At 52.5% G+C, this 71,158-nt stretch overlaps 1 protein-coding gene across 1 annotated transcript; it reads right to left on the bottom strand.

The window, feature by feature from the left end:
- Positions 1-35,996: 35,996 nt before the first annotated feature.
- TIPARP (TCDD inducible poly(ADP-ribose) polymerase) lies at positions 35,997-64,824 on the bottom strand. Its single transcript, XM_056114133.1, has 6 exons — positions 64,698-64,824; positions 63,045-64,004; positions 44,383-44,551; positions 42,805-42,965; positions 38,893-39,171; positions 35,997-37,980 (listed from the first exon to the last, which is right to left on the bottom strand). The coding sequence occupies exons 2-6, from the start codon at positions 63,962-63,964 to the stop codon at positions 37,533-37,535; spliced, it is 1,977 nt and encodes a 658-aa protein (XP_055970108.1). The 5' UTR covers positions 63,965-64,004; positions 64,698-64,824; the 3' UTR covers positions 35,997-37,532.
- Between the last annotated feature and the right edge of the window lie 6,334 nt (positions 64,825-71,158).

The raw sequence follows: 71,158 nt of genomic DNA, 5'->3' as shown, positions 1-71,158 counted from the left end.
GTCTGTGTCAGTGTGAGTCTGTGTGTCTGTGTGCATGTATGTGCATGTGTGTGCGTCTGTGTGTATCTGTGTCAGTGTGAGTCTGTGTGTGTGTGTATGTCCGCATGCATCTGTGACTGGAGAGCAGCACTGTGTGTGTGCAATGGTTTCACCGTCTCTGGCAGCCGGGGCCCCTCCCCCAGCCCTAAGTGGGGGCAAAGGCTAGGGCGAGGCCACAGCCCTGCCTGCTGCCCGTCCCCGAGGTCCCTGCAGGGTCATCCTCAGGAACTCCCTTTCTTCTGCAGTGTGCCGTGGATGGGTGACACACAGCAATGGGGTGGGGGTGGGGCGTGGGGGGGAGGGCCAGGGTGCCCCCTGCCCTCGCGCATGTTGCAGGGCTTTCCCAGATGCCTCCTGGGGAACATCGAACATTCCCCAGGCCAGCAGTCCTCCTCGTCCTCATGGAAACAGATTGGCCCTCCTGCGGCCGGCTGCTGCCCCTTCCTGCCTCCGGGCGGAGGCCACAGAGGCTGAGTTTGTTACCGAGGACACGCCCTCTGAGCCGCCGAGCTGTGGTTCCTGGTGGCTCTTCACGTCGTGATGAGACCCAGATGGTCCCGCCGGATGCCGTTTCTACGCTGTGCTCTGGTCTCGAGCGGGAGCTGGGGCATCGCCGAAGGGTGCTCCCTGCTGGGGCCGCGTGGCCTCCTCTGCCCTCGTTCCTCCGGATACTCCAGGCCAGCCCCTCTGCAGCAAGGCAGGGCCCGGGAGGCTTTCCTCCCTCGGGGCAGGGGGCCACTTTTGGGCTCTGCCCAGAGTCCAGGAGGAAGGTGTGTCGTGGACTGACGCATCACCGTCACGCCTGTTTCCGGCAGGGGTGGAGCGAAGTGGGAGAGAGAGAGAGAGCAAGGGGGGAACCTGGGACTCGGGACCAGTGTGCTGTGAGTCTCACCCACCCCAGCCACGCGGACCCAAGGACCACACAGGGCCCGGGCCCACGGAGCCGCCACCCCCCTCGGGAACATGCTAGCTTGTTTCCAGGCCACTAGGCAAGGAGCAGCAGTGATGGGACTGGAACCCGTAGAGGCAAGCACCAAGTGAGGACGGGACTGCTGGAATCGTGCCCTGGGGACACAGGGACAGCCCCCAGGCCCCTCAGAGGGGATTCCAGGGCACTGGGACATTCACCCCAGCACAACGCATGGCCCAGGGCAGTTTGCCGCCGGCACCAGCTCTTCTAGGAATAGTTGAGAACAGCAGGGATAGCAAGCAACTGGTACGGCTAGTTCAAGTGGGTGAAGAGAGCGTTTCTGCTTATGTCGCCGATGCCCAGCTCCGGGGACAACCGCCACCTGGCCGGACCCTCAGCCCTCCGCCACCTCTTACGCGAAGTGGTGAAAGGGCGCACCTAGGGCGACGTGAATTCATAGTCCCCATGCAGAGTCCTTAGCCAAGAGCTTGGCGCTTCCTAAGTGCCGAGCATGGGGCATGGATTTGTTCGGTAAATCAGAGGAAGGTACAAACTCATATTATTCTCCTCTGCTGGCTCACCCGGGCACCCCAGCTCTTAAACACCATGATGGATTAGCCCAAGTCTGCTTCCCATTATTCACCCAACAACAATATTGCTAAGATGTTAGTTAGACTGGAGGAAAATAATAGATGGAGAAGGATCTCATCTCTCCTCCTCCAAATGCTTTTTGCAGGAGGTAGCTGAGCTCGGGAACGAACCCTTCGCACCAGCCCCGGTGCCTGTTCGGCATGTGGATGTGTGCCCTAAACTGGGCGCCAGGGGCCCGTGGGAGAGCAGCCCTAGGGGTCCTTCTGCAGGTTTGCTCCTCCGGTGTCGTACACGGCTGTTCTCACTGGTTACAGGAGGCTCTTCTCAGAGCGAAGAAAATGAAGCCAAGGCAGCCCATCGGGCCGCCAAGACCTGGCAGGTGCTACAGCAGTGGGAAGGGTGGCCATTGGGTTCCCGGCCTTCCTGAGTGGTGGCGGCAAGGGAGACGCTCAGGTGCCGTTGGTGCCCACACACAGGCCAGGCGCCCTCCAACAAAATGGGGAAAAACAAAACCCCACAGCTAAGGAGACTCGAGCCACACGTGGGAGAGCTGGCCCGCCACCCCCCGGAGCTGGGCAGCAAGACAGCAGGAACAAGGAGACTTCTCCCCACGGGAAGGGCAGGGCCCCGCCCTGTCTGTTGGAGAGGCGAAGAAGACAGAGCCGACGTTTCCAGCAGGAGTGGGGAGGAGCTAACGGACTTGACCAGACGGAACAGAACTGGGCAGGAGAGAGCGGCAGGGAGAGCACTTCTCTTGCATAAGGATGGCCTGTGGGTCCAGGCACCCCGGGCCTCCAGAGCACCACCAGGAGTGACCCCTGAGCACAGAGCCAGGAGCAACCACTGAGCACTGCCGGGTATGGACCAGCACATCTGACCCAAACAACCAGCTGACTGAGGAGGAAGAGCGCGCCCACGGCCCCACCGACTAGACCACCGTCAGCAGCGACTTCTGAGATCAGGCTCAGAGAGCCCACGGATAGTTCTCGGGGAAGCAGGTACCAGGGGGCGGGAGAGCACTACCGTATCTGCGGGGAGCACTATGGGTATCTGTGGGGAGCACTTCCATATCTGTGGAGGAGCACTGCAGTATCTTTGGGGAAGCACTGCAGATATCTAGGGGGAGCACCACTTTATCTATGGGGGAGCACTGTGGGTATCTAGGGGGAGCACTGTGGGTATCTGGGGGAGCACTGCGGTATCTGTGGGGGAGTACTACAGTATATGTGGTTATCTGGGGGAGCACTGAGGCTATCTATTGGAGGAGCACTGAGGGTATCTGGGGAGAGCAATGCAGGTATCTGTGGGGAGCACTACGGGTATCTAGAGGAGAGCACTGCCATATCTGTGGGGGAGCACTGCAGGTATCTAGGGGGAGCACTACAATATCTATGGGGAGCACTGTGGGTACCTAGGGAGAGCACTGCGGGTATCTATGGGAGGAGCACTGAGGGTATCTAGGGGAGCACTACTGGTATCTGGGAGGAGCACTGCGGTATCTGTGGGGAAGCACTGCGATATCTATGGGGGAGCACTGTGGGTATGTAGGGAGGGAGCACCGCCGGTATCTATGGGAGGAGCACTGCGGGTAACTGGGGAGAGCACTGCGGGTATCTGGGGGAAAACTGTGGGCATCTATGGAGGAGCACTTTGGGTACCTGTGCTCAGCTTCTGGGTGGGTGCTCACAGCCCAGCAGATTCAGAGCCACAGCCTGTTCTGTGGCTGTTCTTGGTAAGTGCCAAGCCCAGAACTCTGCCTCTGGCATAGCCTGGAGCCGTGCCCAGGGTCGTGTCATCAAAGCACCTCAGAGCATCAGCAGTGCCCTGCAGGCCTGGGGAGGCACGGGCCCAGGCACCCTGGACCCCACTGGTGGGGGCCACTGCCGGGCCCCCTGTTGTAGGGCCTCAGGGCTCCCAGCCGCCTGCTGGTCACAGACCCTTCCTGGACCTTGGCAAAAGGTTTGTTTATTTTAAGGAATCGCTCAGTGTTCAACACCGTCCCTTCCCCAGGCACATTTCCCACCAACAATGTCCCCAGGTGCCCTCCGCTACCCTCCAGCCTGCCGCCATAGCACTCGTCTCCCTCTCCCCCCTCCTCCTTTCCTCCCTCCCTCTCTCACCCCCCTCTTCCCCCTCTGTGCCTCTCTCTCCCTCCTTTCTCTTACTATCTCTCTCCCTTGTCTCTCTGTCCCTGTCTCTCTCTCCCTGTCTCTCTGTCTCTGTCTTTCTGTCTCTGTCTCTGTCTCTGTCTCTCTCTCTCTCTCTCTCTCTCTCTCTCTCTCTCTCTCTGTGGTTTGCAGTATTGTTACTGAAACTTTTAGAGCTTGCAGTTAGTTCTTCAGGTCTCAAAAACCTAGACTTTTGCAAAGCCACTGGACTTGCCCCAGGAGGTATTTTTAAACCCCTGGGAACTTAAAAAAAAATTGTTTTGAAATTCAAAACTGGAGGCAGCGACCTCTGTGTTCCTGTCCGCCCAGCCGTGTGAACCCTTCCCTCCCGGCGGACTCAGGGCCGCCCCGTCTGATGGGAAGTGATGAGGCGGGTGAGAAGCCCAAACGCCCGGCCAGCTGAGAGGGGAGCGACACCCCAGCGGCCGCCGGGACTCCCTGCCCTCTGGCTCCCTCCGACCTCCCAGCCTGGGCGCTGCAGGCGTCATTCCCACGGAGGGTGCAAGCACCTGGCACCGTGTAAACACCTGGAGACCCACCTGGCCTGGGCCCCTCCCCGCCTGTCCTGGGCCCTGTACCCTGGGGGCATCTGTTCCGGGCACCCGCCCCCCCCCCCCACCCCTCCCGGGAACCTTGGCTCCCTCTGGGTTTCTCCATTCTCGGTGATCGGCTCTGCAGATTCCCCAAAGTTCAACCAACCTGCTCGAGCCTCCACGTGAGTTTGGCTTTGTTTGATGTTCCCAACGGGCCCGGGTTCTCCTAGGGGAGGGTGGCAGGGAGCAGTGTCCCTCCTTTGGGAGAAACCCACCGCAGGCTGCCAGCTCAGACCCTCCCACAGGCTGCTCTGGAGTCGTTTCCCTAAACGGGACGCCCGGCTTGCTCAGGCCCCGGGGCCAGACGGGTGGCCTGACATCCCCCCAGGGGCTGACCAGGCCCTGTAGACATCTCATGCCCTCCTCCCCCAGGCTCGAAGGCCTGGACCCTCAGCTCCCTGAGACCACTGGCAACCGAGAGCTCCCAGGTCACTGTCCTTGAAGGGGCACATGACCACTCTCCTGCCCACACGGGTCTGGGCCCTGTTTCCCCACGAAGACGCCAAGCCCAGAGCCCGCACCCAGGGTCAGCACCACTTGGGCCCCACGCCCAGCGCTGCCTCTGGCCTGACCAGGCAGTGGGGCTGCCCAGTCTGTCTCTCTCCTCTGACCACTGCTTCCTCACCCCACGCGTGAGAGACATGTGCCCTGCACTGTCGGGGCTTCCAGAACCCGCATCCCTGCCCTGGCTTGAAGTCCCTGCAGGTCACGTGCTGCCCTTCGCTTGGCCAGAACCTTGGTCCTGCAGAGTAGGTCTCCGCTCGCTGTGAGCCTGGGTGCCACGGGGCGTGTCCCTGGGCCGGCAGCCGGCCTTCGTGCAGTGCCTCTCAGGAGCCTGGGAGAGAAGGGGGTGAGTGCGAGAGGGGCTTTCTGCAAGGTGGTCGCTGGGCTCAGGGAGGGTCAGAGGGGCCACCGCAGGCCCGAGAGGTGCAGCTGCTGGTCCCTCTTGTCTCAGCGTGGAAAGATGGGAGCCGCGGAGGGGAAAGGGGGAGATGAGGGCACGGGGGTGCTGGCTGTCCACGGGAACGAGCAACGGTGGAGCTGGGCTGGCTGACCTGAGTCCTTGCACCCTGTCACTCAGAGACAGAGGGGCCCTTCGCACCCGAGCCACAGCTAGGCCCCCGAACCCCCCGCCCAGGCACACTGAGGTAGTCTGAACCCCCCTGCCTCAAACGGGCTCCCACCTGGACGAGGGAGCTGGCAGCAGCACGTGCCTGGCCTCCCCCAGGGACAGAACCTTCTGGAAGAGTCCCTCAGCGGAGCTGGACTCGGCCGGGCGCACTCTCACCTCCACCGGGTGCCCGTCCCTGAGTCCCTGGCAGCCGGCACCAGCAAGTCTCAGTAAACCCCGTCTCTCTCCTTCCTCCCAGCTGGGAGACCCCCCGCAAGCACCCCCTGTGCTGGCCGAGGGGAACCGAGGAGGCTGTCCCTGCATGGCAGCCCCTGGCCGGCCACTGCGGCCTGGCCCTGAGGGAGCCGGGGCTGGGATTCGGGCAGGAAAGGCTCCAAAGCCCCGGGCAGCTGCCCTTCCTCTCCTCCGCACCCCACCCGGGCAGGGCTGAGTGAGAGGGAAGAGGCAGAATCCGCAGTGTCTGGCCTGCAGGGCTAGGGCTTCAGTGTCCAGCTGCAGTGAGACTCCCTGTGACCCGATGCACTTGGGCCCAGGCCCCACCCGAGGCCCCTCCCCCACTCCAGCACCTCTACTTCCCCTGCAACCCTGAGTGAGTCGCACACCGCTTCCCTCCCATTCCCACGTGTGTGTGTGTGTGTGTGTGTGTGTGTGTGTGTGGCTACACTGACTGGGGTCACACACGGTGGTGCGTGTGGGGGGGGTCACACTGACCTAGGTCGCACACAATGGTGTGTGTGCGTGTGTGTGTGTGTGAGTGGTCACACTGACCGGGGTCACACACAGTGGTGTGTGTGTGTGTGTGTGTGTGTGTGTGTGTGTGGTCACACTGACCGGGGTCACACACAATGGTGTGTGTGTGTTCACACTGACAGGGTGAGGGTCGCACAGCTTTGGTGGTGTTTGTGACCAGGGTCCTAGCTGGTCCCAGTGTTCGTGGCCCTGTGGGGTTTGCCCGCATGCTGGTGGTTGGGCTGGGGTGCAACTGGGGCCCCTGCCGGCGTGGTGGGCCTGCCGTGTCCCGGCCCAGCCTGGAGGTTGTGGCAACCCCTGGTCTGGCCGTCCACATGCCTCCTGAGACCCCGAGGCCGAGGGCTGATCCTTAGGCCTTACCGAGTCTCATCGTGGTGGACCAGGTTGCTCCTGCGGCTGTGCCAAGGTCCCTCTGTGGCCAGGGTGGCAACCTGGGGGTGCGGGCCTGGGGGCTGGTGAGGGGACATGGCCCCACAGCGGACACTGCAGAGGGGAGGGGGCGGGGAGGGCCCAAAACAGCCAGAGGCCAGTGGGCCCTGGGCAGAGGCCGGGAAAGGACGCAGCTGCGCCCCACGAGGGTAGTCAGGGGGCGATGGGAGGACACGGGGCCTGGGCTGGGCTGGGTGAGGCCCTGCCCATGGGCACGGGGCGGGGCAGCCTCAGAGCGGAGATTCGGGTGCAGACAGGAGGGCAGAAGGCTCAGAGACTCGGAGCCCTGGGAGCCCAGGGCTGCCCCAGAGCCCGGCAGGGCCTAGCAGGACCCGACCAAAGTCCTGGGCGCTGAGGCAGGCCCAGGGGCTGAGGGCCTGGGCCTGGGGCTGGGCCTGGGGCCGTCCCGGCTGGAGCCGTCAAGTCTGGTGGAAAAGCACTGGGGCCCTGAGGAACCTGACCCCATGCGGGTATGAGGGACTGCAGCCACCACCAGGGCCCCATGGGCACTTCCTGGGATGGGGGTGCCCCGCACACACCCCCTCTCGCCCCCCCGGGCCTGGCCGTGCCTACCCCACGCTTGTGTGGCCTTCTGCCAGGAGCAGCGGGTCCCGCCGGGAAGCAGGTCAGCCTGCGTGAAGGGCCTGGCGGAGCTGGGGGAGGGCACGTGGTGCCCCAGGACAGAGGCCACAAGGTGGCCATGGTCAGGGCCCACTGCCTCACCCCTCTGACACCCCCGGCCGCAGCTGAGCCCTGACTGAGGGACCCCCGTGCCAAGAGACTCAGCGTCATGGAGCGTGAGTGGCGCTCTCTCGCTCCCTCCCTCCCTCCTAACATACATTCATAGTCTCACACTCACACAGACTCACACACTCACCCTCAACACACACAGTCACATGCCTACACATTCTCACACACACTCACATACTCTTATACACACTCTCACCACACACACACATTCTCAGTCACTTACACACACATTCACACACATTCTCACACTTTCATACACATCCACATACTCACGACTCACACATACACATTCAACGGACACATTCACACATACACATTCATATAGTCACACACACACATACACATGCATACAGTCACACACTCACACACATTCACATACACATACATATGCATTCACATACACATTCACACATAACACTCTCACAACACAGTTATACTCACACATACACACACTCTCACGCTCACTCTCACAATACACTCTCTCAGATACACACACACCCAAACACACTCACTCTCACACACTCACGCACTTACACATATGCTATCTCACATACACACGCACACACACACTCTCTCTCACAAACTCCACACACTCACTCTCACACACACTCACGCACACTCTCACATACACTCTCACATACACACACACATTCACATACTCTCACACTGACTCTCACTCTCACACACACACTTCCACAATCCCACCAACACTCCAGGGGACCCACTTCCTCCTCTCTCTGGTTGTGTGGAGTGAGGCTTGTTGGTCACTCCTGAGCCTCCGTGAGGGTTCGAGGACACTTCCAGGCCACTCTCTGCCCTCTCCGCCCTCCGTCCGTCCGTCCATCCGTCTGTCTCCTGGTGGGATCCTGGTGCTGACCCTGCCGACCTGGCTGTGGGGCTGTGGGAGGCAGCGTCCACCCCCATGCTCTAGCGGCCAAGGTTGAGCAAGCCTCTGGCTGGCCCCACGGGGCGCCCCGGCCCCTTCCCTGCCTCCCCACACTCCCGCGGGCTCTTGGACTCAGACAAAAATGCAACTTGTCTCAGATTCCTGGAATTGCTCAGAAATAGGAAGCAAAGGTTATCTGGTCCCTGGCAGACTCTTCCCCACGAGGGCGGGTCCGGCCATGTACTGAGCGCAGGGGTCCCCACCAGCCCGGCTCCTGCCCCCGCAGACCTTGTCCGAGTGGACAGGCTTGCGCCAGTCCCCAGGCTCCACCCCACCATGGCCTCATCGCCCTGCTGGACAGTGACCCGCTGCCCTCCGCCGCACCCGGGCCGTTTGAGCTGCTCTGCCCGCGGGGCCCGCTGAAGCTGGAGCGGGGTGTCGGGGTGTCAAGGTGTCGCTCCCCCTCCGGGCACAGCTGAGATGACTGGACTGAGGCCAGAGGCTGGGACTGCGCTGGCCAGCAGGGTTCTGAGCTAGACCTCAGTCTCACAGGCCTGCCCCGGGCACCACCTGGGATGGCCCTGGAGACCCCAAGTGGTGAGGTGTGGCCCCCAAATGTGGGGTGTGGCCGGGGTGCCCCCAGCTCTGCTGGCCCGAGGGGCCTCACAACACTGAACTCCCCGGTGGAGGCGGCTGAGATCGCCACAGACAGGCCACAGGGCCCCTGAGAATTACTCGGAGCCCTCTCCTGCCCTCCCCCCAAAAGAACGTTCTAGCAGTGGCGGGATGTGCCAGTCACGCTTCTCTCCTGCTCTCTGCTCACCCCTCTTCCCTCACTCTCCCTGCAGGAGAGAGGCCGCCGTGGGTTCCTGTCAGCACCTTGAGCATGCTCACCCCCTCTCCTCACCTCACCCCTCGCTCACCCCCTCCTCACCTCCTCTCCCCTCACCTCCTTACCTGGCAACCCCTCTCTCGTCCTCTCCCTCCTTCTCCTCGCCGCCCCTCGCCCCTCTCTACTCTCCTCACCCCTTCTTTTTCACCTCTTTTCTTCCCTTCCCTCACTCCTCTCTCACCTCCTCTCCCTTATCTCCTCACCTCTCACCCCTTCTCTCCTCACCTCTCCTCACTCCCTTTCAACTCTTTTCCCACCTACCCCCTTACCTCCGCTCCTCACCCTTTTCTTTTCACCCCTCTCTCCTCACCCCTTTCATCTCCTCTCTCATCTCTCCCTTCACCTCTCCTCATACTCTTTCATCTCACTTTTCACCTCTCCTCTCACCTCCTTTCCCCTCACTTTCTCTCTCTCCCTCTCTGCCACTCTTACCTCCTCTCTCCTCCCTGTGTCTGCAGCAGGGTAGAGGAAGGCAGGGTTCCATTTGCAGAGGCAGCCTCCCATGGAGTGTGCTGAAACCCTGGGAGCCAACATTCTCATCTTTTCTGCCAGAAAAGGCTGGACAAACTCGGCATCTTAACCTCCCTGGGACCCATTGGAGAACCAGGTAAAATCGTGGGGAGGGGGGAGGCGGGGAGCACTCCAGAGAAACAGACAGAAGTTTCTGGAACCATTGGGGTGGAACCGCTTTGTTTCAATGGCCCCACCCATTGGTGTGTTTAGTCAGGTTGAGAAACACCAGGAACCTCTATCCTGGGAATCCTCCTAGTTTGAGGCCTCTGCCTCACACATGGAACATCTGAGGCACTCTGGACATTCTCAGGAGACCCCCCCCCCCCAGGTGCTTATCAACATTCTGAGGAGACCCCCCTGAGGTGCTCATGGGCATTCTGAGGAGACCCCCCTGAGGTGCTCATGTGGTTCTGAGGAGACGCCCTGAGGTGCTCATGGACATTCTGAGGAGACCCTCTGATGTGCTCAGGGGCATTCTGAGGAGATGCCCGGAGGTGCTCATGTGTGTTCTGAGGAGAGCCCCTCTTGGTCTTGGCAGGAGGGCTGGGAAGAGCAGTGATGGCGAAGCTCTCACACATCCAGCCTCAGCAAGGTCTCCCTTGCAGAAGCAGCCCTGGGACCTCACCCACCCTGCACCCCTCGGCCTCTGTCCTAGACACAGTCCACAGGACTCTGAAAAGAACCATACACACTCAGGGAGGGACAGAAATGCTAGAGACACAGTGCTCTCACCTGCGAGACAGGTCAGAAGGTTCTGGAATACTGCCCCCAGCAGCCTCCAGCCCGGCAAGCCTCAGGGCTGAGAGCGATGGAGACAGGAGTTGGGGGACAGAATGCAGAGGCGTGTGGCTGCAGCACACCGTGTGTCTTGGCGCGGGTGCCGGGGCCCGGTCTGCCGTCCCAGAGAAGTTACGAGGGGGAATGAAGATGGGCAAGAGTGTCCACTGACCACAGAGACCCAGAACCAGATCAGACAGGATGGAGACGTCGCTGGACTCACACACGGCGGCTCTCGGGTCTAAACAGACAACAGAGTCGTCCCAAGAGCTGTGTGGGCTGTGTGGCGTGAGGGGGCCGCTGGGCTCGAGGGGAGGGCCAGGCAGAGAGCAGCCCCCAAGCATAGCGCCCGGCACAGCCCTGGGCACCATGGCTGAGGCTGCACTAGGGGAGGGAAAGACAGGGAGGGAGCCAAGAAACTGAGTGCAGTCCCCAACACTCAGAGGAGAAGAAGAACAAGAAAACAAACCGGATTTTCAGAAACCGTGGGACGTATCCCACGGGTTGACTGCTGAGTGACTGGGAGACCAGCAGGAGAGAGGGGCAGGAAGGAATGGAAACGACAGGACGGAGAAGCAGCCCACAGATCTGGAGGCAGTGGGACACCAGGCCAGGTTAACATCTGCCCCGTCCCCCAGGAAGCAGACGAGTGACACCTGCCAGGTCAACACATCTGCCCCGTTCAGGAAGCAGACGAGTGACACCTGCCACCGGGCACAGGTTCCCTGCAGCTCTTGTCACCAGTCGTTTGGAGTGTGGCAGCTTGTAGCTTACTCTGGCATCCCCCCCACCCCTTTCCTTACCTGTACACACAGACACACAGACACACAGACACACACACACACACACACACACACACACACACACACACACACACACACCGTTCTGCACCGTGATCTTTGCTCTCCTGTAGCCCAAGGTGGGTTTTCTCCAGGGACTTTGTTTAGGGAGCATTTAGACACCCGGAAATATTGGAAAGATTTGTCCTGCTCATCTTTTCCCTTGGGATTTTGGAATTTCGAATGTTGCTATTTACAAGTCCTCCACCTTGCCAACTGATCCTGAATTAGGAACCCATTCCTTCTCATGTGACTTTGAATTTTGTTTAAAGTTCTCTGTTTAGCTGTTTGATGTATCTTCGCTGTGGGGAGTGGTGGAAGGTAAATGAGCTTTTCCTTTCTATTGAATAACAGCCTTTCGTGCCAGTTGGCTAACAGGGGCGTGCCCTCGGGTGAGGGCTACCCGCGTTGTTGAAATGGCTCTATTAAAGGTCAACCCTTTGTGTCTAGGCAGGCCATGTCGGCACCTTCTCTCCGGCCCATCCAACTTCCCGCTGCTTCTGCACGGAGATGGCTTTGCCACTGTGCTCTTGAGTGGGCTGGGATTCCGTCTGGTCGGATCAGTGGTCTCTGCCCCAGCCGCTCCATCAGCTCCGGTCCCTGTGGGCACCCAGGGCCCACCTCTGCTCTCCTCCGAGTGCGAGAGTCAACGTTTATTTTTAAAACCGTGAATGTGGTTTTAATTGCTGCTGATTAACTCTAGATAATAACTGAGGGGGAAGACCAGCTTCGTGACCTGCCTCTCTCCATCGAGACACGAGACCTGGCGCTCCGAGGGGCCCTGGGGGCGCTGGGCAGGCCTCCCTGCCCCGAAGCGAGTGCGAGTTCTGAGTGGGTCCCCGCAGGGTGGCCTCTGGGACTCTGGGTCCAGCTCGGCCCAGCTCTGCGGGCTCCTGGGCACTGTCCATGGTGTGCTGATCAGGCCAGGTCTGAACCCCAGGGCCGTCTCTCCAGCAGACATTTCCGTCCCTGCTCGAAACCGAGGCGCATCCCCAGTGTGTTGCTGTAGGGCGGCTCTTTTTTGGGGGGGTCACACCTGGCGATGCACAGGGGTTACTCCCGGCTCTGCACTCAGGAGTAACTCCTGGTGGTGCTCAGGGGACCATATGGGATGCTGCGGATCGAACCCGGGTTGGCCGCGTGCAAGGCAAACGCCCTACCCGCTGTTCTATCTCTCCAGCCCCCAGTAGAGCGGCTCTTGCCGTGGTTTCGAGAATGAGGTGGACGGTCTGCTGTGTCTGGCCAGCGAAGTCCTGTTCCTGAGCTTTGGAGTCGCCAGAGGCCATCTGGGGGGCTTTCCCATCAGCCTGGGGGGGCGGGGTGAACGACACCTGGGACCTCTGAACCCCACAAGGCAACCCTGGGTAGATGTAACTCACCGAACTATTTTATTCTTCTGATACGCTTCGGGAGTCGGGGGGCATTGGGCCACACTCAGGGGTGCCCAGGGCTGACTCCCAGCTCTGTGTTCAGGGATCACTCCTTGCGGGACGCAGGGGACCGTATAGGGTTGTCGGGTTGAGCCCAGGTCAGCCAGCTGCATGAAAGGCGAGTGCCTAAACCTATTTCTCGGACCCCTGCTATTATTCTTATTTTAATATTTTTACAGCCACGAATTGAGTCCCTTCTTTGTCCTATTTTAATACACTTAGTGTTCAGCTCATGCGCCAGCATCTGTTGGTCTCACTGAGTAAGTGGAAAGCCTTTTTTCCCCCCTCTGTCTTTGCTCTAAAATATTTAAATAACTAGGAAACGTCCTACCGCCTTTTCCGTTTATTCTGTGTGGAATGTATACACAGATTTCCAGCCTCTTCATCTAGGTTCTAATTTTGTTGTCAGAAGTTATGTGGTATTTGAAAAAAAAAATCTCTCCTGCATCTATAATTAAGTTTCCCCTTTCATTCGTAATATTAATGACTTGTGCTTTCTGTCAATTTTTTAAACTTAAACTACCCAAAGGTTTATCTTGCATTTTACTTTCCCAGGAACCAGTGTTGCATGTCATAGTCCCTGCCAGCCCAGCCCTGCCCCTCCCCATGAATTCCGGCTTTTGCTCTTCGTGTGTGCTCGTGTTCTTTTTCCAAATGATTCTTTCTCCTACTCTACCTCTCAAATCTCTTATTTTCAATTTTTCTTTTCAAACAGCTGAATCTATCCCTGAATGCTTTTCATTTTTCAGAGTGAATTCTTTCTCTTAAGCATCTTTTTTCCAGTTAATGTATGTAATAACTTTTTTTTTTTTTGCTTTTTGGGTCACACCCGGCGATGCTCAGGGGTCACTCCTGGCTCTGTACTCAGTAATTACTCCTGGCGGTGCTCAGGGGACCACATGGGATGCTGGGAATCGAACCTGGGTCGGCCGCTACCTGCTGTGCTATCACTCCAGCCCCTAACGTATGTAATAACTTTTAATTCCCTTGGAGAACTTTAGACTTTACCTTACAATCACGAAGCAATTCTTTCCTGTTTGTTTTGAGGTAGGGGGTGGGGGGTGGAGAGTGGGGGGCGACACACACAGTGATGGTCAGGGGTGAGTCCTGGCTCTGCACTCAGGAATCGCTCCTACAAGAGGGACCTTGTGGGGTGCCGGGATCCAATCTGGGTCAGCCACATGGAGGGCAAGAGCCTCACCACTGTCGTATCCCGGCCCCAGAAAGCATTCCTTAAGCAACTGTGTGTGTGTGTGTGTGTGTGTGTGTGTGTCCAGGGACCCATGCGTTCCAGGCCTGTGCTCTGCACACTGTTCCTTCTGTGTCGAAGCCACACCAGGGGCCGTGGGGGATGACCCCACTCTGTGTTAGGACCAGACCAGGGGTCGTGGGGAATGACCCCGCTCGGCGTTGCTGGCCCCTTGTCGCCGTGGCTGAGCGGGAGCGAGTCTGGCGTGGGGCGAGGCTGGGGTCCACAGTGAGTCTCTGCCTCTCCGCCCAGGTCTCGGGCAACCTGGCACCTCTGCTCCCCAACCCCCCGGAACATTCTAGAGCGCCGGCCTTCTCCAGGCTCTGCGGGCTGCTCAGTTCTGGCCTTTCAGCACCCTCGAGGATGGGCAAGGGTGCGGCCTGTCCACTCTGCCTCCCTGGACGCTGCCTGTGGCCACCCGCGCAGACTCTTCCTTCCGTGAGACTGTGAGGGACAGGTAGCCTCTGTCTCGAGAACATTCCCACCCACTGGGGCCATGCTTAGGGGCCCAGGGGCCCTCCCAGCGATCCTTGGGGGTGGGGGGCACCAGCATCCCCTCCACCCCAATGGTCCTGGGGCCTCTGGGGACAGACCGAGGCCAAGCCAAGGGCACGCCAGGCTCGCGTCCTGCCCCTTCCCAAGTCCCGCCTTTCCCTGCTGGCCAAGGCCCGATGGGCCGATCAATGGAAAGCAGGACCCTGACCCCGGAGGAGACGCTCAGGCGCTGCCTCGGTTTCCCCATGCCTGGGCCAGGGTCATCTTCGGCCTGTCAGGACAGACATGCGTCCTCCACGGTGCTTTCCTTTCTTCTTCCTTTCTGGCTCCGGGGCCACGCTGAGCAGTTCTCAGGGCCACTCCTGGCTCTGGGGTCTGGGACCACGCAGGGCTGGGATGTGCAAGGCCTGCACAGACACCCCCCCCCCCCACCTCCGGCAGCCACAGCACTTGTAAGCCCACCCAGCTCTGACGTGGGCAGATGTTAATGCCCTGCATCCGCATCTGGAAGCCCGGCAGGTGAGCGTCGCTGTCACTGCAGTCTCTGGGGCGACGGCGGGGGCCGGGAGGCTGCCGCTCCCCCAGCCTGGGTGCTGGCTGGCCGCCAGGCCGTGCCGCAGGGGCGTGTGAATGAACGGCTGCAGCCCTGCGTGACTCATCACTGGGAGTGAAAGGCGCAGAGAGGGCCGTGAGGTAAGAATAAACCCACCTCCAAGCGGCAGCGGCGCCCACACCCCCGAGCCTCCTTCCAGGCTGCGGAGTCCTGCGTGTCCTCGTTAAGCAGCTCTATATTTATCACCGAGACTCGCGCAGGAGGAGGATGACGTCTCACACCCGGGCAGGGTGAGTCACGGGCCACCACGGAGAGAGGCCACGGCCAGCCCATGCTCGGTGCGCACATCCAGCAGCCCGGACTTTCCTGGCCCCGGGCCTGGGGTCCCCCGGGTCTGGGCCCCGAAGGACCCCTCACCTGGCACCTTTGCAGGTGGCAGGAAAGGGTCTGAAATCGGGCACTGCGGTACAGGTGGAGGAGGGCGATGGTGGGGCAGCACCAAGAGGCAAGATGGGACCCGAGGCCATGCCACAGTCACTGGCCCAACAGTGGCCAGAGCACGGGGGCCACGGGGCCACTTTGGGGGCCAAGGCTGAGAAGACTGTCTGGCGCCAGCACCGGCCCAGAGGAGGCTGGACACCCCCCTCCAGAGAGGATCTCCAGGAAAAGGCTGTGATAAGGACGTGAAGGCGAAGCCCCCGGTGCACCCATGGGTGCTCTCCCGGCAACACCTGGGCAACAGGAGCGCCTCTTTGTGCAAGCCCCAGTGGGTGCAGCTGGGAAGGAAACCCCAAAGAATCGACCCGGCAAAGGCAGGGGTCCCCAGCACCCCTGGCTGTGCACGCTCGACTCTCTCCAGAAACCCCCTTCGCTCCCCTTCCTGATGGTCCCGGAATGAAACAGTCTCTACTTCACGACTCGTGTCCTGAAATGCTTTTCTGCTCGGGAAGGCGATGGGGGATTTGGGGCGGACTTTCCTCCCCTGCCAGCTGATCCCGCCCCTCTGGGTGCCACGGACCCCCCGGGCACGCTGTGTAGGGCCCTTTCCATGCCGGGCACAGAGGGAGCAGGCGCGGTTTGTCGTGAGGATGGTGAGACATGCCACGCGGAGCCTCAGGCAGATTCACCGTCCTGGGAGACCGCGGAGGCCAGCAGGAGGCGGACACTGCCTCTAGGGCACTCATGTGCCCACCTCATAGCAGGCAGAGACACCAGGAAGCCCAGGTCCCCTCCCCCACTCCAGAAGGCCCCTTCCCGCAAGGGACCCACAGAACCTCCTACCCACTCCCGCCTCCTGCCGCTGTCTCGGGACTGAGCACTGGGCTCGGGATGCAGATCTAAAAGGTTCACCACGGCCACAGCTGGCCGTCCCCTCTCTCTTCCAGAATACCAGCTGGCCCCGCCTTCGCCGACTCTCCAGACCCGGACAGGGCCAGGGGCCACGGGCACAGAGCCAGGAAACCCTGCAGGGGCAAAGCTGGGCGAAGGGGCTCAGCCCTGGGCTGCAGCCATGGTAGGGCCTGGGCGAAGGTCACCATGTGGAGCCAGACTCAACGCTGCCCCTGGTCACTCACCCTCCCTGCCCCCTGCTGGGGAGGTTTGCACCCTCTCCCCGGTTCCATCCCAGGAACCCAGAAGGTTCCCGGAGCCCTACAAGCAGTGACCCTGAGCACAGAGCTAAGAGTGACCCCCAAGCACAGACCCAGGAGTGACCCTGAGCACAGAGTCAGGAGTGACCCTGAGCACAGAGCCAGGAGTCAGCCCTGAGCACAGAGCCAGGAGTGACCCCCGAGCACAGACCCAGCAGTGACCCTGAGTACAGAGCCAGGCGTGACCCTGAGCACAGAGCCAGGAGTGATCCCCAAGCACAGATCCAAGAGTGACCCCGAGCACTGAGACACAGACGCTGAAGTCTCTGTCCCTCTCCTCAGCCCCTCCCTCGCCAGCTCTGTGCCTCATGCCCGCCGGCTGGGAGAGGCCAGAAGCAAGCGCAGCAGCCTGGACCACGGCCCTGCTGACCAGAGACCCAGGCTGGGGCTGCCCACCTCCCCAGGCCAGGCCGCAGCAGGGCTGGCCACTCGATGGAGCCTCCCACGAAGGCTCCCAGCCAGACAGGGGGTGCTGTGGCCGGGGCCAGAGCCCCCTTGCACCCGCACCCCCAGAGCTGCCCGTGAGCACTGAGCTGGCATCCACGTCATGCGGGCAGGAGCCAGGCCCTGTGGACTGGGCTGGAAGGGGGACAGCAGGGAGTAGGTGACAGGGACAGAGTCGCTGCCTACGGGTGATCATGAGCTTCGCCCGGGAAGTCTCAGGCGAAGCCGTGGCCATGCTGAGACTTCCTCTGCCGTGCCTCGGACTTGGTGCTGGCGGGCCTCAAGCCAAGCGGTTACTGGGCGCGCGACCCCAGTTCAACCTCTGACCGCACCGCCCCTCGGGGCTCACACGGCAGCCTGGAGGGCAGAGGTCGCCAGGGCCTGGGCACCAGGGCCTGTCCCGGAGAATCACTGGGAGCCCCACGTCCCCCGACCCAAACAAAGCAGGTCGGAACCAAAGCAAACATGCTTAATGTGCTTTAACGCATGTCAAAGTAGAAAATCAGCCCAGCCTCACTGCTTCTCCCAGGAAATTCGCCCACAGTTTTCTCTACAAAGCATAAGCAAGACAAAGTCACATTAGTGGACAAAATCACTTTGAGAACAATTTTGCTCAGATGCCGCCTGAGAAATCAAAGCCCATGATTCAGTCAGGCCGAGGGCTGGCTGTGCACTCTGGGCGTGCGCTCCCACGCCCTGGAGACCGGCCGGACACACGGCTACAAGCACCCCCTTGTGCAGGTCAGGTCTGTGGGGCCCTGAGCCCACCCGCGGCCACAGAGCCGGGCTGACTCACAGGCCTGTCCAGCCACGCGTGCCCGGATGAACTGTGTGCGTGGTGGCGGCCAGCCTGGCTGAGGCCTCCGCAGCCAGATGACCCTGCCAGCCAGTCCACAGGTCATCATTCCTGGGGCCAGGGATGGCAACCGAGGCTGGACCCTCCCTCTAGCCTGAAAAAAGGAGTCTCCGCATCTCAGAGCAAATCGTGTCTGCCTGGGACATGAGACAAATGGACCACGTGGCAGAGTCGACCCTCCCCTCCCCATCACAGGCATGCACACACGTGCACATGCAGACATGCATGCAGACACACATGCACATGCAGACATGCATATACAGACACACGCACACACATGCACGTGCATGCATGCAGACACGTGGACATATATGCGCACGCTTGCATGCAGATACATGCACACGTACATACACACACGCACATGTAGACACAAATGCATATGCATGCACACACACAGCACATGCATGCTTTGCACACGGGACACACACATATGTGTATGCATGCATGCACGCTGGATATGCATACACATATACACACATGTATGCACACACGTGCACAGACATGCATGCATATGCACACATGGACATACATGCACGTTCTTGTATATACACATGTACACGTGTGCGCAGCACATGCCTGCCTGTGAATACTGTGCATACACACATGTACACCCACACATGCATATACATGCACACTGGACCTACATACACACACGCAGACTTGCACACATGGACCATGTGGTCTGTCCCCCTGCTCAGCTTCTGTGTGTCACGGGAGCCCACCTGGGGGCGCTAACCTACGCCTGGAATTCTCCCCGGAGGTGCTGGGTGGTCCCAGAGACCCCCGGGGGCGGGTGTGGGAGAGCTGGGGGGTGTGAGGACCAGCCCCCCACCTGGTCTCCAGCTTCTCCAGCGACAGCTGGTGTGGGATCCCACTCAGGGCCGTCTGGGCCGCTCCCTGTGTGCCAGCACAGTGCTCGGGAAGGCCCAGACACAGTGTGCGTCTGGCCCTGTAGCAAGGGGCACCGTTTCATTGGGGACCCCCCTCAGCCTCATCACTGTGCAACCCTGAGCTTAGTTCCCCCGGGATGGAGTCTCTCCAGCCAAACCCCAAGACAGGGCTGACACAAATGAAAAAGTCAGATTCTGCAAAAGGAAATGGCAGAGCGGGCCTTGGGGCCCAGGACCCGGCCAGCGACAGTCGGGCAGGCACTGGCCCCACATGCAGCTGACCTGATTTGACCCTGAGCAGAGCCAGGTGTGATCCCTGAGTGCAGAGCTGGGAAGCAGCCCCGAGCACTTAGCGGGTGTGCCCCGTGGCCTCCGTGGGGTTTGGAGAGTGGCCGGTCTCAGCAGCCCCATGAGCCACTCGCGTCCCTGCTGCCCACTGCCCGCTAGGGCCTGGCCGTTTCCAGTTTCCGGAGGGCGGTGATTCCCGCACATGTTCTGAACATGCTCTCTTGACGGGTGAACACCCAGGACGGGCTGGAGGTGTTGGACCCCACAAGCTTTGCCGGCCAGCGCGGCTGGGCAGGCGGGGGTCCTGGGAACACCCTGCAGTGGGGTCCCACGTGACCCTGCTCCCCAAGGCTGGTCTGCGGCTGGGAGTGTCCCGAGAAGTCGCTCAACTCCTGGCCCGGGAGGTTCCAGATCAAGCTTTTGAGCTCTGTGGGCAAGGGAGACGACCGGCTGTGAGCTGTGACGTGACGCCATGTCTCTGCGGAGTGGGTCCTTCTTCAGCGCCCACCAGCCCCACTGCTTCCTGGAATCCAGGGGGTTGTGTGGAGCGTGGTCTGGGCGCCCCAGAGAGCGCCTCTTCCTTGCCACCCCCTGCACCTTCCGTCTGTGGCTGTGAGGCCCAAGGGAGCTTGGTGGGAGGACCCTTCCTCGTACTGGGCAGCAGCATCTGCATGCCGTGCCCCCTGGTGCCGCCACATCCAGTCCAGGCCTTCTAGTACTTTCCACCGTGCTCTCTGGCAAGTCTCCTAACAAACACTCTGCGCGAACTGTTTCTGAACGGTGTCATTTCATTGGAGAGAGCAGGAGAACACAGTGGCAGGCAGAGAACATTCCAGAAATTCACGGGGACCAGGCATCATGGGATCCTCCCTGCTGTACGGGTGAGTCTGTTTCAGCTTAGGACCCTCTGCCACGTTTCAAACCCCTCTCGCCCCACTCAGGACAGGAGTGGGCACAGTGGGTCAGGCCAGGGCCACATAGCTGGAAGGCCCCCCTGACCGGGCCGGAGCTCAGCGGGGCCTCAGGCCGGGCCCAGGAAGGTCTGCTCTGAGCGGAGCCGCCTCTGTCCACGGGGTCCCCATGGCCCTGCTGTCACGGCCCTGTGGCCTCTGAGTAAACTGGCCCGAGCTCATGGAGAAGGGCGGCAGCGCGCAAGGCTAGTGCTGAGCTCAGAGCACGCGCTGGCCAGCCCAGGAAGGAGGCCAGACAGGCCCTGGCCCGGCCGCTGGCTCGCGGCTGTGGAAAGGAACCTTCTGGCCGCCTCCAGAGCAAAGAAGCCAGGCGGGTTTTTCTCTTCGGGGTGAGACTGCGCCCCTCCTGCCCTCCAGGTCCCAGAAGCAGGGCCAGAACCGCCCCCCTACAGCTGGGGTCAGGACTGGGTGCTGTGGGGGGGTCTGCTCTCCCCGGCCTCTGGCAGGAGAGTCTCTGGGACAGGAACCCCAGTTCCCAGGCCAGGGCATCCCCATACACACGAGCTGGGGATCAGCAGGGGGGGAGGATGAGCGTGCGTGCACATGTGTGCTTGTGTGTGTGCATTTGTGTGTGTGTGCGTGTGTGTGTGTGTGCGTGTATGTGGTGCGCACATGTGTGTATGTGGTGCATGCGTGTGTGTGTGTATACGTGTGTGTGTGTGTGTGTGTGTGTGTGTGTGTGTGAACCGCTGAGGTGCAAGGCCCAACAAAGCAGCGGGGAGTGAGACGGAGCCCAGGGGCCTGGGGTCCCCGCAGTCCAATCCCTGGGCCTGAATTCAGGGTTCCGGCCATCCCCTACACGCTGCACCCCACCGCTGCCTGCCCGCCCACGAAGGCCCATTACAGGGGGCATGGCAGCTTCCAGCACCCGGACCCCCAGCTGTCCCCGCTCCCTTCCTGATCTGGGCGGGCAACACCAGGATGGAAGCAGGGTGGGTGCTCTCTCCCCAGTGCTCTCTCCTCTGCGCTCCTCTGAGGAGACGTGGGAACCCCTCTTATCCCTTATCCCCTCTTATACCCTCTTATCCTTGCACATATCTTTCTCCCTCCCTAGAAATGGGAACTGATCATTTTTGGAGGGCTGGAGGTCACACCAGGTTCAGACCAGGGCCCTGACAGGGAGGGGGAGGGGCCACAGGCTTCCACACACGACCCCTGGGCTGGACCCTGGAGAACCGGACGCCTGGGGTGGAGCTGCACGGGTAGTGCATTTGCTCTCTCCAAAGTGCTCACTGGCCAGTTGTGGGTGGGCAGACGGTGGGTGGAGCCTGGGAAGTTACGTCACTGGGCGGGTGAGTGGAGCCTGGGAGGTGATATCACTGGGGATGGGTGGAGCCTGGGTGGTGATGTCACTGGGCGGGTGGGTGACATCATTGGGTGGGGTGGAGCAGAGTAAGGGCAGTGGTTCACTGGGGCAGGTGGGTGAGGCTTACGGTGACATCAATGGGGCAGGTGGGTGAGGCCTGGCTTCCCCAAAGGGTGATTGTTTGAAAGCAAACCAGGACAGCCACCTTCCTAAGATGACCTCTGAGCAACCACGGAAGGTTTCCTGGAGGACAGTTCACGGAAACTGTAGCTGGCATGGTGTGAAACAGGATGCCTGGAATCAGCTGGGGAGGCCCCAGGATGGACCCAAGACCACGTGCTTTCCCAGAACAGGGCTGGGGTCTGGGTTCCCCTGCGTCCCCCACCCCACCCTGCCCGCCCTGTCCCAGGGAAGACAGTGTGTTTCTAGTGCTCGACTGTGAGTGCTCAGTGGTGCCCTGCCTCCCTGAGCTGAGAGAGGGAGGGCACTTAGAGCTCCGGGTGCAGTTTCACATGCAGGGTGCCCTGAACACAGCTGGACACGTCCAAAGCAAAGAGATCATCAGAACCTTCCAGAAAGTCTGAGAACAAATCTGTACAGGACCCGAGAGGCTCATGCAAGAGGCAGGTCATGGGTCTGGCTGAGTCTTAAAGCAGAAAAACCGGGGCGGGGGTCACTGCAAAGCTACTTCGAGACTCTCCAGTTCCCACCTTACTCAGGGATGAGCCCAGTTCCCAGGCAGGGACTCTGTGTGTGTGTGTATGTGTGTGTGCATAGGTATGTATAGGTGTGTGTAGGTATGGATGTGTATGTGTTTAGGTATATGTGTGTGTAGGTGTGTCTGAGTGTGTATGTGTGGGTATGTGTGCATAGGTATGTGTATATGTATTTAGGTATATGCGTGTAGGTGTGTGAGGGTCAATGAGGGAGTGGGTGAGTGTAGAAATGAATGAGTGAAGGAGTGGGTGAGTGTGGGAATGAATGAGTGGAGTGAGTGGGCATGAATGAATGAATTAATGAAGGAGTAGGTGAGTGGGAATGAATGAGTGAAGGAAAGGGTGAGTGTGGGAATGAACGGGTGAAGGACTGGGTGAGTGAGTGAATGAGTAGATGTGTGAATGAGTGAAAGAGTGGGCGGGTGCGTGACTGAGTGGGTGAGTGTGGGAATGAGTGAGTGAAGGGGTGGGTGAGTTTGTGAATGAATGAATGAGTGGGTGAGTTTTGAATGACTGGGTGAGTGTGGGAATGATTGGGCGGGTCAGTGAGCGGGTGGGCGAGTGTGGGAGTGAGTGAGGGAGTGGGTGAGTGTGAATAACTGAGTAAGCGAGAGAGTGCGCCTTGGCCCTGGCTGACCGCCGTCCACCCTCCTCAGACAGGGTCACCTGAGGCCTGCAGGCCAGGGAGGCCTGTCCCTTCCCTGAGGGGACAGAGCAGGAGCCTGCAGGTCGCTGCTCCAGGTTTCCCAGTCCCCCGGGGCTGCTGGGCTCCTGCCTGGCCGGGCAGAGCCTGGCTCCCTTCTTGCTGCTCCTTTCCGTCCCTGCCAGGCCCTGCTCTTTGGTTTGTCTTGTTTTTAATCTGAACACCTCCCCCCGCCCCACCAGAACATCCAAGACCCTTGACCTGTCCCTGATGTTCCCACTGTCCCCTTTGTCCCTGGCGGGGCCGGGAGTGGGGCCGCGGGTCACGGGGACATCCCCTGCCCCCGCCGGGGCCTGGCTCAGGATGGGGCCATGACGAAATCCAGGTCAGGAGACAGGAGGCCATGTCTGCTGGGGGCACTTGTGCGAGTTCGCTCTTGGCCGGGAGAGGCCAGTGGAGGGAGGGGTAGGTCTTGCTCAGGACGTGGCCCCGAAGGGCCTCAGGGGACATGGACATCTCCCGGGGAAGGCAGGGCTTTTCCTGGGGATGCAGTAGAAGTCCATGTGGGCCGATCCTGCCCTTTGCAGCCGCGGCCGTGGACCCCCGTTCACAGACAGTGTAGAACCCCAGTGACGATGATCCGGTGGCTGGAACCCAGCCGGCTCTGCCTGCATCCTGTCCACGTGCGTCCACTCACGCACCAGGCACTGAGGTTAATGCAACCTCCGGGCTGTCCCCGGGGGCTGCAGTGGCGGGCTGCTCCGGGCCAGCAGGAACTTCCTGGGAAGCCGACTTAGACCTCACATTGTGGGGCCCGGTGCTGTCAGCAGCTTCTGCGGAAGGGGCTGGCTGGTGTGGGGTTCTCCATGCCTCTGGCTGCGGTGACTCGGCCTCCCAGATGTGAGCGTGGGGCCTGTTGGGGTAGTGACCAGGTCAGCTGGGGACATGCACGTGCCTCACCGCACCCGTCCTGGACACCAGCAAGAGCTTCGTGGACTTTAAGGAGCGAAAGACCAGGGTGGCTGGTCAGCTGAGTGCCCCAGGGCAGGGCGGAGGTGGGAGGCACCTGGGTGCTGGGGTGGGGGGTGGGCGGAGGCTTACCCCGGGTGGAGGACAGGGTAGAACTTGGGCATCCCCGGATGCTGGCCCAGGGAGGTGCAGGGGGCAGGGGTACGTGGCTTTAGCCTACACTCCTGGTCCCCCGGTCACTGCATCACCCCAGCACCAGGCAGAGAAATGGGCGCCCAGCCCCGTCGTGTCCCCACGAGCGCTGTTGGACCTTGGGGACTTCCCAGCACGGTTTTGGGCTTCCCAAGGCCCACAGGCCCCCCACACCTGGTCAGCTGCCGAGTGATGGCAAGCTTGGGGCGGCCCTGTGGATGGACCCCATGTCAGGAGCGCAGCTCAGCCCAGCCTCTGGCGGGGCCCAGGAAACTCGCCCCCCCTCCCTCCCCGGCCCTTGGGTCCCCTTCAGCTGCCCCAGAGAGCAAAATCATGAGCTGGAGGACAGGAGAACGCCCCGGTGAACCCCAGGAGGCGAGTTCAAGAGGCAGAAGGAGGGTAGGGCCGGGTCCCACAGGAGGAGGGGCTTCCGAGGGACGCAGGCTGTCCTGGAAACGAGGGTGGTCCAGGAGAAACCCAAACGCACATTTGGTCATGGCCCAGGGTCTGTCCCTCTAGCTGGTGGGGGTGGGGGTGCGAAGGGCTTAGGGGCTGATAGGCCGGCACAGGGCTCAGGTGGGGACAGGCCACATGCTCCTATGTGCCTCTTGGGAGCTGGAGCTGCTCCCTGGTGACCCCAGAAAGCCCAGACATAGGACGTTCCCACAGGCTCACGCACACGTGTGTACACGCACACACATGCATGCCACAGGCGCATGCAGGCGTTCGCACGCACACTCACACACACACACACACACACACACACACACACACATGCGCGCGCCTAGGACCATGGCTTGGCGCCCCTCCCCCTCCTCCCCCGCCAGTTCACAGAGCCCTGCTTGGACAGGCACGGGATGGGGTCCAAGCTCCCTTGTGCTCATGCTCCTTGGACAGTGCTCGGCTCTGGCTTGACAGCTCGCCAGCTCGGGCCCCTCTGCCTGGCACCCACACAGCCTGGGAGCCCTGAGGGAGCCCATGACCCCGGCCCTGTCTCATCCCTCCACAGGAGCACGGCAGAGAGAGCATGGCCAGCACACGAGGCCAGCGTCCACATCCTGGCCCTGGTGGTCCTCTCTCTGCTTCCTCCCTCCCTTCTGCGTGGTGGCACCCAGGGCCCTTGGGTGGGCTGTGAAAGTCTCTGTACGTCAGGGCTGGAATGACAGCAGGGTGAGGGTCACGTCTGCACGCAGCTTACCCCAGCTTGATCCTCGGGGCAGCAAATGGACCTCCAAGGCCAGCCAGGAGCGATCCCTGAGCACTGCTGGGTGTGGCCCCAAAACAAACAAACAAACAAATCCAGTTGGCTAAGAGGGAGACATGGCTTGTCTTCCTTTTTTTTTTTCCTTTAAGTCAGTGATAAGAATGTTTTACAGCGTTCCTTTGAATTACAAACAGGCGGGCTTGAAAATCCAAGTTTTGGGGCTGGAGTGATAGCACAGCGGGTAGGACGTTTGCCTTGCACGCAGCTGACCCGGGTTCGATTCCCAGCATCCCATATGGTCCCCTGAACACTGCCGGGATAAATTCCTGAGTGCAGAGCCAGGAGTAACCCCTGTGCATCGCCGGGTGTAACCCAAAAAAAACAAAGAAAATCCACGTTTTCCTCACCAGGGGCTATTGCTGACAGAAACAGGGGTGGACACACACAGTGACCACGTCCAGTGTGGGGACGGATGCACTGGAAGGGGCCAGCCTGCAGGACGGCCCAGGGACAGGTGTGGGGGTGCTCAGTGCTATTTTCCTTCTTTTCCTTGGGGGTCAGGGGTCTTTCAGAGCTCCCTGGGGTACGGGATCCCTCTGTGCTGGGGTGCTAGCAGCTCAGGACCTCGCCCCAGGCCAGCGTCGGACCCCTCTGCCACCTGTGCCGCCTGCTGGCCCCGCCCCAAGCTCCTCTCCTGTGGGGGCCTCACACCAGCTCAGGAGAGCAGCAAAGACTCCTTCCTGTGAGGGTGGCCACTGAGGGCCCTCAGAGCTGCCCTGCCGGTGGCAGGCAGGAGGGAAGAGCATCAGCACTAGCGTCCTCTTGGCCCAGACAGCAAGCTCGCGGGGGCAGGGCAGCTCTGTCCATGGGGTGCTAAGAGGTCACTCTAGGGCCTTTCCAGGGTGAAAGTAGTTCCGGAGGACGTTTGTCAGGACCAGTCGGGTTACTGAGTGTGTGTGTGTGTGTGTGTGTGTGTGTGTGTGTAGGAGACAGCTGTGAGCACACCTGTATGTGTGAATGTCTGTACAGCGGTGCAGTGGAAATACTGGACAAGAGTGTGTAATTGTGGTGACTACTATGTGAGTACCATGTGTATCACTGGAGTGATAGCACAGCGGGTAGGGCATTTGCCTTGCACCGGGTCGACGTGGTCGGCCCAGGTTCGATTCCTCCCCTCTCTCGGAGAGCCCGGCAAGCTACCGAGAGTATCTCGCTCACACGGCAAATCCTGGCAAGCCGCCCGTGATGTATTCGATATGCCAAACGCAGTAACAACAAAATCTCCAATGGAGACGTTACTGGGCCCGCTCAAGCAAATTGATGAACATCGGTGTTTACAGTGTGTCTTACTATGTGAACATGTGTGAGGATGGGTGTGAGAGTGTATGGGTGTGGGCGAAGATAAGTGTGCACGTGTACCGGTGTGGGAGTGAATCACGCATGCATGTGCAAGTATTGGAGGGTGCGTGTGAGAGGGGTGTGTGTGTGTGTGTGTGTGTGTGTGTGTGTGTGCGCGCATCTGAGTATATGGGGGGGGTGTGGCATATAACTTTCGGAGCGAGTGTGTGTACAGGCACAGGCCCGTGTGTGTGGGTGGGGGTGTAAGATTGAATCTGTGTGTGGAGTGGTGTGTGAGAGCTGGGTGAGTGTGGGAGCATATGTGGAGTGTACGTGAGTGAGCTTAAGAGAGTGAGGACGTGCTGTGTGACAGTGTGTGAGACTTTGTCGTGTGTCTGTAGGGACGAGAGTGTGTGAATGTGTTGTGTGTGAGTACTGAGATTGTTTTCTGTGTGTATTTGCACATGTGTGTGAGTGTGGACGTGTTGTGTGAGAATGCCGAGTGTGTGTTGGTTCTCACGCTGTCCCACTGGCCTGTCAGTGTCCTGCGAGGGAGCTCCACGCGGGGAGCGAGGGTTGAGGGCCCGGGCAGCCCCGCCTCAGCCTGTGCTTGGGCAGCTGCTAGGCTATGCCACCGCGCCCCTCCCAGGAGAAGCACCCTAAGCCCAGGGGCGTGACAGATGCAGTGTCCCCTGGGAAACACACATCCCCTGAGCTCCCAGAAGCCCCGAGTTCTAGAAACTTTCTGAGTTCCAGGCATCCCTCGTGCCGAGTCAGGGTAGCAGCTGGGGTGTCTACACCCATGGTCATCGCCCGGGAGAGGATTCAGAGCTCGGCCTGTCCAGCTCCCTGAGTCACCCGCTCCCTCCAGCCCACGGAGACGCACCCCCTCCCGCCAGAGCCCCCAGACAGCAGCACCCGAGTCCACAGGGCCTCAGTCCGTGTGCCGCCCTGCGCTCCAGCCCCCACCACACAGCCACACTGACTCGTACATGCCACACACACTCACACAGTTACACAAACTCACACTCACACACATCCTTACACTCCAGTCAGACATCTAGCACGCATACTCACACACTCACACAAACTCACGCTCACACACATCCCCACACTCCATCCATCCATCCAGCACACACACCCACACACTCACAGTCACATAAACTCACATTCACATACATCCCCAAACTCCATCCACCCAGTACACACTCACAGTCACACAAACTCATGCTCATACACATTCCACACTCCAACCAGCCATCCAGGACACACACTCACACACACAGTCACACAAACTCATGCTCACACACATCCCCATACTCCATCCATCCATTCATCCAGTACACACTCACACAGTCACACAAACTCATGCTCACACACATCCCCATACTCCAGCCCTCCATCCAGCACACATTCACACACTCACACAAACTCATGCTCATACACATCCCTACACTCTAGCCAGTCATCCAGTACACACACTCACAATACACCACATCATACTTACACACATCACACACACATACACACACACACTCACGTCCCCACCCCCTGTTCTGACATGTGAAGCTGGGAAGTCTGCCGATTGCCCTCCCTGAAGTGAGTGAGCCCTACTTTCCCTCTGGGACCCCTACAGTAGTCGCAGGGCGGTGAGAACCCCCATTCCCTGGAGCTCTCTTGGGGCTCAGACTTGGGAATAGCCCAACGTCCAAGCTTCCGGCTTGCCCTCTGGATGGGGACATGGGGCACTGGACAGCAGGAGCCCCCGGTAGAGTGGAGGCTGCCTCCCTGCCGTTGCTTTGCAGTGAGATGAGAACTGGAGAGATAAAGCCGACAGGGACGGGAAATGTGACGGTTCTAGAAAACGTCATCGGGAGGATCAGCAGGGGAAAGGCGACAGACGGGGCGGTCTCCAGGCCTCGCCAGCTGGAGGCCGAGGTCAGGATGGGCACTTGAGGCGGGTGGACCCCTCAGCTAACTCCTGAGCAACTCCGGGGGGCACGCCTGTGCCTGGTGATTCCTGAGACGAAGGTCCAGATGAGGTGAGCCGGTCCTGGGGCAGGGGGAGGGACATGAGGGAAGGGTGCAGGAGGGGCATCTCCAGTGGGGACCACCGCACCGTCTCCCCCCAAGCCGAAATGCACTGACTCTAGGGTCAGACGATCTGCGTCGGGGCCAAGGAACAAGACTGAGCCCCTCAAAGGTCCCACTCCACTCCCCTTCTTCGAGGGGTCCCTAAGCTGATGACGGGTTGTGGTTCTGCGCCAGGAGGCGGGGCTGACACGGGGCCCCCTGTGTCCTCTCTTAAGCGTGCACACGGCTGTGAGCGAGTGAACGATGGTGATGCCAAGTCTCACGGGCAGGAACCTCCGACTGCCGGAGCAGCTTGGGCGGCGAACCTGGGTGTGGACAGCCAGGGTGGGCTGCTCCTTGGTGGGCTTGCGAGCAGGCCACTCCCCCCGCTCAGCCCAGTGGAGCACGGCGTCCTGGAGGGCCCCTTTCTGCTGGGAGACGCCCAGGTTTCGAAGAACAAGCCTGTTCGGCAGGAACGTCTCTCAGCTCTCCCGCCCTTCAGGTTCTGTTCCCGTGTGAGCCGGGCTAGGGAAGCTGTGGCCGGGAGGGCTGCAGGCCCCCGCACGAGGACAGCCAGGAACACAGCGCCCGACCGAAGCCCAGCTGCCCTCAGGAAATTGCCTCTGCCTGGATCAGCTTAACTGAACAGAAGGTGCCCCGCCAAGGTCAGTGGCACGGGTTCCAGCAGTACCTGGAATCCGAGGCACCCATGAGCCCGCCGGCCCAGCTGAGGGCTGCCCGGAGTGGACAGGAGCCTTGGCCGGTGTCCCTGGATGGGCACGCTGTGAGTGGACGGGCAGGCGGTTCCCATGAGAAGCTGGACCGGCCATCAGTTCAGGGCCAGAGCCAGAATCGTGTCCAGATACCCAGCCTTCTCCCGAGAAGGAAGTGATTCCCAGGTGGGTCCTGGCCAGGGTGGGGGCCCTGGGGATCTGGCTAGCCTGCTGGCCTGGGGACACTCATATCCTGGCCTCCCAGAGAGCCACCCCGTCCAGCGCCCACTGCTGAACTGTCCGACCCCTCTCTTCTCAGAGCCTAGGGGCCACCCAGGCTGTATTCCCACATGACCCGCGTCACCCTGGTCTGGAGCTGGGGCCTGGTGAGGGAGGCCTCCAGGAAGGCGCGGGCAGCTGGTCATGGGTGTCCGGGCCTTGGGAACTGCCCTGTCGGCCCGTCCCGCACTCAGGCAGCCCAGTGCACAGGGTTTGGCTCTTTCCGGCTCGCTGAGTCTCAACAAACCAGCTAATCGCTGTTCGAGCAGAACTTTCCAGTCTGACAGCCGGGAGATGGACTCCCCGCCCCGCTGTCTGTCTGGGGTGACCGGAAAATGCTGGCCATCCCCCGCTGAGCATACACGGCCCCTCCTGCTCACACACCTCGTCCTGGCCCTGCTGTCACCCCTGGACGCGTCTAGACAGCTCAACCCGAAGCTCTGAAGCACAGGAGGGGTCCCGGCAGAGCTCATGGGGGCCAGGGGCCCCTGTTTCTAAACCAGGAGGTGAGGGGATGGGGTCACATGCTGGCCACGCCCCGCCCAGCGCTCTAGGCCTTTCCTGGTGCTTCCTGACGGGTCTCTGTGCCCATGACGTTCAGCCCTGTGGGCTACCAGAGCAGACTGACTCCACTCTCTTCACCCCGAGACCCGCAGCAGATGGCGGTGCCTGAGAATCCCGAGGGGGGGACGCCGAGCGAGCAGTTCCCAGAGAAACACAGAACATTCGTTTCCAATTTGGTCTGGTTCTTGCGTGTGTGTGTGTGTGTGTGTGTGTGTGTGTGTGTGTGTGTGTGTGTGTGTAGAAAAACCTCCAGTTCTGCGGCCTGTACAACCCGCCCCCCGTTAGGGCTGTCTGTGCGGTGGCAGGAGGCCAGGGAGATGGGGAGCACAGTGGGGAGAGAGCCCGCCACTCACAGAGCCCTCCACTTCACGGGCTGAGAGCACCGCCCCGCTGGCGGGGAGGGGGAGGGGGGGAAGGCCCAGGACACACACACGGCCATCTCCGCCATCGCCATCTCCACGAGGGCTGGGAAGGAAGTCTAAAGCCCCCTGAAGCCAGCCTGGCCATGATGCCCACCGGGTAGTGGAGGTTTGCACAGACAGAGCCACGCTCCTCTGTGACTGGACACGGCCCAAGCCCTTTCCAAGGTGGGGCTCAGAACACGTGGCCACGAAATCACTCCCATCACACCAACATCCCCTTATGGCAAATGTCCAAGCATGAAAGATGAGCTGGCATTTCTATTTATGAAAACACAGATATTGCAAAGTCGCTGACTTTTAAAAATTTTTTCTGATGACAAGTGGCTGACTCCAGTGACCTAGAAAATGTTTTGGAGCAAACTGAAACCTCCCCTCCAACTCCACCACCCACTATGGGAGCACACTAGCGCGCACACACACACACACACACACACACACACACACACACACACACACACACACACACTCTGCTTTCACTGAAGCCCAGGCAGAGAGGGGCTAGTGCGGAACAGAATGGCCTGAGGTGCCAGTGGTGAACGTGATTGTTTCTAGACGTTAGCAGGCGCGGCGCCTCAGGGCGTCCCCTTTCGCCCCAGACCACTTGGAAGCAGACGGTTCCTGTTTATCCAGCCAGGAAAGCCGAGGGATCTGGAGCCGTGTCCGGCATGTAAACCCTCTCCGCTCCCCGCAGGAGTGACTGCAAGTGGCACATGGAAGGAGACGCATTCGCTGGATTTCCAGAGGAATCTGGTCGAGGGTGAGGAGGCAAAGGATGCACGCGGTGTGGAAAGCTCTGGAGCCCGTGACGAGCCATTGGCAGTCGACACTGAAATGCCTGACAAGGCCTGCCAGCCCGCCCTCACTTGTCTCAGTGTTTCTTGGCCTATTTCTACCCTGAGGAAGCTGGATTCTCTCTTGAACACACACGTCTCCCTTTCTGTCCCCTCACGTCTTCCTTAAATAAGTTTCAATAAAAAACTACCTTGCTTCGGGGCTGGAGTGATAGCACAGCAGGTAGGGTGTTTGCCTTGCACGCGGCCGACCCGGGTTCGATTCCCAGCATCCCATATGGTCCCCCAAGCACGGCCAGGAGTAATTCCTGAGTGCATGAACCAGGAGTAACCCCTGTGCATCGCTGGGTGTGACTGACCCCCCCCCCAAAAAATACACAACTACCTTGCTTCACCACAAAATACATAAAAGTAAAATGTCCACCAAGCACTGGGTGGTAGCTGAAAAGGTCCTCCTGGTCACTAAGGTGGAGTCGTGGCCTGGTGAGTCTTGTGCTTGTTCTGACCAGGGCTGCCTCTCTTCTGGACACTGGAAGGAGGCGGCTTCCAGCTCCCAGAGGCCCTGCGCTTCAGGTCCAACGCTCCGTGTTGTCTGTCTGCTATCCTCTGCCCCCACAAGGACCCTGGGCAGCGCCACCCCTCCACCTCCACACCCCCACTGCCCTGGTGTCAGACACTGGGCCCCAGGGTCCTGGTGGTGCAGCTTGGGTGCCTTGGGGCCATTATCAGCCTCCCCTGGCTGAATTCTGATGGTACTCCGTGAGTCAGGCACTGTGCTCACTGCTGTACGTGATCATCATTCCATAGTCACACACTCAGATTGTGTAACTTTCTCGGCCAGGCTGTGACTAAGCCACAGCTTTCTGATAAACGACAATTCATCACAAAATTGAGTAACAGTGATTCACAAAATCTGCATTTTTACTGCACGTTCATTGTAAGAACAGAAACCTGTATTTTTAGTAAAGGGTGGTTAGAAATAGAATCTTCTGGGTGGAAATTTGCATTTTTGAAGAAATTAGCTCTGTGTGAGTGGTTAGGACTAAAGTTGGCCGTTTCAGGTTCTTAATATGGCCGATAGACTTCTGCCTGCAAAGCAGACACTCTCCACACTCAGCTTAGAACTTACGGTTTAACCCTGACCAAGCTGAGGAAACACACCAGCCTTCCACAGGAGACCCCTGAGGCAAGTGTGGGCTTACTGCCCCCACACATTGCTGCTGCCCCAAACCCCAGCCAGGTGCCCTGCACCGTCACTGGCCAGGGTGGACAGCAGGACTGCTCTGGTCAACCTGCTCCACAGGCTAGGGGCCCCGTGACCCACAGCAGATACACCCACACAAGACAACATGGCACCTGACAGCCGCTTAGGCTCGGGAGGAGCTGGGCCTCCTGGCTAGTCAATTTTGCCCAGAGAAGTCTCACCCTGAGCTTAAACTCTGGTCTCGACCTCATGCCTGTACAGTGTGCTCAGCCAAGAAAGGTGGCAGGATGGGTTGGAGAGATAGCACAGTGGGTAGGGTGTTTGCCTTGCACACGGCCAACCCGGGTTCGATTCCCAGCATCCCATATGGTCCCCTGAGCACCACCAGGAGTAACTCCTGAGTGCAGAGCCAGGAGTAACCCCTGTGCATCACCGGGTGTGACCCAGAAAGAAAAAAAAAAAAGGTGGCAGGAGTGTCTCACGCTTGGTCATTCGCAAAGAGTTCAACAATATTCACATTTACATGAGCAAGAAGCCTCGGGTGCGCCTCCCAGGGGAAGCTTGCCTTAGAGACGGCTGGAGTCAGCTTAGTCACCAGCAGGCAGAGATGGAACCAATCGTGCCCCTGATGGAATGGTGCTGCTGCCAGGAGCTTCCTGAGAGGGCCAGACTCTCCCTCTCCCATCAGCTCTTCCTGGGTTACTTCCTTTGATGATAAACCCATCATGCAGTAAACTGAAAAATCACAGGAAGCTTCAAAATAAACCCTTGGGCTGGAGAGGTAGCTCAGTGGGGATGGGTGCTCACACGGCTCACAGGCCCAGGGCTGACCCCTGGAGCGTCCTAGTCCCAAGCACAGAATCAGAAGCAGCCCCCACTCCGAGTAACAGAATTGTTTTTATGATTACCAGCATGTTTGATTTGTGTACCTACAGACCTGGAGTTGTATAAAAATTTCTCAGGTGAAAGGAGACACAAGCAAAAGGTCCAGCAGCCCTGGTCTAGTCCAGTGGTTGTCAGCCCCTGCGGCACTCAGGCCAAGGAAATCCCGTGGTCCACTGAGCACCAAATTTTATCTGTATACAAACCCTACACATCAAACGTGAGCAAGGTTGTGATGAGTAGTACAGATTTGGTTGAAAAGATCACATCAAGAAAGATTTTATTCATTTTACATTTAATCAATAGGCACTTAAGTACAACCAAAGCTGTAAAATTCATGCACCCCCAAAGTGCCTGGGCACCACTGCTTGAAGAATCTGAGGGCGGGCAACACCTTGCAGTGCTCAGGGCTTAATCTTGGCTCTGGGCTCAGGGATCAATCACTCCTGGATCACTTGGAAGGCCATAGGAGGTCCCAGAGATCCAACCAGAATTGGCCATAATGCAAGGCAAGCTCCTCATGCCCTGCCCTCTCCATCTCTGAATTTAAAGACCTTAACAAGTGCTCAGGAAAAACTTTTAAACACAGACATTTCCATTATCAGGAGTTTATTTTAGGGCTTATTTTAGTGGAGCCTCAACAGTACTCAGGCTCTTCGGGGCTATGTCCGAGGGTGGAAGGAGGCAGGGCCATGGAGCCCTGATGAACCCCGTCCTCCACACATGCTCTATCTCTTTCTCAGAGCTATCTTCCCAGTGAGACAAAGGCTTTTAGAACAGCCATCACCGGACTTCGGTTCCAGAGTCAGTCTCCTGAAAGATGCGGAGAACTAGATGGAGTGACCAAATGAGACCATACAGGAAGGCTAAGATTTTCCAGTAATGTTTTCTATGAGTAAGGCTGGCAGTAACATTTCACTTTTCAAGATTTGCTGGATGACTACCTAAGCCCATAAGCCTCATCTGGTGTTATCTGAAACCCAACGCCTTTTTTTTTTTTTTAAGAAGATCTGCATCCTTTTCAACTGAATGTGTTCTGGCTTCTAGCCTGCAAACAAACGGCAGTCAGTGTATGTCTCACTTGTGTTATTAGGTCTCAATGGAGGAACACCTACTTTATCATTTGGAGTTCTCCCCCCAAAACCAACAAAGATGAGGAACAACAAGAAAGGGGAAGTAATTATACGAGACTAGAGTCAGGAACAGAGTAAGCTTAAATTACTTCTAAAAAAACACATCACGTCAAGACATAAATGATGTGGCCTGACTTTACAAAAGTGCCAGAGAGAATTTTCTAAGCACATATTGACCACCAGAGCCCAAATGAAGCAGAACAGAAATATCTCGTGGTTTTCTTGCCTTCTTGTTTAAAAGGAAGAAAACTCTCATTTCAACTGACAGTAGTACAGCAGTCTGGGAGCTGAATACATGTTCTTAATTTGGTCATTTCAGGCCTAGTATAATAAAAATCACTTTTGAAAAATTAGTAAAATTCAGAGAGAGAGAGAGAAAGAGAGAGAGAGAGAGAGAGAGAGAGAGAGAGAGAGAGAGACAGAGACAGAGGGGAAGTGTCTGCCTTAGAGGCAAGTGTCAAGGTAGGCATGGTGGGAAAGAAATGTATGGTGAGACCTTGGTGGTGGGAAACGTACACTGGTGAAGGGACAGGTGCTAGAATACAATATGACTGAAACCCAATCATGAACAACTTTGTAACTGTGTATCTCATGGTGATTCAATTTAAAAAAGAAAAATTAGTAAAATTTAGACCCCACTGATTTTTCTATGTAAATTATTTACTACAATAAATAAGTCTATGGAAAAAGGCACAGAGTGGATTTTGGAACTTAATATCTCAAAGAATCCAATTACTGGGGCCAGAGTGCAGGTATCCAACCTGGGTTTGATCCCCAGCATCCCATATGGTTGAGCACCAGCAGGAGTAACTCTTGAGAACTGCTCGGTGTGGGCCCCAGAGGAACAAAATCCAAACCAAAACAAAAAAATCTAATTATCTGTAAGCTGTGCACACACACAACAGAACCTTCCAGAGAGTGCCACTGGGGTATCTCAGGGAACATGTCCTGGAATTCTTAATCACAGATGGAGTTCAGAGTTTTTCCAGCTTTCTGAAACTGTGTAAATCATGGTGGTACCAGCAGGGAGGTTTACCAAAGCTTTTCAAGGTGTCCTAAATCCAAGAACCACTCCAAAACAACATACAGCCTGAAAAGGGACTTAGAGATCTTTCTGCTTTAATTGGACAGTACTGTTAGTGATAACTTTGGTTTCTTTTACTTGGCTGAAAGTCAAGGAGTTTGAAATCTGAGATTTCTGTACTTCCTTCCTCTATTTCATCAGCACCTGTTGCAGGCACTAAAAATCTTCACTACTGCTGTTTGCTGCTACAAAACTTGCCCCTTTCCCCCAAATACCCAGCTGCCAAATAAGATGCTGTCTTCTGTTGTGACTTACAGTGAACTAGTGAACCAAAGCACAAGTCTAAGTTCAGGTTCTGCTCATCGGGTCACTTACACGCAACCAATGAAGCAATTTTCACATGTGTGGAGATTCGGTTATCTTGGATGAAGACAAAGCACCAAAACATGTCAAAGAATTACCAGAACTTTTATTTTTGCTTAGTTTTATTAAAAAAATAAATATGTCATAAAGCTTTTTTTCCTTTAGGGAGAAAAAAAACTCACGTTTCATAAAATCAAATAAGCAATGGTAAGGTGTCTTAGCTTGAAAAAAGACTGGTTTACACAGTATAACTGAATCGGAGACCCACCGGAACAGCCAGCTGGCTGTCTCTGCCAATGGGACCAAATGAGACCCACCTGGGTAGAATAAATAATGTGTTGGAAGCCCTGGTAAGTGGTTGAACAGAACGACTCACTGAGACATCAGCAGAGACAGATCTTGCATTAAGCAACACAGAGGTCCTGAAAATTGTTGTGAATAAAATAACCACAAATGTACTAGGAGAGCTTGGTATCTGAAGGAATCCGATGGTAAGTCCTTTTATGAACCACTTGCACCTCCATAAATGCAGGTACCTGCTTTGCTACAGCAAAGTGTCCTGAGCTCCCCGTCACCGGACGGAGGCCTTGATCTCCTAGCCCCGTGGGGCCATGGCACACTCGCCAGGCCTGTGTTTCTATTCTAGTAAGTAGTGTCAGATCGAGACAGGCACAGCAGGCAGAGGGGCGGGGTGACCACCACTAACAGTGTTTCTGGATCACCGGTGCTGTCCAGTGTCTGCTATATGTGAGGCACAGTGACGAGCCTCATCCATGAGCTATGCATGGGCTTCCTGCCTCTGAAACCTGTCGGGAGGCCCATCTGGATCCCTAGAACAGAGTAGTACTGCTAATCCTTGGAGCTGGCTTTTCCTAAATTTGCTGCTAACTCCTTCAAGCTGGGATGGATGGTAATGGAAGAGAGTAAGCTTCCTAAAGCTGAAGTTTAACAGCATGAGATTATATTTAAATAACTAGTGAAGACCTTTGCTGGTGACAAAAATGTTTCAAATACTTAAGAAAACTAAACCAAAAAAACTTCCTCTAAACAGAACTCGAATTCTTGGGCAAATTCTGCAGAACAGTTCAATCACTGACCCTTCCTGGCTGGGTGGCACAGTCCAGACCTGCTGCTGGAAGCAGCTGCCTCCCACCCGCCAGAACGTTGTGGCCTCAGAATTTGCTGCGGCTGGGAGCCTCTTTGTAGGTGGCCAGTATGGAGGTACTGGTTCCGGGCAGCTGGACCACGGTATATAGACAGAACTCTCCCTTGATCACCATTTCACATGGCCGCGTCTGAAATACCAGGCTCACGCCACATTTAGTGAGGCTGCTGAGTTTGTCTTGTTTTTAAAATGCTTCTACTAACACTGCCGCCTACACGTACAGTGTGAATGAAGAGCACGTCATCTGCAGTCTTTTCCACACCTACAACACTAACAACAATTAGTTGATCATTAGAGTAAGTGATCATTTTAAAATGCTTTTTTTTAAAAAATGTTTTCACTTTCTAGAGCTTAAAAAAATGGGTCTTAAAAGTGCCCCCCTCGCATCCCAGCCATGCGGACCCGCTCCAGATGGTAGGTGGGGTCTGTCTCCAGCCCCCGCGCAGTGTCATGACTCTCACACGGAGACAGTACTGCTTACTTCTTCATACTGGATCACAAAATAAGGGTAACTCTGGTCATCGTTGAAGATGACGAAGATCTGAGGCTCGAAGAAATTATCCACACAGGAGTCATACAGATCACTGGTGACGCTGCCAGGGTTGACGGGCGGGGGCCTCCTCATGCCGTGGCTGCCCATGGTGTACCTGCCAGTCAGCACTTTGGCCAGAAACATGAAGTGCACTCCTTTGGAGGACTTCTTGGAAAAGTTATGTGAGTAGCTAGCCTTCTTGGCAAAGTAACTGCCTTGTCCGAACATAGTAGCATGCTTTCCACAGACTCGAGGGTCAAAGTTGTGCTTGCAGATTCCATCCACCACATCCTGGGATGTCCCATGAAATAAATGTCTCTCATTTATTATTCTGTCACGGCCAAACATTTTCCTATTCATATATTCCTTTTTCCTATTGCAAAGAATAGACAGGGAATTCAGAAGAAAGAAGGCCAGGACGAATTCACTCAATAGACCTGACATCATCAAACACTTTTCTATGGTTTCAATGGGTAAGAAATGTTTTAAACTATCAAAGGTAAATATAATTGGTATCAGAGTACAAGTTTAAACTTTTTTCCTCAGTAGATGAAAAAGTCCTTTCATTTTTTCTCTACTAACTTGCTTTCCTTTCCAATTCAGATCAAGTTATTACATCTTTTCAGTGGCTTCCTAAGCCAATTCCATCAACCAGAATGTCTCTTAACTGTGAACATCTTACTATGGTCATCTGTCTGTGCACTGAGAGGCAGCATCCAGGGATGGAGAGCAGGCCCCTGGAGCTAGATGCCAGGGTTCCAATCCCAGGCCAATCTTACTAACTGTATGACCTGTGGTCAGCAGCCAAGCTTTTCTGTCACTCAGTTTCCTCTGTATAAAATGTAAAATCCTACTCACAATTTGTGAGAAGAATTTTCAGTAAATTAGTATAAGGCAAAATATGAACATGTTAACTCCTATGCAAGTCTCCGTTCTAATGTTCTGTATTAGTGTACAGCAGGGCAATGAGTGCTGATACTGCCAGGAGGCATATCTGAAGTTCTAAGAGCCCATATCACATGTGCACGTGCTGACAGATCAAAGCCAGGGCATGACACATGCAGGGTGTGTGCTCCACATGAAGCCACGTCCTCTAAGAGAGCAGATCTGAAAAGTTCTCATCACAAGAAAAACAGCCGTGTGGTGATGGATGTGACTTACTGTGATCCTCTCACTAGACAAATACCAGATCATTATACTGCAGCCTTGAGACTATGTCAATTACATCTCAGGGAAAATAAAAGAAAAAACAAGGTCTCTTGATCTTTTCAAATAACAGACTTACCTTTTATACTTCTCCCAAAGAAACTGGTTTTGAACTCGAAGTATTTGCAAAATTCGGTATTTGAACTCAGGCACAGTCTTATGAAAAAGATTATATATGATTCGGTAACTTTTGTCCTCTGCAGAAACAGGCACTTGGATGAAGTCCTGAGAAGGATGCATATAAACCCAAGTTTCAGGATAAAAGTTTGCTGAAGTGACACCATCTGGGCAGATTATCTGTGATGAGGAAGTTGCTTCAAGAGGTGGAGGTGCCTGCGTGGGAACCCCACCAAGTGTCCTAGAAGAGAGGAAAGAAGGATCAGAGAAAGGTTCGGAGCAAGTGCACCTCATGAGGCAGTACTTGAAGATACCAATATGCCACTGTAATCTGTCTGATTTAAGTGCTTATTTAAAAAATAACAAACAAATTTTTTTTTAAAATCTTAAAACAAATATTGCCTATACAAAGACAAAGAAAAAAATTATGGAGTAGGCACTGAAAGCTGACACTTGGGCTGTTTTTATTTTCAGTATCACACAGCATCACATTGTTCACATTTTACAGCTTGTGTGTTTAAGAGGGAGCTAATTATGCTAAGCTCCAGACATCAGAACATACTTGTCAGTCTTTATTTATCCAAACTGAACCTTTACATTTGGGTTATTCTCTGTGTGCAGGAGGTCCTGTTCTGATTCCTGAGGACTGCTGGGACAAGCCCCCAAGCACGGAGCAAGGAGTAACCCAAGAGCATTGCTGGGTATGGTCCAAAAAGAAACATAAACAAATTCAGGTCTTTACACTTTTGAGAGATGTACTTTGAGAAGTAGAAGCTTTGACAGATTACTGATATCTGGTTAAATGCTTAAATTTCGTCTTATTTCTTAGTCATTTTCAAAACAGAGCAAAAGGCAGAAGCAGAAAGAACTTAACTCTGCAGCAGGATATGCCAACACTCAGCAGAATGCGGTGCTCAAAAGGAAGCAGATTTTAACAAGTGCTCAGAGACCCAGAGGTTACAGATGTGAGTAAGTGGGCACCCCTCTCCAGGACCCTTCCCTTCACCTTCTGCAAAACCCTGCCCCCTTACAATCCAAGCACACACGACATTTTCATATATACTCTGTGTGTTGTCAGGAAGCATCCCCCTTGCATGGCAGCCTGGTTATTTGTGCGTTTCCAACAAGGGAGCTGCCAGCACTGGCAGTGATGATCAGAGGCTGGATCCACGCCTCCCAGTCAATTCCTAAGCTCACTCTCCATTTCCATGTACTTCAGAGGGTGCACGAGTGTGCCTACGTGCATGCGTGCATGTTCATAGGCCCTAAAAGGGAGGGATGGACACTAGGCCACCGCTCAGCTTACCACCACTTCACAGTGCCTAACTTAATTAAGGCTGGCAGAGATGCATCTAGCCAGAGAGATACAGCCCCAGCCTCAGGCCACTTCGAGGGAGTTGTGCTCCCCTGGATCTCATGTCTCAAGGCCGCTGAGAGACAGAGGTGGAACTCAGTGGATTCCAGGCCTACCAAATCCTCCAGGGCACTTTTTAAAATTCAGGGGCAGATATTCAGGGGCTGGTTGTGCCAGCCTTCATGCTGAAAGGATAATTTTTGTCCTCTGGAGCATTTTCACAGCAGTCAGATGTCTGCAGAACTTTTACTTACTGGTCCATGTCTCCAGAGGGGCCCCACTGCTTCAAAGAATGAATTAAAACATCAACCTCGCTCTTTTGGAGGAGGCACAGGAAACACAGAACAAGCTCCTTCTGAGAGCTGTGCCCTCTTTCCTTTCTCTGCCCAGCGGCAAGTCCCAGCCCACTAAGCTGAAGGGACCTCGAGAAGCTTTCAGGGGGAAGTGGGTGACATTTTCCCAGGCATAGGTCCTGAGCAGGCTTCAGGAGATGGCAGCCAAACTGAAAGCCTGGCAATGGCAGCAGAAGGGACTCTGCCATTTTCTCTCTGACACTACCGTGTCCACCACATGCTGCCAGCGTGTCTTGTCCAGGACAATGGGAGCTGCCACTGACTCAGATCTGCTGGAAGTCAAGGCCTCTGTGAACAAATCCCACTGAGTCAAGGGGATGAAACTCCATTGTCTACAGAGGCTGTTTAGAGCCTTATAGCCGCACGTTTCACTTCCTTCGGACACATGCTTGACTCTAACAAGCCAGCATGTTCACTCACCCGTCTGACAGACTTCTACACTCTAGCTGCCCAAATATACAATTACAAGCATGCCTTGATTTGCTGGGAATACTGAACGTCTGTGTCAGTCTGTCTGTATTATTTCAATAACATGTTGCCTGCTTCCCAATGCTTTGCACATGTGAGGTCCTGGGTTTGATCCCAGGTACGGCAAATAAGTAACGAAAATAAAACGATTCAAACTAGTAGTAAATTCATTAGGTTAATTTCTCACCACCCCTTCTACTTAACAGACCAGGGTTTCTCTGGAGGCAGCAGGCTCAGAGAAGACAGCCCTTCTACTGGATGAGCTGCCACCAGTGCTGTTTTAGAAGACTCTGTGTGGTCCTTTGATATCCCTAACCTCATACTTGACACCTGATTATCACTGTTTCAGACAAGACTAAAGCAGGATGTTCAGAGACAAAAAAGGAAGAGAGAATAGAGGAATTTTCTTTGTTCTCTTGTAAGCCTGTATGATAAGCAGAGAGGCCATATTTATGACAAACCCCACCAAGAATGTTTTTACAGTTTTGGTGTTTAGAAAATAAGCTGGATTTTAAAGGTTTTTTTTTTTTTTTGTCTTAGGACAGAATCAGCTCCATCGTCACCACTCACTAGCAAAGTATTTATTCTTCCTCTCCCAGAAGCTCCATCTCCTTGATTGGCTCAGCATGACAAGCTGCTGGCCCACTAATTAGTCCTCTATCTCACTTGGAGGACAATCTGTTCCTAACTACTGGACGCTGACACTCCCTCCAGCTGTGCCAGTGAAATCACAGAAATGGTATTTTTTTCTTAAGAGCCTAATGAAGAATACCTACAAGATAAACATGTTCACACTTGGACTAGGAAGAAAGCACACATTACCCCAAGCCAATTCAAATTTCTAAAATCAACTTTATTACAAATAGCTTTTGGACACTAGGCATTACAGAGGGTCTTATTTTTTTTATTTTTTTGACACGTTGCCTGTGCAATCTCAGAATTATAATTGTTAAGATTCTGACATAAAGATGATGGGCTTGAAGAGACCAACCAATACTGCTCAAGCACCGCAAGGCCGTGGAACTAGAGTCCTGTGAAAATGGATCCAAGCTCCACCGAGGGCATCCCTGACGAGTCTGTCAGGGTTTCCTGCAGACACTTTCAGAGAAACTCTGTTGATGCTTCTGTGCCTACCATGTGGTATCTAGGGGGAAGGAGGTAATGGCACCTGGGAAAATGAAACGAATGCTCTCCTACAACTCAGAAGAATTAGTGTCTCAGCCTAAAAGGATGACAGGCACTGTTAGTATTACTGAAGGACAGATAGGCCTTAACTATCAAATGAAAAAAGCAAATCATTTTCCAAGTGGAATTTTTCCCAGGACAAACACACTGACCAAGATCGGGCCTACACCCTCCTGCCTGGGAGTTGGCCTGGACTGGAAAGTGGGGTCTAACATGGGGTTTTGCACCAGAAAACACCTCCACAGAGGAAGTAAACGCATACTCATTCCTGCCAGAACTCAGCTCTGCTTTTCAGATCAAAAACTCCCCTAGGATACTTACTCTTTGAGTTGGGGTATCTGAACTCTAGAGTTTTTGAAGAATTAAACCCAAAGAACAATTCAGAATTTTATATCTAGCATAAATACTAGAGGTAATAACCAAGTCAGATTGTTAAAATCTTTTTCTCATTGGAATTCAGTTCGTAAATTTACATAAAATGAGGACAGAGACACAAAGTCCCCTGGCCACTCACTGTAAATATGGAAGCAGTATAAAACAGGAGCGGAAGAGAGGCCTCCGTTTTATTTCTCTCCTGAAGAATGAGTTGTGGAGAATGTAGTGGCTGTTCCACATCATGAACCGGACCTCTTTCAGACCCCGAGAGTTGGCCTCTTCAATCAGCCGAACAACAGACTATTGAGAAGGAAAGAAAGGTAAAGGAAAAAAGCAAGTTAATAAATAAGCAGTACAAAATATGAAGTGTTAATGTAACTAAGGGCAAAAGCAGGTAACTCGCTGTTAAAATGCAAAGTTTTAATAAAGCACAGTAAACCAATAGTTTCCTAGACACACAGGACTGGGGGTTGGGGCGCAGCATGAGGAGGAAGGACAGCAAAGCTGTAGAGCAGAAAGATGTTCCCTGTTCAGAGGGGTAGAACTTCTGCCAATTAAACATGGGAGCCCAGGTAGCTAGTCTATTTTAAGGCCTTAATGTCCCAGAGAGCTCTTTGTATTTTTAAAGGGGATGTTCAGAAGAGGAATTAAAGATGGTCATAGATATAGTTTACACTAAGTTCCAATCCCTGAAACCTCTCAAAGGAAAACAGGATTGTGCAGATATTGGGAGAATACACTTTCGACAGCCTCTTACTCTGTTTGGATACCAATGATTACTTCAACATTTTTTACTCAGCAGCAAAGCAGGTAGGGCGTTTGCCTTGCACATGCTGACCCAGGTTCAATTCCTCTGTCCCTCTCAGAGAGCCCAGCAAGCTATCAAGAATATCCCACCTGCATGGCAGAGCCTGGCAAGCTCCCCGTGGCATATTCGATATGCCAAAAACAGTGACAACAAGTCTCACAATGGAAATGTTACTGGTGTCCGCTCGAGCAACTTGATGAACAATGGGAGGACAGTGCAAAGTGCTATAGTTTTTTAAAGCAATTAGTACAGTAGGTTATTTTGTTTTGCTAGTGCCTTAAAGAAAATCTAAATTAGATGGTTATTGTAATGCTGAAATGAGTTTATCAGGTTGAAGAAATCAGTTCTTTGGAATCAGTGTTTACATTTAACTCAGAATTCTCATTCAGAGTAAAGTAAACCAGCCTTATTTTAAAAAGCTGGCCGTGGGATTAATTAGCTACTTTTACCTTCTCAGATTAAGGATGCACATGTACATATGACAGAATTTTAAATGACTAAATCCCCTGACCACAGCTCAATAAATACTTCAAGTTCTTTTTCCAGGGGCCTGAGCATGACTGTTCTCACAGTGCTGAACTGCAAAGGGTAACATGAGTCAATCACCAGAAGTCAGAAGTTGCACAAAGGTTGCTCCTCTCATGAAAATCACTGAGAAGGTGGCAAAGAGTCTTAGAGCAGTAACTCCCAGGGAAAGCATTTTATCCCTGAGTTATGATCCTAGATTAACAAGACAAAAGTGTATTTTCAGTCAAATCAGAAGGGTGAACTTCTATAACAAGACTCAAGTGTATATCCATAATCTAATTTACAGTTCTGTCTAGTCAATGGAAAGGAAGAGAAGAACAACAAAAGACACACACACACACAAAAAAAGGATACACTTTTGGGAAAAGAACCTGTAAATACCTCAGGATATTCTCTCCATCCGAAGTGGTCCCTACAGAAGAACTTCCATACAGTGTGGTGAATAGAGTTGACATTGCTAGAGGCTGGTGTGGATAACCTTCGTAGCTGGTCAAATTCGGTTGTTTCATATACAGTCATTCCATTCAAATCTCCCCAAAATTCTTGTGCTCTAAAATAGACCCAAGAAAAAAGTCACTCTAAGTATATTTGCAAAACAAATATCCAAATACTTCATAAGACCATACAAATATCTACTTTAGCTTGTTGTATAACTTTCAAAATACACCTTATTTGGAGTAACAGGATATTACTGTTCTTTATTTCTTAAGTGACTTTTCATCCAAGACCAAAATTTCCAGGCCAGAGAGTCATGAAAGAATTGACTCCACGCTACAACAGCATCACTGGTCCCAACATAGACCCACTTTCCCACTGAGGGGCCGGGGCCAAACCCAGCCTCCATCCATCAGCAGCAGCTTCAAAATAGAGCTGACAGAAAAGACAGAAGTAGGCAGAGAAACAAAACCAATTTCTTTTGAAGCTTGTACTTTTTTCTGTGTTTACCTACGTCAATATAGGACTACAACATATTTTCTAATGAAAAACCAAACTCCATCCCCCAAAAAAAGATGAGGCCAGTACTGCTAATCTACCCAATACCAATATTATCTTTTATCCTATGATTAGAAAAGGAAAAGTTGGCAAAATATAAAGAGAACATTTGCTCAGCTTAGTTTGAAGTTTAGCTATGAGGATATTTCTGTCATTATGTTGTTTGGTATGCTGATGCTGAATCAACATTTTTCACAAACATTCAATATTACTGAAGAAAAACATCTATGAATCAGATTAATTTAATATTCAATTGATAAAGAGATTTAACTAAAACATTTGTTTTTTTTTAGGGAACTTCACCTAATGCCTACAACAAGTCAACTACTATTTTAACCAAGTGGTGCAACATTCGTGATACTCTTCTTTCTTTTTAAGTACCTTTGAAAAATTCTCTTAGGAAGCAAAAGATATATCATAAAAGAAAAGCATTGGTATGAGCAGGGTTGCTGACCACAGATCTCTACATGAACAAATGCACACAAATACTCAAGACAGTATCATTTGGAATAACTAGTTTAGGTGAGATAATTATTTCCTTGCTATAAATTAGAATTTTGAAAAAGGTATTAATTTGGACCTATCGTTTTTTGCTGCTGCAACCCTTTCTAAACACTGCTATAGAATATTTGCTTTAAGACTGTTAAGAGATATTCTGTGCAAAAAAGCAATTTGTGGTTAATTGCCTGAAAACACTTGGTTATTGAAATTTAAATAATTTATTTATTGCAGACTGTCTTAAGCACCTTTTATTGAGATATGGTATATATGGACATTAAAGTATCTTTCCAAATCTATACACCATTGTTCGTTCTTTCTCCCACCAAGAACATCAATTAATATTTCTCAATATACACTCCTAGCAAAGGTCAAGGGAAAAAATTATTTCCACCATCCATTTCAATGTTTATGAATCAAGTTCTTTTTGGAAAAATTCCTCGTCATATGCCAAACTGATGCTGCTGTGAAACACACAGTTTATAAACAGCAGTACAGTCCTTTAAATATTCTGAAATTTCTTTCGAAAACCCTCATTTCTTGCTTAGAAAGACGCTAGTAGAATGAAGTCTTAGAAAGAATATGCAACCTTGATTAAGTATGAAATGTAAGTAAAAAAAGTAAAATGTAGCTTTAAATCACATTTAATTATTGCTTTGTAAAAAAAAAAATTATCATGGTGATTCAATTGAAAAATAAACAAAAAAAATTCCCAGATCTGAAAAATAAAATAAGATTTATGGCAAAGAGGAATTTTTACTCAAAAAAACATTTTTTCTTAGAAATCTTTTAAGAAGCAGGGAGAGGGAGACAGCACAGGAGTAAAGCTGTTTGCATTACACAAGGATGGTCTCTACGCAGCACGGCTAGAGTGAGCCCTGGACACTACTGGGTATGGCCCAAAAACCCTTAAAAAAATCCAAAAAAAAAATACTGAAAACTGTAAATCCTATATATAGATTAACCTTTATATCAAATTGCTTTTAATGATATCCACCTAACTTCTGGAAGACTTGCATGTCACTGAGATCGTTAGGTGGAGAGATTACAAACCTCTCTCTTTCTCCATTAAGATTATTTTTAGCTTTTGGGGGGTAGGGGTGCGGAGGAAGGTGGGGTTTGTCATACTGAGGACTTACTCTTGGCTCTGTGCTCAGAGATGACTCCTGGAAGTGTTCAAAGAACCATATGCAGTGCCAGCGATCAAACTGGTACTGACACCATGCAAGGAAAGTGCCTTAACCCCTATACTATTTCTTTCATTTTAGTTTCAAAGCAGATTTTTTTCCACCTTCAAAATTATTTCTCTGTAACTGTTTCAAATTATGAGTTAAATCCTCAGTATTTTTTTAAAGGAATTCTTAGAACAGCAGTCATTATTCCAGCATGCATTATAATACATCCGACCTAAGCTTTTTGCTGCTACAATGTTAGATTTTATTCTGGACACCACTGTAGCAATTTCCGTTTAAGCCTGTATTATTAAGATTTCGTAGATAATGATTTGCATTAGAAAGACATCTAAAACTGCAGCTTCTGCTGCCACATTCTCTGTATACTTCAGTCCTTGGGGCATTATGAAATTTCTATGACAATTCCTAATTTACTACAATCAACTGTTCTTTAGATTGATGTAGCAAAGTACTATTTTAGCTCTATTTGATTTTCAATATGCTTTTCTAGACTTGACAGAGACAGAACAACAAATTTGAAAAACATTAAATTATCTTTTTATAAGATTAATTTTACCACCTGCTCTCCCTTAAACAGGCAATGCTTAAAAGATTCAAAGCCAAGAGGGTTTTTCTTCTCAATCTGCATCAGCATAAATGCATGCAATACGGATGCCAAATGTTCAATATCTACCACTCTCCTTTATCAAACCATTGTTTCCTATTATCAGAAAGCAGTTATGAGGCTTCTGTGTGTGGTAATGGTGATGGTGGGCTGTGATGAACTTAACAGATGTAGCCCTGGCTTCCAGGGGCTTTAAGAGAGAAATAACAAAGTAAATGTAAAACCAAACAGGAGTGGGGCAGCTGCCTATCCAAAGCCAGCAGAGGCAAGACCATCCAGGAATGAGAGGACAAGGAACAAGCCTGCAGCATTAGTGAAGAGGAGGTGGTTCCTGGCATCCAGGGATGGATAAAAGTCAATAAAAGGAAGTCAGCTTTCTGTGAGAGAAAGAACTCTGGTAGCAGCTTAAAGAGGAACTGCTACTAAGGAAAGAGTTGTGTGTATCAGGAAAAGGAAAGAATACTTCAGTACTTGGCTTCCAGGAAGAAGGTAAGGCAAGGGAGAGGCAGGAGCACTGTGGAGAGGTGGAGAAAGAAAATGCTAGACAGCAGTACAGAAAAAAGAATTGTAAGACAGACTACAAACAGTAAAACAAAGCAAGAAATTTCAGGCAAGGAACTGAATAGGTATTCCAAGGACTCAGAGACTTAAATAAGGGTAGAAATCTAGAGTACTGAGTAGCTGATAAAAGGCCAAAGTAATAAATACAGGATGTGCACATTAGCAGTATAGTGTTAGCAATGGGAAGCAAAGCTTTGTACAAGCAGCTGCCCAAGATCTGGGGAATGGAAACCCTCTCTGGCCTAAGCTCATCCCTACTCAGAACAGGAAATACTGTGTATGGTGATGCCCACTGATCTAGAAGATTTAGAATTTACTATGTGGCTAAATTAACTGGTGCTTGCTTTCCCAAGGAATAACCCTATCATAATGAATCAGATTGCTGAGTTCTGCTTTGAAGGGGAAAATGAATCAGACTACTGAAATACGAACAATCCTGTTTTTACATGCTCTGCCAACAAACATACCACCACACATACCAATATAAGAATCCAGAAACAAAAACTAATTTAAAATTCTAAGAAGCTCACCCATTCTCATAATTTAGATGCTTTACAACAATGACTCTCCTACTCAAGAAATGTCTCAACATACCAATTAAGTCAACACTTCCCAACATATCTATAATCAATGTAAAAACTACCAACACACTAGTTCAGATAATATGCCCTCCAGTTAATTCCTCTAAGAGTATTTCAGATGCCAAAAGTTTTTTAAAAAGGTCTATGATGAAAATGATTTTTAAAAAATAGATCTGGAATTAAAACAAACACTGTTAAAGAAACAACTACTGAATAAAACAATAAATTAGTTCAGAACATGTTGTGTCATAGAGCTGGAGCAACGGAACAATGGGGAGAGCACTTGCCTTGAATGCTGTCCCCCTAGGTTCCATCCCTGGCACCCCACATGTCCCAGCACTGCCAGGAGTGATCCCTGAGTGCAGAGACAGGAGTAAGCCCTAGGTGCTGCTGGCTGTGTCTCGTCCCCCACTCCGCCCAGTCACCCAAGAAAAAGAACATGATCTGTCAGATAATTTTAGGGGCTGGGGCCTATACATAAAATTCTATCTTAAATCAGTTAATTTAAGAGTCAGTAAAGGATGTGATCATTCTAGGCAATTTTTCTAAGTCGTTTGGAACAAAGAAAGAAATGTGATGATTAAACAAATATTGGGTCAGAGTGGTAGTACAGTGGGCAGGATATTTGTTTTGCATGTGGCTGACCTGGATTTGGTTCCTGGTACCCCATAGAGTCCCAAGTTTGCTAGGAGTGATCCCTGAGCACAGAGTGAGGAATAAGCCCTGGATACTACTATGTGTGGCCCCAAACCCCAAAAGTAATAGTAAGAATTAAATAAAAATTACAAAAATCTTGGAGTCTGGAGAGATAGTACACAAAGTGGGATGCTTGCCCTGCACAAGGTTGACCCAGGTTCTATATACCACGATTCATATGATCCCTGGAGGATCACCAGTAGTAATCCTGAGTGCAGAGCCAGGAGTAACCCCCTAGCATCACCCTCTGTGGCACAAAACCGTGTCCCCCCCATTAAAATTAAAACCAAATATCCCAAATATCTTATTGGGGGGGGGCACACCCAATGGTGCTCAAGGCCACTCCCTGGTGAGGTGCTAAGGGGACCACATGCTGGGAACCAAATCCAGGCCTCCTGCTTGCAGAGTGTGCACTGCAGTCTGTTGAACTATCTTTCCACGCCCCAAATAAAATAACCGCAAGTAGTCACATTGGGGCTGGGTGTTGGGGAGAAGATGAAACAAACTAAACGGCAGGGGGAAGCAGCTGTGGCAACGGTGTGAAATGTGTCATAAAGCTGCCTGGTGGCTCAGAGGCAGAAGGCCTAAGTCCAGGGAGACGGGCAGGAAAGGCGGTACCGGGAGGGATCCCAGAATGGATGGAATGAGAGTCCACTCTGGCGAGCTCCCAAGCAAACAATGGGAGGCAGAAATTCAAGTGACATGTGTCAGAGCATGAGCGACCCAAGAGCACAAGCACATGCAGTTCATGTGGGAGGTCAGGGTATGCGTGTGTGTGAGATAAGACAGGGCAGGAGAAGTTGGCTGGGGCAGATAATGAAGAGCTTTGTTTGCTGGGTGAAGAGGTGAGAGTGGGCAGCAGGAATCACCAGATTTTCACTAGGGCTAAGACTCGCCTTTTACAGAGGTCATTTAAACAGGAGTGGATGGAGGACTGCTGTGTACGGGAAGGCAGGAGAAAGTAAGGGAAGGGTAGAGAGGCATCATTTGCTATTTTACTCTAAGCTTAGCGAATTACAGCTCCCAGAACTGCACACAGACAAAGGGTGTAGGGAAAGGAAGCAGCAGCTCCAGAGTCAGACCCTAATAGCTGGAAGATGATCACATGGAGGGTCAAGGGGAGGAGTGGAAAAAGCTGGAGACGTGCTCCATGTTTCTGATCTGGGTGATGGACTGAGGCAGTGATCACAGGAGGTGGAGCAGCTGTAAAAGGGAAGATGACGTAAATAAAGTATGTAGTTCAGACTGTAGCAAAGGTCAAGTCAAAAGTTTCTGGACCATACTCTGTACACGTTTAACCTGACAGGTCAGACTTTGGAACTTTGGTGTCCTGCCTATAAGAGTTAACTGGTTTCTATAAGGATAAACCCATGACCTCAAACTAATTAACACCTGCCTTAATTAACTGTTCTAACTAGAAACACTGAATAGGACCTTATATCTTATTACTGTGATGTAAAGCAGAATGTGTCCCCAAACTTGGGTCCTAACCTAAGAAGGATAAAGATCAACTCTTCTGTGAGACTGAAACAATCAGGACAGATGGGGTATGTTTGCTGGTTGAGAAATTTCACAGGCACACAAAATCTAGATGGCTTTGATGTTTTAGGAATCCATTTAGCAATGCCAGAACAGCAGCTTCTATGTCCCCTGAAATGTTACAAGGGGATGAGAATCCAAATCATGGCATACACGGTACCAATGTATTTCGTGCAAACAGTGTGGATTCTAAATTTCAGAGGATCATGTACTAAGTTCCTACTTTAGAGCACATTAGCTGTCATTTATTTGGTTAAGTTTTTGGTTAGATCACTGCTAATTCTGACTGAAATAAATTTCACTAAATCACAGGGGGAAGCAATAAAAATTATTTATAAATGCTAACATACAGAGCAATTATCTCCTAATACTTAACAGAGGCTACGATTATATATATTTAATCTTACACTACAATTTTGGATTTTGTTAACAACTGGGTTCTGCCATTTATATCCATAAGGAGCTGTACAGACAGACATATCCACAAATCAAAACTGGGAGCTTATAGTATTATACATATAAGCCCTCAATAGCTACAGGCAGGCTAAGAATCAAATAAGTCAAATGTTGAGTCTTAATGAAACCTGATCACCTCTAAATCGACTCAGAGCTAATTACTGCAGACTTGCTCAGCCTAAGTCACTCTAAAACAAACATCAGAATTGGATGACAAATTTATACGGTTCTAAAAAGACTTTTGGATAGACTAGTACTTCCCACTTTAAAATATAATGACTTCTTGGGTAAAGTATTTAATCACTGTCAAGTTCCAAAGATGGCTTGATACTTTAAACACTTGCCTGGCAAGCACAAGGTCATGAGTTCAAATCCCAGTGCAGTCACATGCACTGATAAGATTAGGACAATCCCCATGTTGGGGACCCCTAGCAAGAAGGGCCTGGAAAACAGCACAAGGCACAAGTGCAAACCCCAGAGACTCCTAGAAGTGCTGATGCTATCCTGAAAGCCATGCTACTGTGGGGAGAGGGGGTGGTCATCAGTGAGAAAGGGCTCTGAGAGTGGGTCAGGCATGAGGTCACAAGCTACGCCACCAATGCCACAACACCAAGGCAAAACTGACCACAACCCTGGGTCTTGGGTAGAGGAAAGTGATAACAGGAAGGCGAAAATCTGATTTGTGTGCTGCTCCACTGATTCCTTTGGAACCTCTTGAGAACAGGGGAATGAGACGCGAAAGTCAGTAGAAGAAGCTGTCTGGAATCATATTTATCCATATGCTAAACTTCTTCTGATGTACACTGCCTGAGACATCTCAATTGTGCTTAATGCCATTCTAGAAGTGACCACAGTAAAGTAAAAATAAGGTAGAAGACAGAAGCAAAAAGAGAAGGAATAAGGCGGCTAGGTTTCCTACATGAAAAGATAGTCTGTTTTGACTTTTTCTCTTCTATATTCTCCACCAAGTATGTGGGAAACTAAACAAGTAACACTAACAGATGATTCTCACAAAACTTTGTACTGAGACACAGAGCCAACTGAACACAAACCCCAAAGAAGTAGTATCCTATACCCAAATCCTCCTAACTCCAACCATACTTGGTACTGGGGATCGAACTGTGGTTGGCTATATGCAGGGCAAGTGTCAATGTCTGTAACACCTCTCTAGTCTGTGGCTGTTTTATTACAGGGGCCATGGCTTGCCTGGCTATTGGTGAAGAGTTCAATCTCCATTTTTATCTTGTCCTAGGTGGAGAGTGGGATGGACTGGTTCCCTCAGCTATAGCAACCTTCCTTTGGTACTTTCCAAAAGCTGCCTCATTACTATAAGCCCAGTCGCAGTAGACAGGGGCTTGCTATGACTAGAATGCTTATTGCAACTTCACGGCCCTGTGTGACTTCAACTAAGGATTAAAAATCAATACTGTGGGGCCAGAGAGATAGTGCAATGTGTGGATGCCTGCCTTGCACGCAGACAACCTAAGTTCAATCCTTCATCTGGTTCCCCCCATCCCCAACAGAAGTGATACCTGAGCACAGAGCCAGAAGTAAGCTCTGAACACTAATGGGTGTGACCCCCAAAACAATAATAGCACTGTCCTCCCATTGTTAATCAATTTGCTCGAGCGGGCACCAGTAACATCTCACAACAAATTATGAGACTTCCTGTTACTGTTTTTGGCATACTGATTACGTCAAGGGTACCTTGCTAGGCTTTGCTGTGTGGGTGAGATACTCCTGGTAGTTTGCCGGGCTTTCCGAGAGGGGTGGAGGAATTGAACCTGGGTCAGCAGCGTGCAAGGCAAACGCCCTACCTGCTGTACTATCACTCCAGCCCAAAACAATAATAATAATAGTCACTGTCACTGTCCTGTCTTCCCATTGTTCATCAATTTGCTCGAGCAGGCCCAGTAACATTGTGAGACTTGTTACTGTGTTTGGCATATCGAATACATCACGGGGAGCTTGCTAGGCTTTGCGTCGGGCAAGATACTCTCGGTAGCTTGCCGGGCTCTCCGAGAGGGGTGGAGGAATCGAATTCGGGTCGGGTTGGCCAGGTCAGTCGCGTGCAAGGCAAACGCCCTACCCGCTGTGCTATCACTCAATATTTTAGAAATATATGTTATAACAAAAAGACATTCCTGAAATCTGCTGGGGCTTGTGAGTAGGTATGCAGATCAAAAAATTCACTGAATTATATCACAGAATAACAAGACAAGGGAATGCAAGTATCAGTGGGAGGTTGGGCTAGGGGGAGAGATACCTAGATTTACCTGGAACCAAATTAAAGAATAAAAAGGACAGAGGGGGGAAAGAAATCAAGAGGGAAGTAAGAAGAGGTGGACTGGATATGTCAGGCAAGGGTAGGGCCTCTGGCATATCGGTGAAGAGGTAAGTGTGTATGTCTAAACAACAGAGCCAGCAACACTGAATTAGGAGATCCAAACTACAATAACTAAACTGTAAAATGTGCCTGTCAAGCAGGTAGGTGGGCTTGGGGGGAGGTGTGTGTGTGGAGGGAGTGGGGGACAGAACTTGGGAGTACTGGCAGACGGAAGTTGACACTGGTATTGGAACATAGTATGTCTGAAACTATTATGAACGCCTTTGTAAATCAGGGTACCTTAAAAAGAAAAACACAGGGCTGAAGCGATAGTACAGCGGGTGGGGCATTTGCTTTGCACGAAGCCGACCCAGGTTTCATCCCCAGCAACCCATATGGTCCTGAGAGTACCGTCAGGAGTAATTCCTGAGTGCAAAGCCAAGAGTAACCCCCTGTGCATCACCGGGTGTGACCCAAAAAGCAAAAAAAGAAAAAATATATATAAATTTTAAAAAGAATTATAGATAAAAGAAAAAAGTTTTCTTATGAGAATTATGCAATTAGTACTGTATATGAGTGCTAAAACTGCTTAGAAATAAATTGTTTTCAAATAAGCTTAAATCATTCATGACTCATTTACACATCAATTAAGTACTAATTATAAGTTAAGTATAAAATGTATCACCTAATAACTCCTAGTAAGATAAGGTCTATTAGCTTAATTTCAGAACTTTTAAAATTACAAATTTCCCTTTATTCAGAAGTTTTTTTCTTTTCAGCCTTGCCTTTATCTACAATTAGTACAGATAAACTATTTGATAAATCAACAGATTAAAAATAGCATACTATGGCATACTATGAGAACCCTGAGATACTTAAGCTTGTAGAACTAAACTTTTGAATGTATACAGAGAATTCATATCGTAAGAGTTCTTAAAGCACATTCCTGAAAAGTTCCCTACAGAAAACATATGGCAAGATCTTTTTTAAAGTTTAAGTTTTATGAACTATGACCTTTACAAAATCTTTCAACAATGGTTTTAAGTCTATAAAACTTTTCCTTGTGGAGAGTGTGCCTAACAAAGACACGTTTCCCTAATAGTCAATTAGCACAGTTAAATTTTTTATAGTAACTAGCTGTAAAACACTCTACACAATGCTTCAGATATCTGGTCCTAGATGGACAACCCAAACTTCAGCAAGCAAGCCAGCCAAGTTCCTTTCTCTGCATACTCTACTCTTAGTCAAAGTTATCTATCATCCATTACAATGAGTAAACTGAAAGGCAAACCTAGCACTTATTTTAATTCTTTCAATGCCTGAAAATGAAAGAGCAAAGCTAGGTGACAGTCAGAAACCAAAGACCAACCGCAGCAGGAAATTATTTAGAGTATTGTATGCCATTTGCCCTCTCTCACTCTGAACAGCTGCAGGCGCAATGAAAAAAATCACAGGGTACAAGAAGATTCTGAAAGCACAGGTAACACTGTAAGCAGAGTTCATCCAGAAGCCCAGAGCCCTGACCATTCTTCATTGACTGTCCAGTGCTGATAAATTCAGAGCAAAGAAGGTCACCTAAAGTCTCTGATTCCATTTTCAGACACTTTATGAATCTCTTCATAGGGAGGGAGGGAGGGAGGGAGGGAAAAAATTCCCTTAAATGTGGCCTAAACAAATGTTCTAATTGATACGAGAAATGCTATGTTTCAACCTAAGGCTATTCACAAATCCTCTCCCTTATGCTCAGAAGCAAGAGCACCCAAACAAAGGGCATTCGTGTGCATAAAGAATACAAATGTCCTGTGCTCTTTCTTAGACCACTTAGTCTGGGGTGGGGGGGAAGGGGAGTGGAGGGGGGCGGGTTCTAACTCCTCACACAATACTCTGTGGCGGACACACTGGCAAATCGCTGGTTTCTGTGGACTGTGAAAGGGAACAGTCACTTTAGCATTCTTTGCTCTGCTAGAAGCTTACCCTTTCATTATGATGGCCATGCAAAGGTTCTTTACTGGTCAAGTGGGTGTTGCCAGTAAGTAAACAGCACTGAGCAGAGAAAGATAGGGGAGACAGACACATTTTGAGTGTACACGGCAAATAGGAATGCTTAGTTAACTCCCTTTTTATGCTTGTCTTAGCAACAATAACTGACAAGGTCAGAAAGGAAAATTGGAAGCTTCACAAATAGCTTATTAACAATCATCCAACTCCTAAAACCCTCCTTACGTGAGCACAAGACTGCAACAATAATTTTTGCACAGATCAAATTAAATCTTTACAACTACCAAGCTACACTACCTTACAATTTAATTTATATAAAATCCTAATTTTAAAGATTTCAAAATACATACTTCAAAATTCACTCCATGTAATTTCAAATTCCCCCTTTTTTACAAGGAATTAATCTGTACCAGAAATTTGAGGCTTTCCATTAACATGTTAGAAACCTAGTTGGATTAGGTTTAACACTTGCAGAGATAAATTTCACAGAGACCAATCTAAGGAGTTTAATTCCTGATCCCCAGAAAGTACTGCCATAACAAATATAAAAACTATAGCTAGTTGTGTTAAACCTGTCCCTTCTTACCTAAAATATAATTTGTGCCTAAGAATGGCTAGTTTTAGAAGTATTTTATTACTTTGTACAGTTTGTCTTTACCAGACTGTACATTTCAACCCAACACCTAACAATTTCAAATGAAATTTCAGAATGAAACAGAAAATGACTCAACTCTCGGTACGCTGTTTACTAAAAATCTAAAACCACTAATATTCTCTTAACCCTGAGGATCCCAGATTTAATCTGAAAGACAATCTACTGCACCTTTACAAAGTGAGTTTTCTGCAAAACATACCAGGGTTCATCCAATTTGAACCAGTGTTCATACAGTGCCAAAATATTCAAAAACCAAATTAAAACTCAAAACACACTACTTTTTTTTCCTTTTGGGTCACACCCGACGATGCACAGGGGTTACTCCTGGCTCTGCACTCAGAAATCATCCCTGACGGTGCTTGGGGGGACCATATGGGATGCTGAGAATCGAACCCAGGTCAGCCGCATGCAAGGCAAACGCCCTACCCACTGTGCTATCACTCCAGCCCCTACACTACTTTTTTAAATTTTTATTAGTGACACACCATGAGGTACAGTTGTAGACTTACAAATTTTTGTGCTTGGGTTTCAATTATACAATGATCAAATACCCATCCCTCCACCAGTGCCCATTTCCCACAACCACGGATCCTAGTATCTCTCCCACCCCCCATCCCCCCATCCCACCCTGCCTTTTGTTCTCTCTCTCCTTTTGAGTGTTGCCCTACACTACTTTTTTCAGAGTGATACACACGATTATGTTTCTTCTGCTGTTCAAAAGTAGAACCTTCATTTTTCAGGTCCATACTCTAAATAAAGTTTCAATATAAGTTAATGGTAATAGCTTTTCCAGATCCCAACACAAAAACTGCCAAAAGGAATGCCCTGCTTCCAAACAATAAGAGAAACCTGTATTTGAAATGTTCCTTCTACAAAAAAGAAACTGCAACTCCCAAAAAGGGCACTGGCATTTATTAAAAGTTGTCGACCTAAACTAAGAAGACCTCAGGTCCTAATTTAGATGTGGTTAAAATCACTGCTGCAAGACAATGAGTAACAATGCACTCCTAGAGCAGTCAGTGTTTGTGTGAGCTGCAGACAGTGGTGCCTTTGGAACAGACAGACCCAAACCCAGTATAAACTAAAGCTCACTAAGATCAGAGAGGAACAGAGAATTTTCTATTTATTTTTGCTGTCTGGTAGAATGCAAATCTAGGATCTTTAGTGTGAAAAATAGGGAAACAATGGAACAAACCAAAGTACCATTTTTTTTTTGCAAGTCCACATGTGCAGAACAACATTTTAAGTTCAAGTTACTTATCTCCTGCCTATTTATAATTTTAAAAAGCCTCAGAGTTAACTCAATGAGAAAACACATAGTGTATCATGCAATTAATTTTAGGGCTTGCCAGATAATCTTATAACTATCACTTCCAACCGCTTGCTTTAAAAGTTATACACACCTTTGCTTTTTTTCAAGGTTCACTTCCATGGTCATAAATACACCTGGAACAAACTGACCCCAACCTGGAGCCAGATGACAGATGCTTCATAATGTCTAATCTACTTAAAAACCAGGAAGGGAATAAATGATTCCTAGTGAATCTCACCAGAGCTCTACTCAGTAACTTCTCCAGATTAGTACAGACAGAAGCCAATTAGGTTCATTTCATATGTAAATAGCAGCATAAAGAGGTACAAAAAATAATTCATTGAGTTGCTTTATCCTAAAGCACAAGACACACATTTTGAAAGTCACTTCAAACAGTTCTTGCTTATGAAGTTATCTCTCTTAGGCAGGAATTTTTTTTTAAATAAATTCAAACTCGTCCAGCTGTGTATATTCAAGAAATACCAAAAAGTCACAAGGAATAGAAAGTTTCAGCTGTTCTCCTCTTTCCAGTGTTATCAATAACACATAATGAGTTGGTTCATACATCACAGCTGTGCAGGCTGGCTGCAACTTGGCTAATTTAACTATTCCAGTAGAGTTCAGTCAGGAGCTTGTTCTAGTTTAGGTAATCTACTCTGCAAATCAAATAGAAAATAGCGGATAGAGCTTTTCCCTTGCAGGCAGCAGACCCAAATTCAATCCCCTGGAGCACTGACCCAAATTCAATCCCCTGAGCACCAAAAGAAGTGATTCCTGAGTGCTGGGCCAGGAGTAACCCCTTAACCCCTGAGAACCACCAGGTGTGGCCAAAAACCAGACAGACATCTAAGCAATCTGCAATCAAAATCACTCAAAACTTCAACTATGATAATACTCTAGGGTTAAGATATAAGTGAAATTCTCTCTTTTATAAGCTTTAATTTCAAGAGGGGAAAAAAAGTCCTCTGAGAAAAATTAACCATAAAAAGCAATTTGCAACTTTTTCCTTCACCCTCATTTCCTTTATCCCAGGAAATTCAGGATTAAAATTAGTCATCATAGTTTCACCTACTGTAGCACTGTCACTGTCCTCCTGTTGTTCATCGATTTGCTCAAGCGGGCCCAGTAACGTCTCCATTTTGAGACTTGTTGTTACTGTGTTTGGCATATCAAATACGCCATGGGTAGCTTGCCAGGCTTTGCCATGCGGGCGAGATACTATCAGTAGCTTGCCGGGCACTCTGAGAGGGGCAGAGGAATCGAACCTGGCTCAGCCGGGCTGGCTGTGCGCAAGGCAAACGCCCAGCTGCTGTGCTATCGCTCCAGCCTTCATCACCTACCTGTTTCAACTACATCACCCCAAAATAAGGTTTGCAAAATGTCCTATGACTGACAAGGTTTGCAAAATGTCCTATGACTGATAGCTAGAAAAATACCCTGACACCCTTAAAGATGGACATAATGTGAGACTCAACAATAGTCCGAGCTGCATATCCTCCACAACTCCAAATGACTGACAACAGTATTCCACAAAATGAGCTCTTTGAAAAGTGCTTAATCCTGCATTTAGAATCATTTTCTACTAAAGATGACTGCAGAGTCGCCATCAGAGACTGTTTTCTTAATTGAAAACACAACATTTGATGTTGTTTCCTTAACAGCATGTTTGGAATTTGGAACCTCTCCAAAAACCATCCTGTGTGCAAAAGAAGTCATGGCATCTAAATGTGGGAATTCATACGCGTTTCTGGATGATCATGGCAATAAACATCTACAGATGTGCAAAAGCAGAGTGAAAAAGCAAAGTGGATTATATAATTTGGAATAAAAACAAAATTGGAAAAGATTTAAATAATTTCATTATAATGAATTTTATAAGCATTTATAACTGCAATTCTCAAACTTGCCTTTTACATGTGTAAGGCGCTGGCTTTGATCCCTAATATCTCACACACAACCATAAAAAGTTTGTCATATTCTCTAATCATCTTTCCTAAAGAGCTGCAAAGAACCTATGAACTTATATAGCTCAACTTCCTTTCTTAAGAATAAGGTCAATGCTGCACACTTAAAAAAAAGAAAAGACCAATCCTGTGCATCTAATTTGGATTAAGTTAGAAGTTAAATCCAATACATTTATAAAATAAAAAATTTTCTCTGCACAGTTTCAAACTATGAACCTTTGTCTCTTCCAGCGACCAAGAACTTTGTCCAAGCTCCACACAATGAACTATTATGAATATTAAATACAAAAATGATTTACCAAATCACGTAAACTGCTCAAAACAAATGAATAAACAACTGCCATTCAATACTCTTGAATCCAAAGACTACTGGGTCTGACTTGGACATATACACAGCTGAGCACACACTTCCTGGTTATGTGCAATCTGTACAGATAGACCAGCTTTACAGGCCTGACCACAGAGATTAATAGCTTTAGCCAAATAGTGTGGTAACCATGTGAACCTGGGCTACTCCAGCTTGTTTGTGAATCTCTCAGCAAGGCTCAACATGCCGTTATCTGCATCTTGTTGCCAGGATACACAACATCGCTTTGGAATACAAGGAAAATCAGGTTGCAGTGACCACAGGTCAGCTTCCCAAAAGCCTCCTTTTCAACACTTAGCTATCTACAATCCCGTAGCATTTCTTCCTGAAGTTCAAGAATTCACTTTACTAGTAATTAACTAACTTTAATATTCACTGTTATTTTTATCAGAGTAGACCACTTATTACCATTAACAATGTAGCAGTAGTAATAAGAATAATAATCCGCTCAGACCTTTTCTCTCAAGTATCTAACAGTTTGCTTCATTAAAATTGATTTAGAAATCAAGCATCCTAAAACTAGTCTAAAAACATGTGTTTTGGGGTCCACATTTCCATGTCTATTCAGCTCAGAAATACTACCAAAGAATAAACTACCCAATATACTGCTGACCTCAGAGTCCCTAGGATCAAAATGCTTGCCTTGCCTTGCTCATGGGAACAGAAAGTAGCATGCTGAACAATGATCTTGCGAACTTATTTCTACCAAATCAAGCAGACAGAAACTTAATGTACCAAGATGCTGAAGTACTCAGCAACTGAAAATCTGCTTCTTGAGTAAAGTGGGAGGTCCCTGTTCTGCAGTTTTGCAATCTGGAGATGGAAGGATTAGAGTGACTTTGAGAGTATATAAAATCAATTACCCCTGACATGCCAATTAGTATTGCTAGCTCATGAGCAACAGAGATTTTAAACAACACTTTTATATTAAAGAGATTTTTAAAAATAAATGGAAACTTTTTTCTAGCACTTTAAAAAACTGTAAATAACTTGACTTTATTACAGCACCTAAGAATTGGTTCCCAGACAGGATAGACGTTTGAATCCCTTATAAAGATAATACTTTATGAGGTCAGAGCCATAGTACAGCGGGTAGGGCACTTGCCTTATTGTGGCCCACCCAGGTTTGATTTCCAGCATCCCATATGGTCCCCGGTACACCGCCAGGAGTAATTCCTGAGTGCGGAACAGGGAGTAACTCCTGAACACCGCCAGGCGTGGCTCAAAAAGAAAGAAAGAAAAAAAAAAAACAAAGATAATACTTTCATGATTAAGAAAATCCTTAGGACCAGAGCAAAAAGTATAGCGGGTCAGGTGCTCACCTTGCACAAGGCCAACTGGGTTCAATCCCCAGCATCCCACATCATCCACAGCCCTCCACCCCCCTCCAGCACCACCAGGAGTGATTCCAGAGTGCAGAACAGGGAGTAACCCCAGAGCACTGCTGTGGGTGGCCCAAAAATAAGAACAAGAAAGAAAACGTATTCTTGATCTAACCTGACTTCTTATCCCAAGGGCTTTTTTCATCACAGTACCTTTTACACTTGGGCCTTCTGTAGTTTCTCGTTCTATACACCCCTTTGAAACACAAGATGCACGTGCTAGTCTCCTAATTAAGTCACTAATAACACACACTAATCTGTGTGCTATGTGATTAAAATATTAGAAGTAAACCACCTATCTAATACTAAATGAGAAAGAGAGATGTCTCGGGGTTTTATTTTTATTTTAAAGACTGCATTTCTACAATGCCAACAATGTTCTGGCACAGCTAGGCTCTATGGAGACTAGACTAACCAAATTAGACAACTTGGAAGTGATTTACTACCACCACATGCTTATGGACTCTCCAGACTCTTGGGTAGAAAGCCCACGAATCTGTGACCCACCGAGTCGTTCACCAAAGTTCGGAAGGAAAACTCTCAGGAAAGTTTTTCCTCTCTTCTGAACTTCTGGGTCAGGACACCCTCCCCATAGGTCATGCCTCTTGCTACCTGAGGCCATCCATTATCTGTGAAGTTGTCAGGTTGCCTTCAGTCTCCCAAGTCAGATAGTACGCACTCAGGTGACTGACATGCTTTTCTCTCCCATGAAACTTTAATCCATGATCTTTAATCCATAATCCAAACACGACTATCAAAACTACAATTTTAACTCCCCCCACACTACAAGAGAAACAAGTTTGAAGCACAAAGACCTCCATTTCTTAATACAGCCTCTTTTGTACTAGTAACTTTATGTGTGGCAACTGTAATTTTCTTCATTTTAAAGTTCCACTGAAAACTTAACATGTGATAATATCAGTTCCCTACAAAAAAAATGCTTGGACATGCATACTAAAAGAACTGATTAATATACATGTCTTCATACAAAAATATAAAGATAACTGATTTATGTAAATCATCTTAAACATATACCTTTAACAGAAATCTTCCCTTCATTGCCATTAAGATTTTAGGGTTAAAAAAAACTGAACTATGAAACAACTTATTTTAGCTATGCCATAAACACAATAAAACTTATTCATAAAAATCTAAAAGAACAAAGATTTAACAAGTTTAGACAAGATACAGAAATTCTGGAGGAACTTCTGAATCATTCAGTGAAAAATCATGTATACGTTCAAAATGAAAATAGGACCATAAAAAAAATCTCAATTGGAGTTTGTTTAGTGAAAAAATAATTAGCTTCCTTAAAAAAACACTCAATATTCAAAATTTTATTTTAAAGACTGCAGGTATTAAAATATTAATAAGGTATTTATATTACAGTAAGATTCATCAAAGATTTTCTTTCCAAAGCAAGGTCTGTGAGTAAAATAGTGACTGGTTCATGATGTTTAACATACATGCAACTTCTCAGTCACACACATACTGCAGTGATACCTGAATTGTTCGAATCATAAAACCTTCATTGTCTGGTTAGGTAAATAGCCTGCATTCAATCACCACGAAAAATCAGAATAGCATACAGTGAAAAGAATAACAGTAGAAAAAAAAAAAAAACCTGTTAGGTTACTACTGAAAGAAACCGCCCTAAGCCTTAACCTCTTTCCCTTCGCTGTAAGATTTAAGAACCGCATGCAAGTAGTTCCCAAGGAGCCGGAGCGATAGTGCAGCAGGGACGGCATCTGCCTGGCACAGGCCGACCCGGGTCCAGTCCCCAGCATCCTCTACAGCGCCAGGAGCAGTAACTCCTGAGTGCAGAGCCAGGAGGAACCCCGAGCATCACCGAGCACGGCCCAAAGACCGACCAATCAATCAATCAATCAATCAACGTGACGTGGTTGCAGATACGTACCCGTACTTCATCCTCATCCTGTCATTTTCCGGGTTACAATAAAATCTCTCCAAATGTTCCTGGGAGTCGTTGGATATGCTCTGCCACTTCTGCGAAGCCGTCCTCCTGATCTGCCAGTGATAGGGCAAGACGGTGTGGTGCTTCAAACAATCCCTGCCGTAAACACAAGTGCCCTGCAGAAAGTCCGTGCAAATCTCGACCCCGTGCTCCTGGTGCGTGTGGTACTGCAGCTGGTTCACCAGCTCGAAGACCAGGTCCAGGGAGGCCTCCTCGCTTTTGTCCTCAAAGAGCTCGGTGCTCAGCCTGTCGCTGGTCTCCAGAATGTACTGGACCGTGAAACTGCTGTCCTGGAAGACCCCGGGCGCGTAGTCCACGACTTTGTCCGCGCAGTCCGGGCTGGCGGGAGCCTCCCCGGCCCCCGGGGGCAGGAGGTCCGTCTGGAAGGGCCCGGCCGCGGGGTCCGCCCCGGCCCCGCCGAGGGCGTCCGGCGGGAAGCGGCCCTCGGGCCCGGGCAGCACCCGCTCGCCGGCGGCCCCCGCGGAAGGGGGCGCCTCTGGGGCCCGGGCCCCGCCGCCCGCGCCGCCGGGAAGCAGCACGGGGACGCCGCTCTCGGCGCGGGGGCACGCCGGGCCCACCTCGGGGGGCGGCTGGGCCAGGGCTCCGCGCAGGCGGCCGTCGCCCGCGCCCGGGCCCCGAGGCCCGAACACGCCGTCCAGCGAGCCGGCGCCCAGCAGCGTGTTCAGGATGGGCCTCAGGGAGCGCAGGGTCCCCGCGCCCAGCCGCTTCGGGTCCTTCTTCTTCAGGCAGGTCCGGAGGGGCGCGACCTTCGCGGGCAGCCGCACCCCGCAGGGGAAGTCGCCGCGCGGGCCGGGGGGCGGCACGGCGCGCTCGGGCTCGGGCTCGGCCGCTTCCGTTTCCATGACGCCGAGGCGCGCGGTCGCTCCGCCGAGTCGGGACGCCCTGCCCGGGAGAGGGAGGAGGACGGTCACCCGCGCGCCGGCCACGGGCGCCCACTCCCCCCGCGGCGCGCGCTCCGTCGCTCGGGGAGACGTGCCGGCTCCTCGGGAGCCCGGGACCCTCCCGGCCCGGCCCGGCCCGGCCCCCCGCGGCCGAGGCCCTCCCTGCGGGTCCGACGGCGGCGGGGGGCGAGCGGAAGCAGCCGCCAGCCTCGCGCTTCCCCGCGCTCGTCCGCGTCGCTCATCTCCCGGGCTGACAGGGGCTGACAGAACTTTCTCAGCCAGGAGCCCGGGCGGAAGGCCGCGCTCGGGAGACGGGGCGCCCGCGGGGGAGCGGCCCGGACCGTGCGGCAGCAGGCGCCCCCGGGCCGCCGCGACCCCGCGCCCGGCGCCTCCTGAGGGGAGAGGGGACGCGGCGGCGGCGACGCCCGAACGGCCCCGAGCGAGCGGCTCGGGCGGCGCGACCCGAGACCGCGGGGGGGAGGGGGCTCCTCGGGGCTCAACGGCGCCTGCGAGGGGACGCCGAGGCCGCGCTCGGGCGGCCCCGGGCGGCGGCGGGGGCCACGCGCGAGTCCGCGCCCCAACTTTCCCACGGCCGCCCGCGCCCCCCGCCCGCCGGGGCGGCCTGACGCGGCTTCGCACCTGCCGGGCCGGCTCCGAGGGCGCGCCCGGTGGGCCCGGCCGCCGCAGCCCCTACCTGAGGCGCGGCCGAGGGGCCGGACGGTGGCGCCGCGCTCCGGGCCGCGCGGCGGGGTGAGGTCTGCGGCGCGCGGGCCGGGGTCCCGGGGGTCCCGCGGGCTCGCTCCGGCCGCCCGCCCGCCGCCCGCGCACACAGGAGCCGCCGCGCCGCGCTCCGACGCGCCCGGGACGCCTGTCACCGCCAGCTCTGCCGCCGCCGGCTTCCGGTCGCGTCCCTCAGCGGCCCGGGGGCGGGGCCGGGCGGGCCGGGGCGGGGCCTGCGGGGGCGGGGCGCGCGGGGGGCCGTCGCTCATTGGGCGCCGCGATCAGGGCCCCGCCCCGCGCGCCTGCGCCTGCGCGCCGGCCGGCCGGCGGGGTGCGCGCGCCCGCGGGGGGCGTGTCCTTCCGCGCGCCGCCCGGGGGGGCGCGGTGGGGGTGCTGGCGAGCCCGGGCGGGAGGGCCAGGGGCGGCCGCGGGGATGCTGGGCGCGCGGCCGGCTCCCCCGGGACCCGGGAGGGGCGCGGTTCCGAGGGCAGTCGGCCCGGCGCGCGGGGACGGCACCAGCCGTTTCAGGGCCGTTGCTTTGTTCCTGCGCCGGGGCGGCCGCTGCCCGCGCGGGGTGCGCGCGGGGAGCGGGTGCGGAGTGGGCTAGGGGTGCGCGCGCGGAACGGGTGCGGGATGGTGCGGGGAGCGCCCGGGGAGCGCGCGGGGAGCGCGCGCGGCTTCGGAGAGAGGGTGCGGGGAGCGTGCAGGGAGCGCGCGGGGTGGGCACGGACCTAGTACGGGGCGGGTGCGGAGCGGGTGCGGGATGCGCGCGGAGCGGGCGGCGGTGAGCCGGCGCGGGGTCGGGGAGGATGCGCGGGGCGCGCGGCAGGAGCCGGTGCCGCGTCCCGGCGCCCCCGGCCCCGCTCCCTTAACCGGAGCACGTGGGTCGCGCCGCAGGACCCACTAGCCCCGGCCCCTGGCTGGCGCGCGCCACCCTCCGGGGTCCGCTGAGGCCTGGGGCTTGTTGCGTGGGAAGGCTCCGAAGCCAAGTCCGGGCTGGGTAGCTGCCGCAGGGGGAGAGAGATGCCTGGGAGCGCTCCGGGAGGGGTGGGGGGCCAAGCCCTGCCTCGGGCAAAAGAAAACGAGGAGGACGGTCCCCCGGGCAGCAAAGGGCCGGACAGGTCCACGCCGACATCCCCGGCCTGCAGGCGGGTCACAAAGTCCCCCGAGCAGCTTCCAGCCCGGCCTGGACTTGGCTCAGGGCCGCGGCCGCTGCGCGCCAGCCCCGGCCCGGTCCCCGCCCGTCCGCCCAAGCGCCACGGAGCCCCGGGATCCCCCAGGATGAGACAGCTGGGAGGAACGCTGGGCGTGATCGCCCCAAGAGGAGAGAATTCCCGGCCCGTCGGGTGACACAGCAGCGGAGACTGAGCGGGCAGCTCCGCCCCGCGGGCTGATGCGCAATTGCTCAGAGGCCTCTCTGGAAGGCGGGGAGGGGCGCGACCGGGCGAGACAGGATCCCAGCCCTCACCTGCGCTTCCAGTGAGGGTTTTGCTTGGGGAGTGGGCGCACCCTTGTCCTCGGGACTTAGTCCTGCCCTGTGCGCAGGGACCGAAGGTGGTGGCGCCCAGGTCAGCCCGTGCAGGGCCAGCGCAATCTCCCCTTCCTCTCTCCAAGCCCTCCAGCAAGTGCTCTCTCTGTCTCCTCTGTGCTGGTCTTTTCTTTCCCGTCTTCTTTTAGACTTGGTGTTTTCGATTCTCGTAGCAAGCATCCATTCTCATTATTTTAGTACTGTTTCACTTACTGCTGTGTTGCACACCCGTACCAAACTGACACTGCAAAGCCCTGTTGGCTCCTGATGGCAGACTGGTTCCAGGGCGACAGCCTAGGCAGGGACTGCCTTGTCCCCTGCCTGGGGCCTGACTCAGGGAGTGTGTTCAGGCCCTTGGCAGGGCTGCCTGGTTTTCATCTCCATGGCTTCCTGGGGTTTCCACACAGCATGGTCACCTCGTCCCCGGGCTGGAGCAGAGGACAGGACTCTGCTGACCCCTTCTACATCCGGTGTCACTGGCAGAAGCAAGTCACAGAGAAGAGTGTCTGCAGAGGGCTTTGCCCTGGGGACCCCAGGAGGGCGTGGTGAAAGACAGATGCCTTAATCCAACAGGGAATGAATAAATAATGTTATTCTCAGGCCCTCTCATCTCCTCCTCTTGCTGTCCCTGGAGCCACCCGGGATAGGGACCTTGGTTCCCTGCTCCTCGCTCAGCTGCGTTCAGAGCCAGTGGCCTCTGGGGCAAGATGGTCCTGGTTTCCAGAGTCACTGCAAGCAAGGCAGCCCAGGCTGCTGAGGGGTCCTGCTTCCCAGGTGGCCGCTCGACGCAACCCTGGAAAACGACGGAATAGGCTGGCAGTGCCCAGCCACAAGTCCTCAGGAAGTTATGAGACCAGATAAGATTTATGTCACTAGCCCGACTGTGGCCAGAGAGCATGGGGGCCGCGGGGCCACTTTGGGGGCACAGGGGCCAAGGCTGAGAAGACTGTCTGGCGCCAGCACCGGCCCAGAGGAGGCTGGACACCCCCCTCCAGAGAGTGTCTCCAGGAAAAGGCTGTGATAAGGACGTGAAGGCGAAGCCCCCGGTGCACCCATGGGTGCTCCCCCGGCAACACCCAGGCAACAGGAGCGCCTCTTTGTGCAAGCCCCAGTGGGTGCAACTAGGAAGGAAACCCCAAAAAATCAACCCGGCAAAGGCGGGGTCTGCTTCCCCATTCAGGGGGTCACCTGCACCCGCGTTCTCTCTTCAACACGTGACTTTCCTTACACCTTTGAGTGAAACTTTCTCCTCCACCATTTGTCTCCCGACTGCTTCCCTGCGTGGGTAGGTGACAGGCCCGAGGAAGGTTTAGGACGGACTTCCTGCGGAGCTGGTCCTTGCCCAGCCTGGGTCCTGTGACTCTACACACTGGGCTTCAGGGTCATTCTCATGGGGCAGCTGTGCAGGGACCCAACACGGGTCAGTCCTGCCCCTCCCCAGCCTGGCCCAGGGCAGGCGGGAGATGCCCCTGGCTCCCTACACATTGGCTGCCCTGGACACAGGATCCTGGTAGTCTGCGGGAGTTCAGGTGTCCAGTGACCGCGCTTTCCCACCTCCCCTCCTAGGACCACTCCCTCCTGCTGTCTCCGTGGTTTGAAGTATGGCACATAACTTCAGCAACTGTGTGTCACTCACAAGGACTCACGCACGTCTCGTCTCGCTCGGGACCTGGAGGAGACTTCAGGGTTGTTTCTGCTGGGGGTGTGTGAGGGGGGGCTCCCGCAGGGGGCCTCGTTCCCAGTCAGCGCTCTGAGGGCTTTTATTCTTTTTCCTCTTTTTCCCTTTTTCATTTTGAGGAGGGGGCTAGTCTTGCCAGTGTGTCAAAAGAGCTCACTGGTTGATGGCACTGGCACAAGGGGGCAGACCCCAAGTGCAGGCCCCCCAGCTGAGCCCCCTGCTGTCCTGGCTCTTTGAGAGAGAGAGAGACAGAGCACAGAGCACAGAGCTGGAGCCTCTTGAGGAAGCTGAGTGGGCAAGAGCTGTGACCAGTGGGCGAAGGGAAGCCCAAGCTGAGGTCGCCAGAGCGGGCGAGCGTGTTCAGGAAGGACCGAGCTGTCTGGAGCCCCCAGCTCAGTGTTTTCTGCGTGACTGCCCGTGTTCGAGGCTAGTGCTGCTAGCTCTGCTAGTCAGTGAGGCGGCCTGGGTGTCAGGACCATCGCCAACACCACAAGGTTGCCTACTCCTCTCACAGCTCCTGCCAGCGCCACGCACGATGGTGTGACCAAGATGCTTTTTATTACGGAAAAAAGTAGAGAGAAGATAATGAAACCAGAGTGGAGCCTTCTGATTCTCTAGGGAGTGGGTCTTGTTGGTCAGAGGGGTCATGGCTGAATATTCATGCCCGGGGTAAAGGCCGTATCCAAGTTAATAGTATTTTAAACAAATTGGTGCTTAGTATTGTCAGTAACTGTCGTGTTTTATCCAACCGTCACTCTGTCACTCTGCACTCGCTAGAATGCATCTTGCAGTGCTGAGAAGAAATCCTTACGACTGCAGAGCGCGGGGTGACCCCAGAACTTCGCTCCCAGACTCCTCTTTGTTCATGTGTGGGAAGGGGCTCCTCCTGGAGGGGTTGAAGAGAGGACCAGGCTAGAGTGCTCCTGGCATGCCTCGGACCCGGGTCCCCCCGCCTACATTCTTGGGTCCCCACTTTGAACTGCTGAAAACTGCCGGGACAGGCCTTCAGGTCCCCTGAACAACACCGGGAGGGGCAGTCCCTGCCCCCCAGTGAATACAACACACAAACAGCACGCACACAAACACACAAATACTGGCGTAGACAACACACACATAGATAACACATGCACAAACACACGCACAAGCAGCACACGCACAAACGACATGCATAAACATGTATGAACAATTGCACAAACACACGTGCAAATCCATGCACAAACCCGTGCACAAACACACACAAATAACACACACACACACCACACACACACACGGTTGTAATCTCTCTCCAGGTCTCTCACTATTCAGTTCTCTTAACTATGCTCGTAGCTCGAGCTCTCCTAGAGTCCTTCCCACATTTTCCTTTTATTACTTTCTGTCTTCCTCCTCTGCTGACTGTGCTGTAGCCTTACTGCTCAGTTCAGTCCGTCAATGAACAGAGTATTAAAGTAAAAAGCCAAAGCTTCTTACTTGACATTTCAAGAGGCCCACGACCCGATTTTTATTTTCCTGAGCACAGCACATGCTATAAAGTTCGAATATCAACAGCTGTGGCTTTCTGTTTTCACAGTGATTAGTAATTGTCGATTCCCCAACTGCCTTCTGCTGGAAAGATCATTTCTGGGTTACAACGCAAGACGGAAACCAATGACTAATGTGCCTTAGCTAGCACCGAGCCAGGCCCAAATTTGAAAACAGGCCCTGGCTCGTAATCGTGTTGTACTGAGGTTACACCAAGAACAAGGTAGCCTGCACAAATGGCAGACTGACAAATTTTTATCTCGAGTGCTAAGTCCAAACTATGTTTTCTGGCTACGCATAGAAGAACAACTTGCTCTTACTCAGAGAAGCTTGTAGGCTCCGGGGAGATGGTTCAGCGGGCTGCGGCACATTCCCGGCATGTGGGAACTTGAGGTCATCCTCCCATCACTGCCAGGAGAGACCCCCAAACACACAGCCAAGACTTACTGCAAGTACCACCACGTGTGACCCAGAAACAAAAGAGGAAGTGTACATGTGGGAAAGAAGCCAAACTGATCACCTGTGCAACAGAATTCCCCTTCTTAAAACATATAAGATCCATTTTTGAAAATTCTGTCTTAATGTTATTACTGGCATGCTAACTCCTGGAACGTCCTGGAGTTTTCCCTGAGAGTGAGTCTGCACAGTGGGAATTCCAGAGCAAGACTTCATAGTACATATGTATGCTTGGGGGCCACAGCCAGCAGTGCTCAGGGGTCACTCCTGGCTCTGCACTCGGGAATCACTCCTGGTGGGCTCAGGGGTCGCCATGGGATGCCAGGGATCAAACCCAGGTGAGCCACTCACCAGTCAAGCTCCCTGCCCGCAGTACTATTTCTTGGCCCCTAAAGGGATTTGAATCCTCATGAATTAAGAATGAATGAATTCCATGCTCAGAGGAAGGGTGGGTTACAGCCTGGCACAAGTGTGCTTGGATAAATATATGCTGGAGATTCATATGCTCATAAAGAAAAGGGATGTCACAGATGATTGTGCATTTTCAAAGTACTTCCCCATGACTATCTCCTCTTCTTGAAACTCCTCACCCTCTGAGGAGACAGCAGTGCCAGCGTGCAGGAAGGTGAGGGTCCAGGCGCAGGAGAAGACGAAATGGAGCAAATACAAACAGAATGAATTCTGAGGTGTTTTTGCCCCATTGCCGACATCTGCTCCCCCTGAGAGCCATGGGCTCGAGCACTGTGTGTGAGTTCTAACCCCATCCCCTGCGGTCTGTGGAGTAACTCACAGTGGAGTAACTCACGGTGCACAGTCAGAGCCTCATCCCATGGAGGGGGTGTGGGGTACAAATGAAACGATTTCCTCAAAGAAACCCCAAATCAAAGAACTGACTCAACGCAATTATTGGGCGGGTATGTGCCAGGCACTAGTTGTGAAATGAAAACTAACTCCCTGCTGTGGAGTTTCTGGACTGATGACCTGCTCATCCCGGAAAGCTGCCCGGCCCCGCTGGCCCAACTGGAACCTGGACGTGTCCCTGCGTGGGGACTCTGCACCTTGGGGAATTTCTCAGGAACTGCTGCTTTAGGAGCTCAGAGTCCTTAAAACACTGGGGAGGAAGGCAGGAAGGGCAGGGGAAAGGAAATTTTGCGGAAAACAAAACCCTAGAAAGGTAGATGCCGTGCTGAAAGTAGACTATAGACCAAACATGATTGTCACCCATTGCCTCTTTTGCAAACCACAACACCCAATA

This window comes from Sorex fumeus, unplaced genomic scaffold, assembly GCF_029834395.1.
Source record: "Sorex fumeus unplaced genomic scaffold, SorFum_2.1 ptg000024l, whole genome shotgun sequence".
In the NCBI taxonomy this organism is placed as follows: domain Eukaryota; kingdom Metazoa; phylum Chordata; class Mammalia; order Eulipotyphla; family Soricidae; genus Sorex; species Sorex fumeus.
This window is presented reverse-complemented; position numbering and strand designations above follow the sequence as displayed.

Bases quoted from the DNA above. Each gene is read 5' to 3' on its own strand.
- TIPARP (XM_056114133.1), bottom strand. From the start codon at position 63,964: ATGGAAACGGAAGCGGCCGAGCCCGAGCCCGAGCGCGCCGTGCCGCCC. The intron at 44,552-63,044 runs GTACGTATCTGC...GGTCTATTTTAG, and splicing joins AGGATGAGGATGAAGTACGG to AGCACAAGAATTTTGGGGAG. The intron at 39,172-42,804 runs GTGAGTGGCCAG...CCTCTCTTCTAG, and splicing joins ATACTGCTTCCATATTTACA to GACACTTGGTGGGGTTCCCA.